Source organism: Talpa europaea (assembly GCF_964194135.1).
Source record: "Talpa europaea genome assembly, chromosome: 1".
Lineage (NCBI taxonomy): Eukaryota > Metazoa > Chordata > Mammalia > Eulipotyphla > Talpidae > Talpa > Talpa europaea.
In genome coordinates, this window is record NC_140073.1 from 109612874 (window position 1) to 109673821 (window position 60948).

The window sequence follows — 60948 nt, forward strand, 5'->3', positions numbered from 1 at the left end:
TACACAGCACCATTCCTGGCAGATGGTAGGCAATCAATAACAATTTTCCAAATTAACAATAAAACTAAATATTAGGAAAAAGAAAATTAAAAGTTAGTATAAATTTCTTTGAAATTTTAGGTTAGAGGGGAAAGTCTTAAAATCTGAAGGATTCCAAATTTATTTCTGAGGTTTTATCTGTATAGAGACGGAGCAAGATAAATAAAAACCCTAGGCATCAGTCAAAGGATTTATAATTTGAATCCTAAATGTTAATCCTAGACTTGGTTAATGTCTTTTAGAATATTTTAAAAAAGCATTGTTTTGGCATTAACTTTTAATTCCTGCCAAGTTATACTTTAAATTGTTTAAATGAAAAAAAGTAAATGTGTATCAAATGATACATTTATAGAAAATTCATATTCCAATAACCTTTCGTTTTATACTAAAAATTCAACAACTATGGAAATTATTCGTGTTTGGGTTAGATTTCAATAGTATAAAATACTTTCTTTCAAAAAATTTTTGAGGGCCTCCCAGGTGGCGCAGCAGGTTGAGCGCAGCGCTGTGAAGCTTCAAGCGGTTTAATCCTGGTAGACCCGGCGAGGGTCCCACATGGCGCGGCAGACCTCTCCTGCCTCGCCTGCTGCTCCCCTCAGCAGTGTATTTCAGTCAGTCTGCCTGCCCTGTTCCTCGCTCTGTCTCTGATGAACCCTCTCATCCCCCACACATCTGGCCTGTACCCCGCTTCTTGTATGCATGAAAAAGAAATCTTCAAAAAAAAAATTTTTTTTGAGAGAAAACCAAAATGCTACCTACCACATTGCAACAAAACACTGGAGAATTATTTGCAATGCTGATTAACATATTTTTTTCAGGTTTTCCCTTAGATGTCATATGAAACTTTTCTATAAGGCATTTTTTATTCTCCTAAAACTGCTACACATACCGTAAAAGAGTTTTTTACCAAAAGTGCAGTGTAATTCATAGGTTCCCCACTGGAAATTAATCCTTAAATTCGGCCAATGTTGAGTCAAAGATCTTAAGTTGAAACACATACAATATCGTGAGGACTGACCAACGGACAAGCGCACATTAAGGACAAGTGTTGGAAGCTGGTCTTCCGAATCGTGATGCGAGAAGGCCTCTCGGCGGGGACGCGCCAGACTAGGAAACACTACATGTCCCATCATACCTCGCGATGACTAAAGCCTCTAACTCCCAGGATGCATTGCGCGCCGCACGCAGCTGGGGCTTGTAGTTCTCCTGAGTCATGTCAAACTGTACGGCTCGGACGGCGGTTGCTCATCCAGCCCGAGGACATTAGGCGTAGTCTTTCAATTTTTGGCAAAGCGAAGGCACTTCAGGCCCCTATACTGCCTGGGTTCTTCCTCATCTCTCGGCTTCTGCGTTACACAGGTAAATCAAGAAAGGGTTACAAGTCCCTGCCGCAGGCCCCACGCCTTCATTCTGCGATGGGCCGCGTTCTGTTGAAGCTGTTTGTCCCCACGCGCTCGCCGTAGCGGCCGCCGCCCATCTCTCTTTGTGTGCTCCGGGAAGCCGCAGAGCTAGTGGTGGCGACTGTCGGCGTTGGGGGTCGAGAGCAGGGAGGTTACCGGGAAGTTGCAGGCGGGCGGACTCTTCCCCAGCCCGCCACCTGACAGGTGGGTTGACGCTTCTTCCCTGAACATCCTCCTGTCCGATCTGTCTCTCACTGGGACGCGAACGGCCTGTTGGCAGTGCCTGCTGACAGCGCCGCCCTGCCCGGCTCCAGGAGGGAGTGGCGGGGAGAGCTGGGAGCGGTGACTCTGGAAGGCCGGGGGAGAGTTTCCCTCCCTTCCCCTGGTGACCCTCCGGAGGTGGTCGAGAAGCCTCGATGCTTGTCGGGTGCCCGCTTGGCCCCCTACCCCGAACGCTCAGTCTGGACCGCGCCCTCTTGGCAGTGATCCCAGGGAAAAGTGACTCCTTTGCGCCTGGCTCTGTTTTACAAATAAAAGTCATTACTATTTGCGTTGACAGTTTTTTTCTCACCGTGTGTGTGTGTGGTGTGTGTGTGTGTGTGTGTAAGCCCCCTGCACGCAGAGATTGTAGCACAAAATTAACAGAGAATTTCATTTCCCTGCGGTTTTAAGAAAGTGAGTAGGTCAGTTAAGGAGGCCTCGGCCTTTGTGAAGGTGAGTCGGCTGATCAGGTGTATAAGCTTAGGTCTGTCAGGCTTTGACTAAAAATTTACTTGCTTTATTTGATAGTTAATGATAACTTTTGTGTTTGCTCATCCTTAATGTTACTATTACATGGCACTTAGAGAATTTGCAGAAAATTTGTCTGACTTCATTTTTTATTAATGAAATTTCTCAGAATGAGTGAAAGAGCTCTGGTAGTAGATTTCATCTGTGCTGTATAGCCTTGGAGCTTCTTAATGCAAACCCATGACCTCTGTTTTTAGAGCCAGTTTTGACTTTTTATCTCCAGTGCCCTGGTAATGTTGTCATCAAAAAAATTGAGATGTTGTGTTCATTTGGGGCATGTGAACATTAAAGAACTAACTTCGTTTTAGCTGCTAGGCTCAGCTCTGAGTAAATATTTATTTCTTAGATTTGTTCAAGTTTTTCAAGTCTTGTAAATATGTATTTTTCATCATTTTAAAAGTAGATCTTATATATTCTCTTTAAAGAACTTTGAACTACATGGCCATTTAAAATAGTTCTCTTCCTGAAGGTTTAATTTTTTTTTAAAGAGTGCTTATACAATGCAATGATTGTAAATGATTATGTGCATCTTAAGGTCACAAACATGTCGGACAAAAGTGAATTGAAGGCAGAGTTGGAGCGTAAGAAGCAGCGGTTGGCCCAAATCAGAGAGGAAAAGAAGAGAAAAGAAGAAGAAAGGAAAAAAAAGGAAGTATGTTTTTATTTTTAAAAGTAAATTTAATGTAAAGTAATTGGGTTTTAAGTACTTATACCTTTATGTAACACTTTGAGAATAGTAAAAAATCCAGCAGCAGTGACTACAAATATGGCACTATAGATGATTAATGAAATGAGAAATGTGAAAATGACAAAACTGGTAAAATGTGGCTTTTTGGCTACTGAATAAAACTTTCATTTAGATTAGTACATTTCTAGGATTTGATTTATAAAAGTTCAGTTTACATATGTAGACTTTAGGACTATATGAATTATATGAATTAAGTATCTACATTGTAATAGGAATTAAACATGACATATATCATAACTTGTTTGGATTTTTTAATTTATTTGAATACTGTAGAATCTGAACTGCTTATAATTTGTCAGATATTAATGGCAAAGAAAAATATATAACTATGATCTTTATTGTGTTAGTTGTTGAAATATTTTTACGGAGTAGTAGGTTTGATACTGTCATAAAGGTGGACCAGGTACTTCTGTCTTCTGATGTTTGGCATCATCTTTTTATCATGTACAGCAAATATACCTTGATCCTGAGCTGGAGATATTTAACTTGCTACATATTGAAATATACATTCATACCTACGGAAAGTCTTTTGACAGATTTATATATTTTATATGGTTAACCTAAGATAGTTTGTCCGAAGTGTGACATTTATCCTATTTTTTTCTATGCGATAACTTAAATAATAGCCAAGGGGCCTCCCCGGTGGCGCAGCTGTTGAACGAAGCTGCCCGCGGCCTCTGCGACGCCGGTTCGATCCCCGGCTGCTCCCTGGCCACCGGAGGAGGGTCCCACATGGCGCGCAGACCTCTCCTGCCGCCCGCTGCTCCCCTCAGCAGTGTATTTCAGTCCTCCTGCCTGCTCTGCTCCCCGCTCTGGCTCTGGTGAATTCTCTCACCCTCCCGCGCTTCTGACTGTACCCAGTGCATGTATAAACAAAACAAACAAACAAACAAACAAATAATAAAAAAAAAATAATAGCCAAGACTTCTAGAAATCTCCTAGGGAGAAAAATCAGTAGCAGAAAAAAATTAAGTATAATTTATGTGCAGCATTGTTTTGATTCTGTAAAGTTCTGTAATTGAAAAATTTTATGGTTTATTTGGAAACTTTCTATGACACTTTACAATAGGAGGACTGGAACTTTAAGGTAGCTAATTGACTAAATCATGATTCAGACTGATGGGGCCTTTTCTAAAGTGGTATCCATAGCTTTAAACCCTTTAGTGCTGGGCCTCCCTGGTGGCAGCGGTTGAGCGCTGGGGTGCGAAGCTGCCAGCCTCTGTGGTGCGGGTTCAATCCCCGCCCTCCGGAGAGGGTCCCACATTGCGCACAGACCTCTCCTGCTGCCCGCTGCTCCCCTCAGCAGTGTACTTCGTCTGGTCTGCCTGTTCTGCTCTCCACTCTGGCTCTGGTGATTGCTCTCACCCTCCCGTATTTCTGACTGTACCCAGTGCTTGTATAAATAAATATATATATATATAAATAAATAAATATAAATAAATATTACTGACAGCATATTTGATTTTCCTTTTCTAAGGAAGGTCATAAGTAGCCTCTAAGGGATATCTATTGCATAATTTGTTTAAAGTTTAAAAGAGGTAATTTAGTAGTACCAGACAGTGAGTCTACTAATATATTGTTATTACAGGTTATGTAATAACAAATGATAATATCATTTGTTTGACTTTTAATGGAATTTTCTGATGATTGCTTTACGTTAAAATGGTATCAGAATATTATTACTAACAAATTTCACTACAATTATATGAGAAATAGTTGTCTACTTGAAATAAGCATTCAGAATACACACACACACATCCTTTTTCTTGAAGGCTTACTTCACATGATATGTTTTGAATGATCTGAGAATATTGAGGTTTAACTAGTTTAACTGGAGTATTTTGCTAAAACTCTGAAAGGCTGGCAAAATTTTTGAAACAAAAATACTTTGTGGGCCTCCCCCGGTGGCGCAGCGGTTGAGCGCTGGGTTGCGAAGCTGCTCGCGGCCTCTGCGGCGCCGGTTTGATCCCCGGCTGCTCCCCGGCCACCAGAGGAGGGTCCCACATGGCGCGCAGACCTCTCCTGCCGCCCGCTGCTCCCCTCAGCAGTGTCCTTCGGTCCTTCTGCCTGCTCTGCTCCCCGCTCTGGCTCTGGTGATTCTCTCACCCTCCCGCGCTTCTGACTGTACCCACTGCATGTATAAACAAAACAAACAAACAAATAAATAAATAAAAAAAAAAAAAATACTTTGTGCTGTGCACAAGTTAATTTCATCAACCCCACCAATTTTTTTATTATCCTAAAAATAAGACCTATAGTTTAAAAACTAAAAATTAGACCCTTTTTCCAGAAATATTTTTGATAAACATCCCCTACATAAAGTTGCATAAATACAATGAAGACTTTGTATAGAAGTTTGGGGGTATTTATACTTTTTCAACAAAATAAATTGTCCCTTTACTTAAAATGTGTTACTTCTTTAAAAATTCCATCTTTTTTTCCCCCTCACAGTGTTCTGATGTTTGTAACTAAGCGCTTGTGTCACTGGGGGAGATTTCTACAACTCTTGAACATGGAAAACAATTTCCAACTTTAATTAGAATATAGTTAGAATTATAAATATAAGTTGACTTTACCTTTTTGAACTTACTTCTTAAGAACATTATTATGGGAACTCCTTGGCTACATGCAAAAATGTATCAATTTAGAATATATCACTTGGACATCACTTACTGGTACTCTATTGAGAATGATTTTTATTTAATGATTTTAATCTATTAAAAAGTTAGTCCTCCCTAAAAGTGTACAGTATTAGCATACTATTTAAAATTCCTTTTTTAAAACTAGTAACAACAAATGTTGGCGAGGTTGTGGAGAAAAAGGAACTCTCCTGCACTGTTGATGGGAGTGCAAACTGGTCCAACCACTATGGAGAACTGTGTGGAGATTTCTGGACCTACTAAACATAGAGCTTCCATATGATCCAGCAATTCCACTCCTAGGTATTTACCCAAAGGACACAGAAACATCAATTCCGAAGAGCACCTGCACCCCTATGTTTATAGCAGTACTGTTTACAATAGCTAAGCTTTGGAAACAACCCAAATGCCCAAAAATAGATGACTGGATCAAGAAAATGTGGTACATATACACCATGGAATATTACTCAGCATTCAAAAAAGATAAACATGCAATTTGCAGCAACATGGATGGAGCTGGAAGGGATCATGCTCAGTGAAATAAGTCAGAAAGAAAAAGAAAAATACCGGATGGTCTCACTCATAGCAGGAATCTAGAAAACTTAAATAAGGGACCAGGAAAAAGAATAACTATAAGAAAGAAAATATCAAAATCAACAAACAACTATGAACCAGAGACACTCTGTGGGGGGTGGGGAGACGGGGAAAGGAGAGATTGGGGTCAAAATAAGGGGGTTGTAATTGTATGGGGAATATAAAAATAAAATTTAAATAATAAAAAAAAATAAAATACCTTTTTTAGGCACACAGAAATGTTTCATACTGTATATAAACAAGGTTTTAACTTATCAAATTTAGACTGATCAGAAGAAGGAAGCAGTAGCTCCTGTGCAAGAAGAATCAGATCTTGAAAAAAAAAGAAGAGAAGCTGAAGCATTGCTTCAAAGCATGGGACTGACTCCAGAATCCCCCATTGGTAAGGAAAAAAATATATCCATTTATAAGAGATAGGCATAAATTCTGTTCAGCTCAGATGTACCTGAGATGAGTGAATTGACAATATATTTTCCATATTTTTCTTATTTCTTTCTCTTAAAAAGTCATTAATCTTATATTTAATTTTGGAATTGCCTGTTTACACATGTGCTAATATATGGCTATTTTGTTTGTTCAGAAGAGCTGATTAATTTATTAACATGTACTAAACACCAACTGACTTTTCTTATTAAATCAGTAGTTTATTTCAACAAGCATTTGTTGAACAAGTTTTCTGAGACAAATTAAGCTCAAAGCTGACTGTGATTCCTCATCTTAACTCTGGATTCCTTTTTGAAGGCTGGAGAAAGGTATAATGAATCAAAGTTTTGAAAGTATATTAGTATTCAAAAGTTTGGGGGTAGAAGGAGAAACTTACAGCCTTCTGTTCTCAATGCTAATGAAGGGAAATCATACTTGTAGCTTATTTTGGCAGTGATTTGATTTAATCTTGTTTATTTTCCTACATTATTCATTTTGATACCAGTAAATCAAAAAGCTAAAATAGTGCAGATACTGATGATAATGGTTATTACCAGAAAGCTTTAAATGCTTACATAAGGTAATTCTGAACCAGGTGTTGTCACATAGCATTTTAGTTTGACATGGACTTTGTCCTTTAAGAACCTAGAATTTCAGGATTAGTTTGTAGGCTAATTCCACCTAGTCCTGGGGACAGATATCAGAGACAGTAACTGCTGATGCCTGTTGTTGTGAAACCACAATATCTGTCCTCACAACTGATATTCCTAAAAGGTTTCAAGATGAAAAACAGATTACTCTCATGGTCTGGTTCATTGTAATTTATTTCAACTTATTTGCCTTTTCTGTGTTTCTAAAATTTGAACATTGAATACATTGCTTTTTATGTCTTTATTTAATAAGCTTATATTAAAAGTAAATGAGTCAGATCCTATTTTCTTGTTAAAAATATCCTAGTAACTAAACCAGGTTTCTTGTTAGTTATATAGTCTTTGATCATTTTTTCTTAGCCAATGGCTTTTGTTTTGATCCTGTAGCTTTTTTTTTTCTTTTTTAGGACTTCAGTTTCATTGAATTTACATGCTTGTATTTCTCAGTTCTTGGCCCACCTCCATCATCAATTCTTGAAAGACCATTCTTTAGTTGTAATTCCATTTTTCTTCTCTGTCTTGCAGTATCCTCTTTTCTTTTTAATATACTCTTTATCACTTGTCTTATATATATTTATATTTTTCAAGGTATCATATATTATCTGTGTATATCTTAATATACTTAAATGGTGTTGTGCTATATATCTCATTTTGCTTATTTTTCTCAAGCAGCATTGTATTTGACATATATCCATGTTGCCACATACAGATGTAGCTGTTTTTATCAGACTGATAGATAATATGCCATATTATACCATATTATATTTATCTGTTCCCCAGTGGTAGGCACTTAGATTACTTCTAACACTTTGCTTTGCTGTCACAAGCAACACTACAAAGAATATATTCTTTCCTATTGAGTACTGTGGAAGCATTTCTCTGGGGTGTTATAGCCAAGAATTGGGCTGTATTATTGTATGCATAGACTTAAATTTATTAAATTTTATACACCACTCTCAAGAATGACTGTTAAGTTTATCCTCCCACTATCAGTATACATGAGGAAGTAATTCTTTTACCATATCCACATCGTTACTTGATCCAGCTTTCTCCTTTTTGTTATTTTAATAGGGATAGAGTGTGTCGTGGTGTTTTAATGCACATTTATCTGATGACAGCAAGGTCGATGATTTCTTTATGTATGTATTCTGATTTTTCTTCTTATAAATTATATATTCATATTCATATCCTTTTCCCATTTATTATAGAGGTTCTGTACCTTGCTGATTTGTAGGAGCTCCTTTCTTATTTTATGAGGGACTTCTTTGTCTATTGTAGTCTTTTTAAAAATACCTCTTTATTATTACTTGTTACCTCTAGTATCCTTCATTGAACAGAATCCTTCATTTAGCTATATCTTCAAATTCTTCATTTTGATAATGGTCAGACCTACCAATTATAACCTCTCTGTGCTTTTGATCTTTTGAAAGAAATCCTTTCCTACCTTTTTTAAAAAAGATTTATTTATTTATGCATACAAGAACTGGGGTGTAGGCCAGAGATGGGGGAGGGGGAGGAGGTAAGAGGATTCACCAGACAGAGTGGGGAGCAGAACAGGCAGATCTACTGAAATACACTGCTGAGAGGAGCAACAGGTGAGACAGGAGAGGTCTGCTGCACCATGTGGGTTAGCTCCCTGGCTGGGAATCAAACTCATGCTGCAGTGGCTGGCAATATCGCTGTGACTTTAACCCCCGTGCCACCAGGGAGGCCCTCCTTTCCTACTTGGAAGACATTTTTTCTATAAGGTTTATACTTTATCCTTCACTTTTACATATTTGGGTAATATTTTTGAATATAGCATGAGAGAGGGATCCAGTTATTTTTCTCTATATAGTTAACTAATTTTCTCAGTACCATTTTTTAAATATTCCATCTTTTCCCTTACTGCCACCTGATGCCAATTTTGTCATACACTCAGTTCCCATATATGGGCTCTTGTGGTCTCTGTATTTTTACTCAATAGTGAGCTGTTTAATTCTGTACTGTTAGACCACAGCTTTAGTTACAGTAAAGATACAAAGTTATATCTTAATTTCTAATATAGAAAATTACTCAAGCACCCTTTTTTCCTCTTTTTGAAAATAGCCCTTGCTTCACATTTTTCTTGCCTTCAAAAAATTAGTTTACATTTCCTTACAAAATCTTGCTGCATTATATGTTGCATTTAGTTATGCTGTAGTTTTCCTAAATCTAGATATCCTTCACATACATACTACGTTTTACCAGTGTTACCAATTTATTGAGAAGGCAAGTCAGTTAGTCTCTAGAATGTCCCACCCCGGTTGTCTAATGGTTTTCTTACATGTAGCCTTTGTTTCTTTATCCTTTGTATTTCCTCTAAACTGGAAATTAGATTAAAAATTTGATTAGCTCCAAGGATTTTTGCCAAGGATATCTCATAGATTATGATGTGTGCTTTGTATTACATCACACTATTGGCACATTGTGGTTGCACTATCAGTGACACCAAGATTGATGACTGGATTGTGATTGTGACAGCCAGGTTTCTCCACCATGCATTGTTTATCTCATTATGTAATATCTAGAGGTAGTATATTTGTACCCTGATACTTATTTCTCCATCAACTTTTTACCAAATAGTTTTAATATTTATTATGATCCTTATCTAAACTAGATGTCTAATTAGGAGTTGCAGTTATTTTTGTAGATCATTCCTTCCACATTTATTGGCAGAAACTCTCTCAATGGGAACTTTCCCTACTTGGTTACTCTAAATGCATTTCCTTTAGAAAAGCAGGAGACATGCTTAAGTATTCTTTTCACCTAAGTTAGTTATAGTCACCTTCAGGGGTAGCAGATAAGTCTGTGTATTTTTAAAATAGTTGAACATTTTATTTGGATTTTAGTTTATCTACCAAAAAATAAAATTTGCAGTTTCTTATACTGTCCATTTTCAGTGGCTGTCATGGTTATGGTTTAAAATAAATTGGAGAACTTTCTCTTTCGCCCTTTTATAGAACAGCTTGTAAAAAACATATACCTGTTCCTTAAATATTTGGTAGAATTCAGTGTTATAGTTGCTGGAGATTATGACTTTTCCCCAGGGGTGGTAGAAAGCAGAGGTTATTTACCATTTTAAGTTATTTTTTTGAATGGTTACAGTCTATTCGAAGTTTGTTTCTTTTATCAGTTTAGTTTTTCATGAAACAGTTATAAATATTTATTATCTTTCATAGTTTCTGCCAGTCAGGAAGTTGCTAGTGGCTTAGCTAGTTCTGGCTCAAGGTCTGTCATGGAATTAAAGATGTCAGAGTTTCAATTACATGAAGTCTTGACTAGGGCTCACTCATGTGGCTGGCACATTGGTGTTGGTTGTTAGTGGGAGGGTTGAGTTCCTGTTTACATGGAGCACTATGCAGAACTACTTGAGTATCCTTGCAGCATGTCAACTGGGTTCTTCCAGAGTGAACATTCAAGGAGAGAAGGACAGGCAAGAAGAAGTTCTTTCTTTGTGACTTACCTTTGGAAGTCACAAGACATCATATCTGCCACTTTTTGACCTTTCAAAGAGAATCACTAAGGTTGGTCTACAAAGAATTTGTGGATTTTCTTTAAGGCTGCCAAAATATTTAACACAAATACATAGATCTCTTCATATTTTGAAATGAAAATATGCTTCTTTCCTCCTTTTAATGTGTTAGTATGATTTATGTTGGTAGTTTTTCTAATGTAAAAGCATATTTCCATTCTAGAATATATCCAATTTAGTTATGAGATAATTTTTTTTAAATGTTGTATTTGTTTGCACATTTAATTTAGATATGCTTCCTCTATACTCATAAGAGGGTCAGGCTTATAGTTTTTTTCCCTTTCACTATATCTTGTCTGGTTTTATTATACAGGTTATACTATCCTCATTAAATACTTGTGTGATTTTTCCACTTTCTGGTGTTCTTTGACAGATACGTAAAAATCTTTCTAGTATTTAAGTTAGACCCAAGGAATACAGGATACAGATGAAGGCAGTGACAAAAATTTTTTTGTCCGTAACCCACAATATAAAGTATGTTTTATATCATGACCCACTATGCATACTTGCGTTTCTCTTCATAATGTGTTTCTTAAATATTTTTAAACTGTCAATGACTCTAGCCTGAGTCTATATAATAGAGCATGGTACATTATACTACATTAGTGTAGTTAGTTATTGTCTGGATTTTCTTAATTGGGAAGAAATAAAGCTTGCTAATTAAAATAAGTTTTTAACTTTTGAATATTTTAAATCTGATCTTTAGATAGAATGCTTTCCATATACAGAGTCATTTTTTAAAATTTAGTCTAATTTTAACAAATGACTCCTTATAATATTTTAATACTGTAAAATTTCATTTTTTTCTTCCTTTTTTAATTTTTTTTAAAAGATTTATTTATTTATTATTTATACAAGCACTGGGTACAGTCAGAAGCACGGGAGGGTGAGAGAATTCACCAGAGCCAGAGCGGGGAGCAGAGCAGGCAGAAGGACCGAAGTACACCACTGAGGGGAGCAGCGGGTGGCAGGAGAGGTCTGTGCGCCATGTGGGACCCTCCTCTGGTGGCCGGGGAGCAGCCGGGGATCGAACCGGCGCTGCAGAGGCTGCGGGCAGCTTTGCAACCCAGCACTCAACCACTGCGCCACTGGGGAGGCCCCCTTTTTTAAATTTTAACATTTATTATTTGTTACATTTTTTTAGACAATATTTGCTTCTCCCCACCCCCTCAGATTAAGTCCCTATAGATTTTCCTTCCCCAAGGCACCCATGCACCATCACCAAAAATTTCATTTTTATTTGTTAACTTATTTTTAAAAAATTGATCTGATGCTCTGAATTACATTGAAGGAGAACCAAGGAAATTAAACATTTAGGGGAGATTAGTGGAGGATATTTAGACTTTACTATCAGGATAAGGAGCACATAAAAGGGCTATATTAATATTAATACTTCAGAGTACTAAGATTTAAGGAAACAACCTTGGTGACTAAAAGTAAGGTATGAACAAGTTATTTAAATGCTGATATTCCAGGAGCATTTGTATCCACAAGGGGGCACTATTGTAACACAGGCTGTGTGTGAGTACTAATTCTCCCAAATTGATGACCTAGAAGAGACCTCACAATTTAGTGTTACATAGAAGCTTACTCTTTCCATTTCACTGTCTTCTACTAACACTTCCATCCCTGCAGTCATTTGCTGGCTGTCTACCTTTTCTAGCTCCTTTCTGGCAGAAATCCCTTCTTGCCCCAGAGACTTTCTTCTACTTGAAAAATAATTTGGCTTTATGCCATTCTTCATCTCAGAGACTTTTGTGTATTTCTGAGTGCTTAACTCAAGCTAAGTTCTAACTAATTCTAATTAGGTGAATTTCTAGGTCCTCAGTGGTTAAAAAAATGTTGCTCTTATTTCTTTTCAGGCCAAAAGACAGCAATGCTCATTTTATATCTTTGGAAAGCTAATACCTAAGCTGGCAAGAAAGGCCTTGTTGATTGACTTTTTGTCCTAGAGAATTATACAATCAGCCTTTTAGTTTTTCATGATCAGTGAATGCTATAGTGTAGATTTGTTTTTCGTATTTCTCCCTTGATTCTCCAACAAGAATAGGTATCTTTGCTCTCACCTTCTTTACTTCTAAACTTAAATTCATTCACATGCTAACATTAACTGTTTTCTTTTGTACTATTTAAAGCCTTGTTTTAGGCTATTTTATATGCAGAACTGTGAAGTAAAGGTAATCTGATTGAATCAATGTTCTTATTAAGCAAATCATATTGCAAATACATGTCAAAAGCTAATTATTAATGGCTTATGTTAATTTCAAAGCTGGTTAGTCTCTTGAACCCTCTTTAAAAATCTAGAATTGAGTCTTTTCTGAGATTTGAGAGTTCAGTTTTTTAATCTCCCTGAATGCATGAATTTATTTGTTCTGGGGAATTCATTTGTTGAAATCTGAAACTATCGTGGTACATACAATTACTATGTCCATTGATTTTTCTAGACTAACTGGGTTAAAATATGGTAGTTACTGCATAACACTACATTCCCTTTTTTCCTGTTAACGTTCCTTTTTCGGTGATTTTTTTTTTTTGAGTTGTCCCTTCTTTGGGATATAAGATGAAGTTCATGTGCCAGATAATAACTATAAGTCCTTAATAAGTCCTCTAGTTCAACTGGCTTGAAAACTATCTTTTAGTGATTTTATTTTGCCTTGGGTAAAAAACTAACAATTTGGTACCATCACCCTTTTGGGTTTTTTGTTTTTCTAAAACATATTTCAGAGTTGGTTAGGTTATTGTATTTAGGATGTATAATTACTGTTTAACCTGTTTCCATAAAAAGTTTGAGTTAACATTTTTTAAAAATGTAGTCTTAACCATTTAAAGATTCTGCTGAAGTTGTTGAGTGCAGTCATTAATATTTGATGTCATCAGAAAGGGGGAAAAACATTAAGCTGGAAAAGAATCTTGTAACTCATTACAAATAGATTGTTAGGATTATTACCATTTCCCCAATTTTTCTGATATGTATACTTGGAAAAATTTTCATTTTGCCTTTGTATATATTTTATATGAAAACATTATTGTCCCCTTACTATATAATTAGGACTAATTGGTGCTTATAGCACAGTAGTTGAACCATTCTTAGATTCCATTTTTTATTCCTCTCCCAGGTGGGACTTACACCTGGGAAAGCTCACAGTGAGAAATATGCAGAAAGATATAGAAATCTAACCTAAGAGAAGTTAGGGATCTAGTTTTATCCTTGTTTCTGAAAGATGTAAAACAATGGCACTTCATTTAAAAATTTAAAAAATGTATTAGTCACTTAATATTGTACATTGAAAAATTATTTTAAAAAAGATACTTGGGATTGGGGACATTTATGGTAAAATTTAACCAGAAGATGGCAGTGATGGTCCTCCTATAGTCCCTGCAATGGTAATCAAAAGTTTTAAAAATGTGATAGCATGAAATGTGCACGTGCAACTGTTACATAAAGTTAAAAGTAACAATTTAGGGGAAAGCATTTGCTGTTTGTTTTATATACTATGAAAAATGTGTATTTTTCTATAAGAAGGGATTAAGAATATTTTGGGTGTCTGTATCTTTGTCTGTACACTTCAGTTTTTTCTGAATACTGGGGTAAGGAAGTTACCATAAGTCTTGCCTTGTTTAAGTTGCATGCCTCACTTTATGTTATGCATCATGTCTCGAATGCATGCTGTTTTCATGGCCTGCGTGCATTTTTCACCCAAATTGCTGGAAGCTAATGAATATTTTAAAGGAGCCATTCCTTTAGCTATAGTCATGTCTCTAAATTGTACCCCCCTTTTTTTTGGTGGGGGGGAATGAAATCATCTTAAGTCAAAAAGTTTGAACGAAAAATTTATTAGACAAAAATTAACATTTTAAAATAAATCTCAGAAAGGGTAACTGACTTTTGAATCATTTCAAAGTTTTGGTTTTGATAGCAATGTATAGTATTATTATCTGGTAATCATAAAAACAAAGAAATTAGAAAGGGAAGAAGGAATGTTCTCCTTTGAAAATTAGTGCCCACATTTGGTGTTGGCTGAAATGAAGATGCATCCTTCCATAATTTTGCTTTTTTTGATAATATAAACCCAAATGCATTTTGCCAGAGAAGTTGCATGAATTTTCAGCATGCATTGTTAACTTTGTCTTTCTCCTTTTCTTTTTGCTGTTAATTTTTATTCATGTATCTTTGTTTTTTGGTTTGCTATTTTTTTATGACTTCATGTTAAATTACTTTTGAAATGTCAAAAGCTGAGCAACCTCTCTGTGTAGTAACAATGGATACCTGTCTGTTTCACTATTTAGTCCCTCCTCCTATGTCTCCATCTTCCAAATCTGTGAGCACACCAAGTGAAGCTGGAAGCCAAGATTCTGGAGATGGCGCAGTGGGATCTAGGTACAGTAATTTTCTTTTAGTATTTTAATGATAGAATGTATTTAGTGGCCAGATACTGTCAGTGATTTAGAGGAACTCAAATAGTTATGTTGAGTTAGTCCTAACATTTTGAAATCTAAATGGCACAGAATTTTTTTGAAATATTTTAACTGTCACACTTGACTAACTTACTTCTGAATAGTTAACTGATTTTATGCAAGTTATCTTAAACAGAGGTGCTAATGCATATACATTTTTTTCTGTTTAAGCAAGCTTTACATTGGCTATATGACTAGGGGGTAAATGATATAAAACCTGAGTTGTGTTTAATTCCCTATTGAGTAATTGAAAAATCTAAGCAACTCGGTTAAATGCCCAAATCTGTCCTATTCAATCAGTAGATCTAATAAAGATAGAAAATAATAATACATAAAATATCTAGAATAAGAAATAACTTCAATACCATGAGATACCATCTTACACCAGTGAGAATGGCACATATTAAAAAAACTAGCAACAACAAATGTTGGCGAGGATGTGGAGAAAAAGGAACTCTACTGCACTGTTGGTGGGAGTGCAAACTGGTCCAACCACTATGGAGAGCTGTGTGGAGATTTCTGGACCTACTAAACATAGAGCTTCCATATGATCCAGCAATTCCACTCCTAGGTATTTACCCAAAGGACACAGAAACATCAATTCCAAAGAGCACCTGCACCCCTATGTTTATAGCAGCACTATTTACAATAGCTAAGCTTTGGAAACAACCCAAATGCCCAAAAATAGATGACTGGATCAAGAAGATGTGGTACATATACACCATGGGATATTACTTAGCATTCAAAAAAGATAAACACATGCAATTTGCAGCAACATGGATGGAGCTGGAAGGGATCATGCTCAGCGAAATAAGCCAGAAAGAAAACAATAAATACCAGATGGTCTCACTCATAGCAGGAATCTAGAAAACTTAAATAAGGGACCAGGAAAATGAATAACTATAAGAAAGTAAAAATCAAAATCATAATTGTTTAATTATGAACCAGAGACACTCTATGGGGGGTGAGGGGCGGGGAGGGGAGGGATTGGGGTCACAATAAGGGGGTGGCAATTGTATGGGGAATATAATAATAAAATTTATTAAAAAAAAAAAGAAAGAACTGCAAGAAAACATTGAGTATTTACTGCCAAATTTTCCTGAACCTTTATCTTCCTTGTAAAACTGTGTTTCATGTTTGTTTTAGGATTCTGCATATATGTTGGAACTTGCTTTTCAAAAACTCAGATTTCAGCTTCCTTCCAAAGATTATATTGGGAAAAGTATTATTTTTCTTTTGTACACATACAAACGATAGTAGCAAGTCTTTATTGAACAGCTTTGTACTTTTTGACATCTTGTGACAGCTAAAATGAGATTAAATATAGCTGGTCAGAATTGTTATTCAGAATCCTTACTTGTGCCGGGAAATTAAATGTCATCCTTAGGAAAACCACTTAACACAACTTTTAATAAGAAATAAACTGAGTTTCATCTTCTTTCTGCCTGAGCCACTCTGAGTGAAGTTTTAGGTAAGTAATAGAGTATCTAAAAGACAAGAAAAAAGAATCAAATTAGCCAGCTAATTCATAAACTCATTACTTTAATCAGTTACTGAATAGTAAGATTATCATTAGCAGTTAGGCTTATTTTGAATTTGAGATATGCTTGACAAAACCATATACAGGGGCCTCCCTGGTGGCACAGCGGTTGAGCACTGGGTTGCAAAGCTGCCCGCGGCCTCTGCGGCGCCGGTTAGATCCCCGGCTACTGCCGCCCGCTGCTCCCCTCAGCAGTGTATTTCAGTCCTTCTGCCTGCTCTGCTCCCCGCTCTGGCTCTGGTGAATTCTCTCACCCTCCCGCGCTTCTGACTGTACCCAGTGCATGTATAAACAAAACAAACAAACAAATAAATAAATAAATAAAACATGCCTCTATTAAAAAAAAAAAAAAACAAAAACCATATACAGAACCAAAATTGTAAACCTAAGCAATGCTGTAAAAGGTAAATGACATAACTATCATTTAAGAAAAATAAAAACTTCCCCTTTTATAAACATTATGGTATATTTTATAGATTAAAGACCAGTCAAGATAGATTCAGTTTTAAGGCTAAATTTTATTTGTTTCGTATTTCATACATCTATATTTTTATGCTAGCATTAGTATTTTTTTGCTAATAAGCCAAGCAATATTTTCAAGTGAAGACTGTTTTCCTCCACTACAACACTGTTATAACGGTAAAAATATATACTAAAATTTTTAAAAATCATAACTATTAAATTTCTTAATTTGATACTGTGTGTTATTTTTATGTAGATAGTATACTATATGTAGATACTACATATATGTATCTGAAGTGTTCTTGATTTTTAATGGAAGTAGAGAGAGTATTTTAATGCCACATCAGCAAGTTTGCTTTAAAAAATACTATGTAGTGCCTCCCCAGTGGCGCAGCGGTTGAGTGCTGGGTTACGAAGCTGCGCGCAGCCTCTGCAGCGCCTGTTCGATCCCCGGCTGCTCCCCAGCCACCCGAGAGGGTCCCACATGGCGCGCAGACCTCTCCTGCCGCCCGCTGCTCCCCTCAGCAGTGTACTTCAGTCCTTCTGCCTGCTCTGCTCCCTGCTCTGGCTCTGGTGAATTCTCTCACCCTCCCGCGCTTCTGACTGTACCCAGTGCATGTATAAACAAAACAAACAAACAAAATAAATAAATAAATAAAGCATGCCTCTAAAATAAATAAATAAATAAATAATAAAATTAAAAAAATAAAAAATGACTATGTAGCACCTACTTGGTTTTTTAAATTAATATAAATTAAAACATGCCCTCCTCCATTTCATTGGAAAATGAAAATAGGTGCAGCAACTAAATACTATTAAGAAAAATTATTTGTGTGGAGAACAATTATTCATAAAATTTCCACTCAATGTTAAATACTATAGGTGACCACAGAAAATAAAATGTTTTTGCTCTTGCCTTTCTGGAACTTACATTGTAGTTATTACATCATTAATTTAAAGATATTGTTCATTTTATTGAAAAGTGTTAAGGATAGTATACTCGTGTTTAGTTCAAAATTTTTTTAAGTATATAGGTTTTTAAGGATAAGTTGTAAAACAAATAGTTATTTTTTGTATGTTTAGCAATATTTGCTCTTATTAGAAAATGAATATAAGATTTGATTTCTTCTAAATCTAATAAAAGAGAGAAAATTGCTCTTTTTTGAAGAGGGAACCATAAATCTTTATATATATATATATTTTTTTTAAATAATTTTTTTTTTTTAATTTTCTAGAGGCATGTCTTATTTATTTATTTATTATTTGTTTGTTTGTTTGGTTTATACATGCACTGGGTACAGTCAGAAGCGCGGGAGGGTGAGAGAATTCACCAGAGCCAGAGCGGGGAGCAGAGCAGGCAGAAGGACCGAAGTACACTGCTGAGGGGAGCAGCGGGCGGCAGGAGAGGTCTGCGCACCATGTGGGACCCTCCTCTGGTGGCCGGGGAGCAGCCGGGGATCGAACCGGCACCGCAGAGGCCGCGGGCAGCTTCGCAACCCAGCGCTCAACCGCTGCGCCACTGGGGAGGCCCTATATATATTTTTTTCCCCCCTTTGAGAACATACACATTTGAAGAGGGCTAAGTATATCCATTTATCTTTATATTTATAGACACACAAGTAGAAAACTGATATCCACTAAGTCTCCATTTTCCATAGTAGAGAGATAATATGTTGATAAATTGGTATTATTGGCAGTGAAATGATTACATTTCTAAATATATAGTCTCTAAAAAGAATGCTAGGATCTGACAGTGAAACAGTAAGCTCTAATTGAGCCAGTATGATAATAATGAAAGAATAAAGAGAATAAGAAATATGACAGGAAAATACATAAGATGTGTGAGATATTTGAAAGTATATACTCAAGTCTGTTTCTTGGTACACATTCTTAGATTACTAAACTCTTGGAGAAGGATAAGATATAGTAGACCTTATAAAATATAATACCAAAGCATGTCTAAATGACTATTTCTAAAGGTCAAAATTTCTGTTGGGCCTAGTGGTAATTTATAATTGACCATAAAATGTCATGAAAACTAACTTTGTGGATTAGAAAGTTGCATTTCATTAAGTTTCTGGTTCCCTTTCTTAATGATTTCTGTTATCTCTGAAATTAGGTGACAGTTATGCCTCTTGTTCATTTTTTCTGTTCTTAATCAGTTTATCTCTCAGGGTTTTGTATTACAGTGGAATTTTACTTTATATGTTTGCAGATGCCTTTAATAAGTATAATCCCATATATTGTGTTTTTAGTGCTGGCTTTATTTTGGAGGTAAAGTCTTGATTTTAGATTGAAATGACTTTTAACAAGGAGTTCTATGTTACATCATTGATAACAACTAGAGCTCTCATATAGTGTAAAGACTTGACAGAACATTTTTTAGAGAGCATTTCTAGAACCCATTCTATTTAACAAAGTCTCGATCTGTTGCTGATCATTGCTTAGTACAAAGTAAGTCTTCATTGTGACCTCTTTCCTTGCATGCACATAATTTGTTTAAATCTTAGATATATTTTTTAACTGAGAAAGTTTTCTAGTTCAATTAATCTTGTTTTATTGATATATTATACAGGTAAGTAAAATACAAAAATCATTTGTTATTATTGCAATAGTTTTAATTTTACATTATAATATTATATGAGGAACAAAAATATTTGACAAAAATGGTAGCAAATGAATATATTCTGCTTAACTTTTTATTTATTATTTGCATAGAAGAACGAGGATGTAGACACAGGTGCAGGGTGAGAGGAGGGGTGAGAGTTTCACCAGAGACAGAGTGGGGAGCAGCATAGGAGGATTTATTGAATTACACTGCTAACAGGAGCAATGGGCAAGACAGGAGAGGTCTACTGCACCATGTGTGGGTTATCTCCCTGGCCAGGGAGTGTACTCAGGCCGGTGATAATGCTATACTAATAGAGTGGTGATAATGCTGAGACTTAAAACCTGTAGGCCACCAGGGAGCCCCCCCCTGCTTAACTTTTTAATAGGGACTATGAGCATCATACAAAACTGTATAGATTGCTAACCTAAAAATGCATTGTGGCCAATGCATTCTGATAATTACTAATTTTGGCTTTGGTGGATAAGGTCCCTTATTAGTTGTTTACCTAATAGGCAAGCTAAAACAAAACTGAATATTTATTTAGGATTGATATTTTCCAAAAGTTGAGTTAGTTTAGGTAAGTTCTTTGAACATAAAACATTTTTCCTGAGAAAAATCTATTTTTTCTTAAAGATATAAGTCTTTAGTTGCATTCTAAAGCAGATGAAATGTAAGCCTAAGGCAGTGCTTAACCCATAAATTATAGAAGGGTCACATTTTGGGTAACTTTAGCTAGTTTGTATCCCGATGGAATAGTCTTTGGTTTTCTTACCGAAAGGCTTATGTGTTGACTCATTTCCTTTACCAATATGGCAATTTCCTGCACATGTTCAATGCTTTGGGCAAAGTTTTAATATGCTAACTAAGAGGTTTTCACTAATTTTTATTCATTAGGAAACTTAAAATTTTTAACTTTTTGTAACATAATATAGCTAGTTATCTTCCCCAAATAATGTGTTATTTGGGTTGTTGGCTCCTCTCGCTGTTCTTATCCATTTTATGCAATATTAGTTTCCCATAATTTGAAAATAGTGTCTTCTTACTATTGTGGGTTGTATGTTTGCATCTTTAACCATATTGTGCTTATTGCATGCACTAGAGCATTGAGTGATAATTGGTGGTTTTATTTTTTATACTAACCAGAACATGTGTTTTTTAATCATGAACAGTACTTAGCTTTAGCTATTCATAGAGTGTATTTGCTTGACTAACTTATGGCCTTTTTTGCTAATGCTTCATGGTTGTCCTACAACCATTTAGGACGCTGCATTGGGATACAGATCCATCAGTTCTTCAGCTTCACTCAGATTCCGATTTGGGGTATTGAATAGATTTATTATCTTCCCTCTTCTATAATTAATTTGATTCTTTGTGAAACTGTCCTAATTTTATTTTGTTTTAATTTCTAATATGCAGTGTATAGTTAGAAAAACAGTTACGCTTTACTGTGACACCTCATTTATCCTCTGTCATTAGTGAAAGAAATAAGCATTTGATTTTCTAGGTATTCTAAGTCTGCCCATTGAAGCTTTATTCCAAATTCCTTTTATTCTGTATTTTTTATGTACCATCTCCTAAGATGTATTATAAACTACCCAGACTTTTTTCTCATCCATTTTCCACTTGTAATTGAACCTTTTCTGTTAAAATTTACCAATGATTTCTAACATTTTGAGAACAGAGCTATTGGTGTCTACCATGGCCCTAGAGTGTTATTGTCTTATTTATTAATTTAGTCTCTCATTTATATATTGTATTATAATCTCCAATGTAAATTATAAATGTTTGCTGCTGCCATTGTGCCTAAATCAGATAGCTCTTTTCCTTTGTTAATTTGTAGCTTCTAAAACATGTGAGTACCTTTTGAAATCTTATCTACAGAAAGAGTAAATGAGTCTGGAATTAGATCATATAAAAAAGTATATAAGCTTCTTGCATATTAACCGGAAGGCCTCTCTTTTGGCTGCCCTGAGGCTCCTTCCACCCCAGTTGTTTTCTATTTTCAGTAAAAGTGGCTTTTGGATAAGTGAGGTATTACCATCCTACCTCCTACTCCTAAATCTTAAAATATTCTGTTTGTTTATTCTAATATTTTGAATGTTATCTATTAAACCCTATACACACTTTAGTAACGCGTTCCTAATGTTGACTTGACTGTTTTTTCCCAGGTATGTAATTTATATCTGTGATTTATAAATATATTGATATTTATATCATATATATGTGATTTATATATAGTTTATATCTTAAAGGTCAGCATGTAAAGTTTGTTGTTTTACATTTTATTGTTAGAGTGCTAGATTCATTCAAATGAACTTAAATGTAACCATTCAGTTCTTTCATTATCTTTTTTTTTTCCTTTAAGGTTGAGATATTCCTAAAGTAGAAAATACATGAAAAAGTTCTTATGACCCACATTTGGGACCTTAAGTAAATGACTTTTTTTTAATGTACTAGTTTTACTTAACATTTTTATGCAGGATTTTGAGAAGGATATTTATATGTAAGAAAAGAGTTCTATTACCAATTGTACATATACCCACATATATATTTTTTAGATATGCTGTTTGATATTTTGGAAGTTACAGCAGTGTTTTTATTAGATATCCTTTTAAGATAGTTTCATAATTGAGAATTTCTTTGGGATTTTGGACACATTATTTGGTTTAAAATTTAAACATGTAATAATAACTAGGAAAAGATCCCCCAGATATTTAATAAAAATTTTTTTTTCCTCAACTACAGCTCTCTATTGTTTATCAAAATAGAAAGTGTTACCTTTATTTAAAATAGAAGTGACTTCACTAGCTTTATGACATCCAAAGGATACGTTGCTTTAGTCTAGATGTAAAATACCTGCACTTCAGTTGGCCATATGTGAATGAAGGACATTGAACATGCAGACTAGAGATTTAAAATAGTATTTTCTTTTAGAATCTATATTGACTGCATTATTCTCAATTTCTGTAAAACAGAAGTAGGAAAAAAGACTTTCAACAGAAACTTACTTTTCAATCTTAAAACTGAAGTCTGCTAATGGTGAAGAGAATTCAACATCATCTCAGTGAGATCCATGTATCTGACACTTCAAAAGAGTTGAGACTCATGTTTCCCTCTAACTAGTCATATTCAGTAGGCTGCTATGAAATTCCTGCCCTCTTACTCTGTTTACTCTGTTGTTACCCATACATTTGCTCTAATACACGAAATTATTTATCTTTTTAAAGTGAAAATTAAAACACCTTAAATGATTTGGAAATGTTTTTGTTTTGCTACCTTTTAATCTTTTGTTAAAATCAATTCATTGTTTATATAAGATTTCTTGATTAAAATAGGAACTTAAATTAAAATTATGTATACACAATGTTTAATTTATTCTTTTCCCAAAATAACATGTTTTTATGTAGTTGAAATATATCATTCATTTGTTGTATTTAAAACATTTGTGTTCATTTTATTTAGACGAGGACCTATTAAACTTGGAATGGCTAAAATTACCCAAGTTGACTTTCCTCCTCGAGAAATCGTCACATATACAAAGGAAACTCAAACTCCAGTTATGGCTCAACCCAAAGAAGGTGAATATATATATCCTTAATGTGACTGTCATTAAGCCCACATAAAATAAATGAATTCTTTCCTTTTTTCTTAATGTTTTTTCACATCTTGGGCGAACATTATCATAATGCTTAATGGATTCTGTAGTTAAACTTTTAGAACTTAAACTTTAGAGTTTAAGTTAAACTTTAGAGTTAAACTTTTAAAACTTTTTTCAAACTCTTTAAACTTTTTCTTTCAGAAGTTAATAAAAGTATGAACTATGTTTGTATGTTTTTTAATTTTGTTGACATAAATTGAAGTCTTTCAATCTTCATTTTTGTTGTCAGTACATGATGTTTTAGAAGCAGAAACACTTAGGAATATTCTATTTCTGTGTCATTGAGCCTAATTCTTCCCTAAAAGACAATGTATTCCATAATAACTGAAGTCATGTAACAGTAATCCATCCTTTTTACAGTTTCTCTATGATCGTTTCAGTTACCCATGGTCAACCATAGTCCCAAAATATTGTATATGTGAGCTATATAAAATGAGAGATCATAGTAATATAACTTTATAGTATATTGTTATAATTGTTCTATTTTGTTGTTGTTAATCTCATTATGCTTAATTTATAATTAATCTATATAATAGGTCTGTATTAGAGGAAAAAACATGGGTATATAAGATGTGTTGTTACCTGTGGTTTCAAGCATCTCCTAGGGATCTTGGAACATGTCTCACCATGGATAAAAGGGGACTGGCTAATCTGACTTATTTTCTGTAGAGTGTAGCTTATTCTGATATGTTTTCATTGTTATGCATATTCATGAACAAATTTAGACTTAATTCTTAAACTTCCTCTTTTATTTATTTTTAATTTTTTTTAAATTTAAACTTCCTCTTTTATCATCTCAGGGCTCTATTGTATTAATTACATAGCAGTCTTTGTGCTGTGTATAATAGAGAGAGGTACATACAGATAGTATATTGAAGGTGGAGTCCTTTGGTTCTTAAATAAACCAAAAGGAATTACTATTTTTACACTGGGACCAAATTTTTAAAATCTCATTAGATAGCTAATGCTTTAGCATAAAATTAATATGATAATTCTTGTTTATCCCTATGAGGCTAGTAAATTTATCTCAAGTAAAAGAGGTTTACTTGTGATTCCCTAATACAGATCCACAGTTTCTTATCTGAAACTTATGGCCAAATGTGTTAGAATTCAGAATTTTTCAGATTTTAGAAAGCTGGTGAAGTCACGTACCGTATGTAAACACTCCAGCAGCATCTTGGGCATTAAAATTGTGGCAGCAGAAGAAATGAATGCTCAAGCTAAGCATGCTGAATAATTATTACAAATAGCTTTATCTCTGACCTTATCAGTGTTTTGCCTTCAGTGAGTTATGGATTTTAGAGCTGTCTTTATTTTGGAATTGTGAACCCATAATAAATTATTCTTTCAGCAGTCTGTGCATAAGGAGCATTTTTCATCTTAGCTAGGAAAACTTATTTAATTATAGACTATCAAATAAACATTTTTGTTTATAAAATGTTTGATTTATTTTTAAAATTTCAGTTAATTTTAAAATTTCAGTTAATTTAACCACCCTTTTCCATTAAAGAGAAACAAAAGTAATATTCATTGCAGAAAGTACAGGTGAGCAAAAGGGGAAATAACCCTTCAAATCACTACTATTACCAAAAAAAACTTTAAATTCCCATGTTTATGTATATGTCAAAAGAAAATGAGATTACAACTATTTACAACCTTTTTTGACTTGTAGATCATTACGTACACTTTAATAACTATACTGCCCACTAAGGATAGAAATTAAATAAATACCTTAAACTTTTTTTTTGAATTTCATCTTGTTTGCACAAGGAGTAGACATTGTCATACATTTAATTATACCTAGAAAATTTTGAAGAAATTAAGGTAACATTTTTTTTAATCAAAATTTTTTTTATTTAACATGCATCTACACTGCTCCATTGATTGATAAAACAGCTTTCACAGGTACAAAATCCTCATTTTACCAGAAGTCACTGATGGTATACGTGTTTGAGATATAGGCAACTTAAGAAAAAAGGATAAAGTATATTGTATTATCAGTGTAGAAAATACTAATACTGTAAATTCTAAAATTTCCAGAAAATATTATTTATTAACTAGTATATTAATTCAAGTACTATAACATGTGCCTTTTTTTTTTTTTTAAGATTTATTTATTTAGTTATACAAGCACTGGGTACAGTCAGAAGCACAGGAGGGTGAGAGATTTCACCAGAGCCAGAGCGGGGAACAGAACAAGGCAGACCGAAGAAGTACACTGCTGAGGGGAGCAGCGGGTGGCAGGAGAGGTCTGCGCACCATGTGGGACCCTCGCCCGGTGGCTGGGGATTGAACCGGTGCTGCAGAGGCTGTGGGTAGCTTCGCAACCCAGCGCTCAACCACTGCGCCACCGGGGAGGCCCAACATGTGCCTTTGTAGAAGTATATTATTAAATATATTCACTCAGAAAATGAGCAAAAAAGCAAAAATGAGGGCACAGTAACTCACTTAAAAAATAAATTAGGCTTTTTTCTTTATTTAATAAGTTGGAGATTATTTTTAGTTATACCACCATACTTACGAAACATATCTTGAATTGTTTGAGATACAAAATATTATGAAGCTACTTTGGTTAATACCTATTATAATATACCTATACCTATAATTATATTCAGTTAGTGAGGACTTTCATTTTAAAAATAATTTTCTAATAATTATACTTGTCTATCATAGAGAATTTTGAAAATACAGAAAGGATTTAAAGAGGAAATGTCTGTGATAACACTGTGTAATAATCATATTTTGTTAATATGTCGTTTCTAGTCAGATTTCTGTATTTTTTTCCAAAAATTATATTTATGTTTGTTTGTGTGTATGTATATACACATATATATGTATGTATGTACATACATACATACACACATAGGGCTTTATATCCCATTTGAAATTTTCATTTTAATTGCTTATTTTTGAGATCCATATCCATTTTTAAAATGTGGGCATGTTAACTTACTGCTTTTAACTAATTTGAATGTACAGCTGCATATGACTGTATAACATGTCAGCAGAATTGTTTTTCCCACTTTTATTTTGCATGTAATTAAATTTTTTTAAAGCTAAACTGATGGCCCAGAGGTAAAGATATACTGTATTTGAAATTATTTGGGCCAAGGCTTTTAGCATCATTTACTGTTTTTTCTTCATTGCTGTAATACCTGGCCTGAATAGTAAATATTTGGTGAAGAAATTAATCACTGTTACATTCTAGAGAGAATGGTTTCACTCATTTGGGATGCTTATTTTTATTAATTTACTGTGAAAGTAACTAGTGAGATAATAAGTGTTTAAGTATTAATGTTACAACATAACTATTGATGAAATTTGGTGGAAAGTTATGATTAGTCTTTGTTCTTAATGTTAATATTACTATATCATATTGTAATCATTCCTCTAATATCTGGAAATTAAACCATTATATAGAGTATCCTTTATAATCTTCCTGAATTCCATTATAACAAAAGTGTGCTATTATTTTGTGTTCTTGTATCCCTCTGAATGCTATAAACAAAATAGATTCTGTTAACATCTTCAAATGTTATTTTAGCTATTAGTTTGTTAACAGTTTTCTAAACTTTGTTTAAATTGATCACTGAAAATTTTAACAGCATAGAGTGTAATTTACATTATGTCTAATCCTCTCACCAAAACCCTGAAAGTTATATGTTGGTTTTATTTACATGTTCGAAAGCTGAAGATGAAAGAAATATAGTTTATGAAGGGTAACAGAACTAGTAGCTAAGATTCTAAACCAAGTCTGACTGGTATGCTTTCTAAAGTCTCATGCTGTCACTGATGCAGCACTTTCATGCTTTTATAATAGTAGCCTGTAGTAAGAAATTCCATTTATTTATCAATCAGTTACAAACATAGATACAGATGTATAACTGAAATAAACATTTTTTTGAAACATCCCCTTCTCTTACTATATTTCATTTTAAAATTTCTCTGCATTAGGATAATACCATTTGTATTGATTATGTCAGAGTAACGAATAAGCAGCTTTGATCTCCCATAATGTTAGATTTTTCCTTATATTCACTGATAGAAGGTGAAAGTGACAAAATCGATGAACTGAACCCAGTTTCTATGCGTATGCCCGTCGTCGACACTATTACCTTCAAATTTTTACTGTGTGGACTAGACTTTTACAGTTTTATAAAGGTCCATATTTATTTATTTGCAAACCTGCCAGGTATTCACTGATTCTACAGATTTACCGAGTATATTATATATATGAAGGCATATCTAGGCATGTGTTTTATTTTAGTTTCAGGTTGAGATATGTAAGTGAAGGAGAATGAGAAATACATCTCGATAATCATGGCGCCATCCTTAGTGTTTGGAACTATTTATAAAAATTATGTCATTTTCTTTCTATATCACTTACAATTATTTTCATGTCTAGGGCTCTTACATTAAGAAGTTACTTTTCCCAATTTGTGAAAATTTTAGAAAGACAGAAAGAAAAAACTGAAATTAAGTTCTTATAATGAAAAAGCACTTTGTACCTAACTGTATTTGTACTTACCTGTAGCTTTAATGCAGTGGTTCTCAAACAGCCTGTGTGGCTCCCGTTTAAGAATTATGTAACAAGTTCCAAAACTCACCATGAGACAAAATTGCTGAAATTTGAGTGTAGTGGACAAGAAATTAAACTTGGGTAGGCAGTGTAATCAGTGTAGAGGTAATATAAGTTACCAAATTGAGGATAAAAATTGATCTTAAACTTAGCTCTTCCATTTTTTTTAAATGGCTGTACCTATTCTTTTAAAAAGCAGTTGTTTTTATTCAGCCTTGTTTTTCCTTTGCCCCATTCCAGCCATCTTCTCATTTTCAAGTTTACTCTATAAGTTGGTACTACTGTTTCTGAACTGAGGTGCTTTGCTGTCTTAAAGCACCTACTGTGAATGAAATTGACTAGGACCATGTGACCTGAATCAATTTCACTCTCTGCAGGTAAAAGCATCTCTTGGCAGGATCACAGTGCCCACAGATACACTCCTGGAAAAGCTACTTTCTTCTTTTATCTTTTAAAAGTTTTGAACGTTGCTATTTTTAGAAACAGATTTTTAAAGGTTATCTAATCTAATCAGCTTGTTTATACATGAGGCAACTAAAGTCAGTGAAGTTAACTGATCACTTGTGGTAATAATATAAGAGAGCATTAGGGCTACCACCAGAATCTGGCTTTTGATTTCCAATGAAATGTTATTTTCCTATGCCATTCCACTTTCTTATCTGTGTGGGGTTTTGTAACTATTTTGGTATTGGATTAGTAGCCAGATAATTTTCCTCAAATACATGTTGATTAACATTTCTGATATATAGTAAAGTATTGTATGTAAATATCTCTTAATTTCTTATTGCATGATCTTAATAAGTAGACTAAATTTGTGGGTTCTGGTTAGTAATTACCTTTGTCTAAAATGGATTTTTTCTTTTAAATTCTGGAATAAATAACACATAAAACAAACTAGTTTTAGCCCTCAGAAAATCTGAGAATATAAATGTAATTTAAAATTGAAGCATTTGTTTTTTTTCCTTGACTGAAAGACTTCAGCATATCTAAATTTATTGACTTAGAAAAATGTAATACTCATGAGATCACAGATAAGATGATGCCAGTACTGCCTAAATGAAATCTGAATTTCATATATAAAAGACCATGTAGAAAGACAAATTCCCTGATAGCGTAAATGGGATCATTAAAGTATTACTTCTTTTTTATTTTTTCCCCAGATCAGCATTAGGCCTATATTCAAAATATTTCCTTTTTTTTTTTTTAAGATTTATTTATTTATACAAGAACCAGGGTACAGGCCAGATGTGTGGGAGGGTGAGAGGATTCACCAGAGACAGAGTGGGAAACTGAATAGGCAGAATGACTGAAATACACTGCTGAGGGGAGCAGCGGGTGAGACAGGAGAGATCTGCCCCGCTATGTGGGCTGCAGGGATCAAACCAGCACAGCAGAGGCTGTGGACAGCTTCACAGAGCTGTGCTCAACTGCCTGCGCCACCAGGGAGGCCCCAAAATATTTCTTGAGTAAAAAGTTTTCTATATACTTACCCTTGTTGAAGGTCTAAATTATTAAAGAAATCCAGGTTACCTCCATCTTATTCTAGATGTTTAAAAGAAAATAAGTGGAATTCCATCGAATAGATTCATGAAGATTTGTCTCTGCGTAAGATTCTCAATACTGAGTTTAAAGCTTAAGTTGTAGGAAGGTGAAATTAAGGGCAATGGATTGAAAGGAAGTGATTCAAAATGTTGTTGATTCAGAAAAGATAGTTATTTTTGAAAATAGTAAAGGAAATATCATTCCTATGTAGCCTGTATTTTTTATACTAATGGGACATTTTTCTCTAATATTCACATATTCATAATTATGAAGTTATGCATCAGTTGCATTTTGGTAGGTTAAATCATACTTTTATATGCAATAAATTTCCAGATTTTTACAACTCAGCAACTTCTTTGTACCATGAATAGTCATTCTACTTTGTAAGCCGGGAATTCTTCATAGGATATGTTAAAATAGATGCACCAGAATTATTAAACTGCATAATAAATTTATAGGCAGCAAATGTATTTTCTAAGCAACATTGCTGCTCTAATAATAGAATTTGTTTTTCACTTATGTTGAGAATTAGTGGTGATAAGTGATAGATTAAAAATTACCAGTGTTTAGTAAGGATTTTCTAAGCTCTTGCATACCTTTTAAATGTGTTACAATATTTTAAAATAATTCAAAGTATATTTTGTGGCTTATTCTTAGATGTCTTTTAAATGTAATATGACATACAGATGAGAAAACTTGCTCTGAAGACTCCTTCCTTCAGCTTAACAAAAGCCACCCATTTCACAGATGATTTAACTTTGATTAACCTACTCCTTTGTAACAGATTATTCCGACAACTGGAATTTCATTCTTTGGTGTTATTTCTAGGTGCAGCTTAATTTACACAACAGCTTTTCTTTCCATCTCACCAAAATACATCACAATTTTGATGTTAACGCAAAGTAAAAATTCAATGGTTCATTAAACCTAGTGTTAGCACTCATTGACAAGAGATTTGTCATTTTAAAAGTAACTGCTACTTTTATGCATTCTTTACTGCTCAGTTTATTTCCTTAGATTCACTGTCAGAGAAAGCATGGAGTTAACCACTTAGCATATTGCAATGAATATTCATCAAAAAATTGATGTGACATGGCAGTCCCATTTTTCAGTCTTCCTGCTCTCTTGCAGTCTTTTTCAGTTTTAAATATATTATAGCTTATCATGTAATAGGGATGAGCTTAGAAAATCTTTAGAATTGTGATACTATATTTTTGGTCATGTTAATAGTCCTTTAGTAGCTATCAGTTTATAATAAAACATCTTTGTTTCAGAAAAATATTCTGTAACCTGCTGTTACTGATACTAGACATATTTGTCACATATTTGATATATAAAGAGAATTACTTCAAACTAGCTTTATAATAAAAATCTTGTTTTGAATAATAATTTCCTATAAATTTTATTTAGCTTAACTGTTTTTATGATGCTTGGGCCTAAGTACCTATCATAATTTAAAAATCAGTTTTCAGTCTTTATTGAAAGGGAAGTGTGTACATTCATTCTAAAATAAAATCCTGAAAACGTGTATTTAAGTAGTTGATACTCATCATTCAGCTCCAACTAAAATAACCTCTATGGACAAACAGATGTGGCAAAAGCCATATAGTAGGCAGTTATAGATCACTACCTGACATACTTCATCTACATTTTAAATTTTAAACAGGAAAGTGTGTGTGTAAACAAGATCTTTTCTGTTAAATATGTAGATTATGAGGTCACTTAGCACTAAACTACTGACCATATGCATTATGACAGGAATTTGACACCTGTCATTGGAAATGGTACTTACAAGCCGTATAATGCAACAAAGCTGAGAGAGGAGAATATGATGTGGGTGGAGGCTGTAATTTATAATTCACAGTGCTCAAGAATGACCTGTCCAGGGTGACAAAAATCCCTATCTTTGAATTTAGGATTTACATACAGTGAACCCTAGTAGTAAAATTGACTAGGGTATCTGATAGTGTTAGCAGAGAATGGAAATATATCTATTCTTGGACTTACTGTTTAATTGAAGTAAATATCCTATTATTTTAAAAAGTCAATTTTTAATTTTAAGTATAGTTAAATTATGTTATTATGTTATACCTGCAGGTGACTTATGGCAAAATTTCATTCTGATCTTTGAGCAGTACTGAATGGAGTAGCTACTAGTTATACTGTTTTCAGATTAATAATCTGTTGTATATGAGAATTCATCTAAAAAGGAGTACTGTCTTTCTTTTTATCTGTGTGATTATTTTGCCCCCCCCCAAAAAAAAAGCTTTCATTTTTTTAAGTAGCACAAAAGCTGTAATTGGCATGCTTTGTAAGGAAGTGTCAATGTGCAAGAGAGTGGCGATCACTAAGAATTCTTTTACGTGTTCTTTCCCCTTTGCACTACCGCCTCCTCAGCGGGGTCACTGAGATCACTAGCTTTTCTTGAAATGGCCATTTTCACTGGCAGGTGCATTATACCCTGTATTTTCAGATTGTTTTTCCATTCTGAATGTTTGGCAGGTTGATTGCTCTGGCTGCATTGACGGAGAAAGGGCTGACAAATGCAGTTGGGCTGGCTGAAAAGACAGTGATTACTGTTTTCCTTTGTGGCTGATTGAGGCCCTTGAAAGGAAAAATTTTAACCTTCACCATTTGGTTCAAAAGTATGAGCATATATTGAAATCATTCGTGCCATTTATCCTAGTTCTGTAAACTTGTCAGAACGTAAAAATCGCTCAATTTCAAGTAATGTAGGATTGGCATACGTCATTATCATTTTGATTAAGTTGGAGGTTGTATCATTGTGTGCATTATACAGTGTCATTTAAAGCTTTCTTTCCTACAGGTACAGTTATATTTTTATTGCTTATACTATAGAGTTAGAAAGATTTTCATAGCTCTCCAAATCTAACACTATGTGTGTGGTTTGGCAGCTGGTGTGGCCTACAAGCTGCATTTTGTTTGCAGGGTAAAGGCTTATCTGTAGGCCTCCTGTAGTGCGGGTAATTGCACAGGCTCGCCATTGGGGAGAGAGAGGATTGGAAGCAGTCAAGCGGAAGAATGTTATGCCATCCCATTGCCACCTTGTAGCAGAAAGACACAATCCCAGCAGTGCCATCTGGTTCTTGCTATCTAGTCAGCTGGCCTGGCTGCTGGGACCATGGCTTGGCAGCTGGTTCCCATCCTTGACCATTCTTTTGTGTACATCATATATATGTGTGTTTCAGATAATTTTGAACATAGGTCAGGGAAATGACTATAACTAACAAGTAAAGTCTCCTTATTGAATAGGCTCTTATTACTTGAGATGCACTCTGCCGCAGACGCCTGCTGCCGTTCCCTATACAAATGACACATCTGTTGTTTAGGCAATAAAAATAAGCATTTTTGTCATAAAAATCCATCTCAATGTGTAGTGAAGAAAAGGTAGACAGGGTTGTACGTTCTATAACATTTTAAAATAAGTAATTTTAAGTTATTTTCTGGTTTGGAGATATCAGAGAACATTTAGTAAGAAAAAATGTCTTCTTATAAACACTGTATTATCTCAATATATATCTTTATTCAAGTTAAGAAAACATTATTTTAAGTACTTATTGCCACATCATATAACGGTAGATAATGAGACTTGCATTTAAAATGACAGAATAGAAAATGTGGTCTCATAGCTATTATCTTTAAAATCTGCCTCTCAAATAGCAACCTGAGAGTTAATGTAAGCCGTCTTTATGCCATATGAAGACCCATTAGACACTGATGGTTTCAGATCACAAGTAAGCAGCCAGCTCTGTAGGCTATTTTAGACATTTGATTTTCTTCATTCTACAGCATTAATGTGTCAGCATGCTACATAAAACTATGCAGGAGTTGCATGTTGTTCTGTCTGGAATGATAAATGCCTGCAAGCTTTTAGAGACTTCCATGAGGGAGTCATCTTAGTTGCTTATATATCTTATTTCAGTTCATGTAGCTATAAAATTTGGGGTGACTATTGATGAGATACCACATAGGTATATACAAAAATATTGCACTTAATTTTTTCTTTAAAATTGTGTTGATAAAATTCCTGTTATTTACACTTACTATTTTATTGGTGGCTTACTATTGCTTTTATCCATAGAATTGTGATACCTTCTGAAATATTACCTCAAAAGTTATCAGTTATTTTCATTAAATATTTTATTGTTCTCTTTTTTCAGATGAAGAGGAAGAAGATGATGTAGTAACTCCTAAACCACCTACTGAACCTGAAGAAGAGAAAACTTTAAAGAAAGATGAAGAAAATGATAGTAAAGGTATCTTAAAGAATTTAACTTTTAAAATTTGTATTGATTCCTATTGAAGTTTCTTTCATTTTTTATGTATTAAAGTAGAACAAAATGCTCTAATCAAAGAGTATGAGTCTGGTTGAAAAAGAATGTGTGGTATTCATTGATCCAGACTGTGATAGTGAGTTGACATGATTTGACTGACATAAATCAGACTTCAGAAAAACATTTCTTTTCCAGCACCCCCTCATGAGCTGACTGAGGAAGAAAAGCAACAAATCTTGCACTCTGAAGAATTTTTGAGTTTCTTTGACCATTCTACAAGAATTGTAGAAAGAGCTCTTTCTGAGCAGATTAATATCTTCTTTGACTACAGTGGAAGAGATTTGGAAGACAAAGAAGGGTAATTTTTAATTCCTAAAATTATGGTTTTAGCAATGTTAAGTTAATTTAAAATTAAGAGTGATGAGTTATAACACCAATTTTTTTTTTATTTCGTCTTTTTTGTAGAGAGATTCAAGCAGGTGCCAAACTATCATTAAATCGACAATTTTTTGATGAACGTTGGTCAAAGCATCGGGTCGTTAGTTGTTTAGATTGGTCATCTCAGGTACATTATAACAAAATTGATTGCTGTTAATTCATTTTCAGTTATAATTAGCAGGTAGTTTTATCTTAATTATGGGAACTTTGCATAGTTAAATCAGTATACTTAAATCAGTATATTTAAAATAATAATGGATGATGGTTCTACTGTTATACTCATTTTGTCTTATGTTCTGTGGAAGATAAGATTGGAAACATTGAAAACTCAAGATTTTATTTATGGCACAATCCAGTTTTACTCATTTCAGTTGCTTACCCACTCCTTTGGATAAAATTACACGACATTTTAATAAGATTTTAACATTAAAACACTTTAAATAACCAACTACTAATTTAAAGTACTAACATCTCAGCAAGTATAACACTTAAGTGTTAGGTATTTGCATATTCAGAATAATTTGATAAAAATAGTAGAGTACCTCGGAATATAAAACAGTTCTTATTATTCATAACACCCTATCCCTCCCTGCCCTTGACTCTTGCATGCAGTATCCAGAGTTACTTGTGGCTTCCTACAATAACAATGAAGATGCTCCTCATGAGCCTGATGGTGTGGCCCTTGTATGGAATATGAAATACAAAAAGACTACCCCAGAGTATGTATTTCACTGCCAGGTAAGATGATCTTTTAACAGGCTTCTCCAAGTTTAAGAATTCATTAATGAATTTAGACAAGTGCCTTTTTTCTTTTCTTGTCAACATAATGATTTCATTGGATTGGCATTTGCTAAACTACCCCATATTTGCAAACAGATGTTAACAGAAAACTGAAGAGTTTTCAGTTCAACATGATCTGCCTTTTGTAGCTCTTCTGACATCTTTTATAATGTTTAATCACACCTAAAGTCCTTTGCAATTGTGATTTTCTGTTATTATGATTGATTGTATAAATGGAATCTTTTATAAAATGTCTTTTCTACAGGGAATTTCTTAAAAACTTATTTGCTGAATATACAATTAGATGGTTGGCCAACTGAATTACTTATATATGGCCTGAGGAGTTAGAACTAGATAGTTTTAAGTAAAAACATATGTTTGAAGTAGGAAACAGATGCAGATTTTTAAAGCGGATTTAGTGAAAGGCTAGAATTTACAAGCCTTCTCTGATTGCATGCTATAATCTTTTAATGATATTCTGAAAAAACACGTTTTACTGAATCAAAACTAGTATATACTCTGCTGTCAGTTTATTGTCAGAGGCTAAGGCAGAGCCAGTTATCTTTTGGTTTCATATTATAATCAAATGATACAGTTTTTGCTTTCTTTGAAAAATTGCTTACACATTTATGTAAACAAACTTTATATTTGGGTTTTTAGTGAAAACTAGTCTAAAGATATATTTTCTCATATTCTGATAGAAAATAAAAATTTTTAATGAATTTATTGTTTGGATAAAACTTCTAATACCTTGTAATAAGGAGGAAATGTTTTAGGTACTAAATTTATTTGTATAACTTGTCAGGCTTCTTCCATTTGAAACTTAAGTATAATAATCTTATTTGCAGTCAGCTGTGATGTCTGCTACATTTGCAAAATTTCATCCAAATCTGGTTGTTGGTGGCACATATTCTGGCCAAATTGTGCTGTGGGATAACCGTAGCAATAAAAGAACTCCAGTGCAAAGAACTCCACTGTCAGCTGCTGCACACACAGTAAGTAAAGAGGTTGTTTCCATTGGATTTCTATACTCCTTCATCATTAAATACTTAGTGTCCATCAGAGTAATCTTATAATGTGTTTTCTTTCATGTATGAATTCCTCATCATTTAGCAACTAAGAATAGAGGCCTTTTTTCTCTATTTTTGGAAATCTGTTTTATTAGAAACTCATCTATTTTGTTAGTAACTCATTTTTCTTCCGAGACCACCTTTTGCTAAGCAACAGAATAGCATCAAACTTCAAATTAAGTATATGCTCAAGATACGGAACTGGGGCTTCCCTGGTGGCACAAGGGGTTGAGCACAGCATTGTGAAGCTGTCCACAGCCTCTTCAGTGTGAGTTCGATCCCCGGCCAAGGAGCTACCCAACTGGCGCAGCCGACCTCTCCTGATTCACCCGCTGTTCCCCTCAGCAGTGTGCTTTGTTCTGTCTGCCTGTTCTGTTCCCCACTCTGTCTCTGGTGAATCCTCTCACCTCCCATACCTTTGGCCTATACCCCAGTTCTTGTAATCATAAATAAATACATCTTTAAAAAAAAGAAAAGAAAGATTTCCAGGATCTTTAAAAAAAAAAAAGATATGAAACTGTTTTAATATCACATAATTCTATGACTAGATAGTAAAAATTGTTTCATTTTTGGTAAAATAACCCCTGAAAACTTCCTTTAAAATATCTTTTTTTAGCATCCTGTATATTGTGTAAATGTTGTTGGAACACAAAATGCTCATAACCTGATTAGCATCTCTACTGATGGGAAGATTTGTTCATGGAGTCTGGATATGCTTTCCCATCCGCAGGTGGGTTAAACTGAAACTTGGTGGCAATATTGTTACTTTTGTAAGACCTGAGGAGTTTATGAACCTCAGCCTGTAGACTTTAGGTTTTATAAACCCCAGTTTGTGTTTCTCATAAACTGTTTTATGATAGTATTATGATAATAGTTTATAAACCTAAACATATATAAGTATAGTTAGTTTGATATTTATTTTCAAACCTGCTTCATTTAATCAAAGTAAATTTATGTTAATGTGTAAAAGAGTTGTTTACTAGACAATTAAAACTAGAAATTTTTCTATAAAAATTGCAAATTGCAAGTCACAAAATAATTTCCTTAATTTTTTAATGTAGGATAGTATGGAATTGGTCCATAAACAGTCAAAGGCAGTAGCTGTGACATCTATGTCCTTCCCTGTTGGAGATGTCAACAACTTTGTTGTTGGGAGTGAAGAAGGTTCTGTGTACACAGCATGCCGTCATGGCAGGTAAACTAAACTGAAATTTGCCATTTTAAAAAATTCTACCTTGAATAATCTCATTAAAACATGTTCACCTTGTTTAGGTAAAAGTCTGTCCTAGAACCACTTGTTATTTGTGGTAAGATTTTTGAATTTAGTATCTAAAACTAATACATTTTTCTTAAATGAAAGCTTTTCTGAATATGGTCTGAATGTGTTCTGGATTTCATAGTTTGTGTTATATTGTGGTCTTGTATGTGTATATATGCTCATAAAAGTTAGTGGTAGGAAGTAACATGCAGCAGTTACAAATATATTCCTGTGCCTTATGGTGACCTTAAAAGTTGTAAATAAGATTTTCCTCTATTTTTCATTTTGATTTATTTGGACTTTGAGCTTTAGTTCAGTTCTCTTGATAATTGTACAGTAATGTCACGTACACATTTTAAATTGACTAGTATTTCTCCTGCTGTTCAATCTGTTTTGAAATTGTCTAGCTGTACCTTATCAATTGCTTCCTTAAGAAAAAAAAATTGAGTGTCCAGATTTCATCTCAAATACAGATCACCTTCACTTCAAAGCTTTTGATTTAAAAGTAGCCCATATTTTCTCTCCAATGTAGTGACCCTTTGTCTCCATTCCACCACAGATAGTGGACTTTTGAGTTCTGTTGTCAACAGCTGTTGGTATTTATAGTTCCAAAATATATTTACTGCTTTAGCATAAAAATCAACATAAGGTACTGACTAGCATAGTTAAACTTGTAAAAATTATGTTAAAGGTTGCTATATAAACCCATAATAAGTGGTCTATTTATAAGAGATTTCCCTAATATTTTCACTTTTATGAAATAGCAAAGCTGGAATCAGTGAGATGTTTGAGGGGCACCAAGGACCAATCACTGGGATTCATTGTCATGCAGCTGTTGGAGCAGTGGACTTCTCCCATCTTTTTGTCACTTCATCATTTGACTGGACAGTAAAACTTTGGACAACTAAGGTATCTAAAAACAGATTTCTGCTCATTTGCTCAGATTTCTGACACAAGGTGGTGCTCTAATACTATATTGGAAAGATATAACTTTCTAATAGCTTGGAAAGATTTACTCAGAAATTACACAGATTTACTGATAAATTACACAGAAAAGAAGGAACTGCTAGATGTAATTTTCATTAAAAGTATGCTAACAAATTCAGTAACCAAACATATAACCAAAGACCAGTCTTTCAATTTCTTCAGGCTCCCCAAGTCCAAAAAAGTTTATCCTGAACCGAGTTGGGAAAAATATCTTGAAAATCTCACAAAGCACCTCATATACCTGCCATACAGTCCAGCACAAAAGACCTAAATTTGCTCTTGGGAGAGCTTTTAGAGGCTTGTTGCATTTTATAGTGGCTCAGTTTTTAAAAAAAAACAAAAAACACTTATGTTATAAAGTCTTTTCTGATCCTCTAGCAGTTCTAGATTAATGTGACATAACCCCATTGAAAGTCTCAAGGCAAATCCAGGTAGGGAACTTCCTATAATAGGTCTTCCAGTTTCATTTGATCCCATTTTAAAATTAGAGCGCCTTAAATTTGCTGTCTAGTTTTCCTGCAGTATTACATTGTAGTGCATATTTGTACTATCAAGTTGTTTAAATTGCGTATTTTTTCATGTTTGCGTCTGCCTCTTCCTAAATGTTAACCTTGTGAATAATTCATCATGAGACAGTTAGAGACCATATTTTGTTCACTTTCTTTGAGAAAACCTAATGGTCTTAAGAGATGATCTTCACTATTATAGTGAACTCATATTTATTTATCAAATCCTGGCCTTGGGAATCTGGGATGAACTCACTGTCCACTCTTGTTCTTGCTTGATACTATCTTTCAGTTTAATATGAAGTGATCTTTAAAAACTTGGCCTCTAAAAGCATGCCTTTTAAAAATTGAGCATTTTCAGGTTTGGCATTAGCACAGATAAAAATAGCAACTTAGGGCCTCCCCGGTGGTACAGCGGTTGAGCGCTGGGTTGCGAAGCTGCCCGCAGCCTCTGCAGTGCATGTTCAATCCCCGGCTGCTCCCCGGCCACCAGAGGAGGGTCCCACATGGCGCGCAGACCTCTCCTGCTGCCCGCTGCTCCCCTCAGCAGTGTACTTCGGTCCTTCTGCCTGCTCTGCTCCCTGCTCTGGCTCTGGTGAATTCTCTCACCCTCCCGCGCTTCTGACTGTACCCAGTGCTTGTATAAATAAATAAATAAATCTTAAAAAAAAAATAGCAACTTACCTTAAGTCTCATGAAGAATACGTAGAAAAGTGCTTAATGCAGTGTCTAACCTATAGTAGGCCCTTAACAATGTTCAGTTCCTTCTTATCCCCTTCAAAGGTATCAGAGAGCCTGAATGCATTTAATTATGTTTTCTTTCTTGGGTTTTTCTTGAATTTTTATTTTTTTAATGAGATTTATATAAAACAAAATAGGAAAAAGTAGAGGAAGATTCTTTCAACTACAAGCAAAGAATTGCATAATGTAGGTAATAAAAACCAAAGCAAGAAGCAGAATTGGAAAATGAAGTCAGCTGTTTCTCTATAGGCTGCAGGTATTCATGTAAGTGGCTCCATTCTGGATGTGCTTTCACCTTGTGGTCCTTTATATAGACACACAGGAGACAAAACATCTTCATTAGGTTATTGGCCAGCTTCCTGTTTTGGTAATTGAAAACATCTTTTATCTACTTGAAGACTTATTATTTTAATATCTCAGAGCTTTAGTTTGACAACCTTCTTTTAGTTTTAAAACTGAGACTTCCTTTTTTTATATTTATTACCAGTAGGATGGAAGAGTTCATCTTGCCTAAACAAGCATAGAACTTTTATATCTGTGGTAGCAGATTGATTGATGGCTTGCTTTTGTGCTAGTAGTACATAGCTGATTCATGGTGGTTCAGCCATCAATGTTGTTGATGTATTTTTTGTTTTTGTATTTTGCAGTTTATTAATATAAAACTACCTCCAAAAAAAGAGTGACAGATAGGCATGTCTCTTTGCTAATTAGGCTAAGTGTCTCTCCCTTCCATGAATTTCATATATTCATTCAACTCTTCATACCTCTGACTCCCTTATACACTCCAATGAAAATGGTCAAAAAAGATGGGCCAGCATAAAACAGGGCATATTTATACATGCCCAAGGGCCCTCTAAAACTGTCAGAAGAATTACCTTGTAACTTTTCTGAATACAAATAGTTCTACTCTGTGAAGGATAGAACAACAACAGTTTGTTGAGTAAATATTTATTTGTATATTTGGCCATATCATGGTTTACAATGTCATTGTTTTGATCTTGGATTTACATTTCATGGTTAATTGTGTTGCTGGTGTTTGTTTCTTCTATGAGGGAAAACTGCTCTCCAACACAATGATAATCAATAGTAGGTTGTATTTTAAAATAATCTCTTATTAAAAACCTTCTTCTAATTCCACCTTAAGCTTTTTTTTAACGTTAGAAAATTTATTTTTTATATTAATCTTTTTTTTTATTTTTTACATCATTGTTCATTTTTAAACAATATTTACTTCCCCCCACCCCCTCAGGTGCAGTCCCCATAGAATTTCCTTCACCAGTGCACCTGTGTACCATCAACTCAGTCCCCTGTGCTCCTCCCTCTCTCCCTCTGATCCCTTTCCCTCCTCCTCTGTAGTATGTCTCTGATTTATAATTGTCCATTTTTGCTTTGTTGTGTTTTGCACTGTTATTATTTTTTTTACACTGATGTCTTCTTTGATTCCCCTATATTCCTGCTATAAGTGAAACCATGCAATATTTTTCTTTTTCCTTCTGGCTTATTTCACTGAGCATAATTCCTTCTAGTTCCATCCACATTGTTGTGAATGGCATGAGTTTATCTTTTTTTGATTGCTGAATAATATTCCATCGTGTATATATGCCACAGCTTCATGATCCAGTCATCTATTTTTGGGCATTTGGGTTGTTTCCAGGTTTTGCCTATTGTAAACAGTGCGTCAGTAAACATAGGGGTATAGGTGTTCTTTTGAATCAGTGTGTTTGTGTCCTTTGGGTAGGTCCCTAGTAGTGGAATTGCTGGATTGTATAGTAGCTCCATTTTTAGTAGACAGAGGAACCTCCGGACAGCTTTCCACAGTGGTTGGACCAGTTTGCACTCCTACCAGCAGTGTAGGAGAGTTCCTTTTTTACCACATCCTCACCAACATTTGTTGTTGCTTGTTTTTTTTGACATGTGCCATTCTTACTGGTATAAGGTGGTATATCAATGTGGTTTTAATTTGCATTTCCCTGATTATCAGGGATGTTGAACATTTTTTCATATGCCTGTTGGCCATTTGCATTTCCTCTTTGGAGAAATGTCTTTTCCCCTTTGGAGCTGGCCTATGCCCCAGCTCTTGTATGCATTAAAAAAAAAAAAAAAATCTTAAAAAAAAAATTATAACTTAAAAGACATTTCTTGACTGGATTGTTTATTTTGTTTTTATTGAGTCGTGCGAGTTCTTTGTATATCTTTGTGATCAGTCCCTTATCAGTTGACTGGAGTGCAAAGATTTTTTCCCAATCAGTGGTGTCTCTCTCTTTTGGCTAATGTCTCTTTTGCTATGCAGAAGCTTTTCAGTTTGATGAAATCCCAGGTGTTTATCTTTTTCTTGACTTTCTTTGCTTTGGGTGATGAGTCTTTAAAGATGTTATTGCGGTGTGTGTCTTGTAGTGTTTTACCTATATTTTCTTCCATATATATTATGGTTTTAGGTCTTATGTCCAGATCTTTTACCCATTTTGAGTTGATTTTTGTGCACGGTGAAAGGTAGTGGTCTAATTTCTTTTTTTTGCATGTGATGGTCCTGTTTTCCCAGCACCATTTATTGAACAGCTGTCCATGTTCCACTGTATATTCTTTGCTCCTTTGTCAAAGATCAGTTGTCCATATATGTGGTTTTATTTCTGGGCCACCTTAAGCTTTTTAAACCAGTTCATGCTCATGAATTTAACAGACTGAATGTTTTGTTCCTCTGCCTCTACTTTATCAGTGCCCCCATAAAATAGAAGAATGAATCATTATATATTTCTGTATCTTTGTGTCTTTTAAGATTTAGCTCTGTCCCAATAGCCAAACAAAATACTTTCTTTTTCTCTCTTTTTACATTTTCAAAATACTAAATTTAAAAATTCGCAACAGAAACACTTTGGCAGGCCTGACAAATGGCAGGAAAAACTTGTGAGTTGTGAAAGCTTCTTGAAGATAACCTGAATATGTCATTGGAGTGTGATTAACAGTAGACCTGGTAAATTAGTTTAATATTCGACCATGTTTAATCATACTTGTTACAGATTACTCTTGAAATGTACGAATTAATTACTTGGGGGACAGAATGTTTTAATGTATATACAGGACATTCTAATCTCAGAATACATACCTGAATTATATTTACCATAAAGTGACAAAGCTAAGATTATTGCAGTTTCTTAGAATAGGTAGTTTTTAGTCTTTTGTTGTCTATACAGTCTTTAAAATATTTTCTGTGATGTGTTAAATCTTTTTGTTATTTTAATAGCTTGCCTAATTAACTCTCAGAAAATACCAGCAATAACAAAGTTAAATAGCTCTTACCAATGTTTGGAATAGTAGCTATGCTCATGTTAGACAAGTTAAAATAAACAACAAATACTTTGAAGTTGGGGGGTATTTCTTAGGGATGGCTAACTGACCATTTGGACCCAGTCCTCTATGGCACTATTTACTTTTGTTACTTGCTGCTGATCAGTGTCCAGCCTGTCCCTTGCATATTCAGAAACTGTTTTGTCAGTCTAGTAGAGTTGATTAGTTAAGAGTGCTGGCTGGAACTAACAAGCCGCTAAGACACTGATATATTGGAGAAGGCCAATTATTAACTTAACAATGAGAAACAACTGCCAATGGCCCAGATACTCATGCTAGCTGGACCAGCTCATTGTTACCCTATAGGTAATCTACATGGGAAGCCAAATTATAATCAGAAGATTGCTTGTTGAGCAAGGAATTAGAACAAAAGAAGTTTTCTAGTTTGAATGTTTAATGATGTCAAGCAAAGATGGCCTGATTCATTCATCTTCACATAGAGATAACCTTGCCGTGGGTGGTAATTCTCAGAATCATTGGCTGAGACTCTCTTTCTCCTGGACAATGCTTGAATTGGGCACTATTTTCATTTTTCTTGTAAAACTGTGCTTCTTGTATTGTCATATTTCTTCTCAAAAAGTTAGTATTTTCGTTCAGGTTATATAGGAACCATTTCTTTTTAAAGAGAATCTGTCTATTCTGTTCTGATTCAAGGAAAAGCATACTTATTTCTCAGTTTTCTGGAGAACATCTTATTATCTTCATGTATTTACTAGAGAGGAATTCTTTTGGATATCAATCTAGAATTCCCCAGTTATCCCAGGAAAGTATAGTTACCATATTAGTTGCCTAGAGCAGCCATAATAAGTTACCACAAACTGAGTGACTTAAAACAATGGAAGTTTATTCTCTCCCAGTTCTGATGGCTAGAAGTTCAAAATCAAGGTGTTGGCAAAGCTGTCAGAGCTTCTAAGGGGATTTCTGATCCTATGTTCTATGCCTCTTTCCTAGCTTCTAGTGTTACTAGCAATCTTGATGCTTATTGGATTGCAGCGCTCTGGTTCTGCTTCTGCCATCACACGGTGTTCTCCCTGTTTGTCTTAGTGTCCTCAAATTTTTCTTCTTTCAAGACAATGGTCAGCTAGACCTAGGGCCCATTCTAATGCAGTGTACTGCATTTACCTCAGCTTAGATTGATTAAATCTGCAAAGACCCTATTTCCAAATACTTACTTACAAGATCTTGATAGTCATGAATTTGGGTGGAAACACTATTCAACCCAAAATATAACCATAAAGAACCCAGGAAAAAAATATGACTTGTCCTTTGACCATACAGTGTTTAGTTACACCACTGTGCTTGTTCAAATACTGTCATACAAAAAATGCCTTTTGTTTTGATTCGTTCGTTTGGTGAATATGTTTGCAAACCTTCTATGTGGAAGAATTTTAGAGCTGAGGTGATCTTTAGTTATTATCTAGTTCAGTGGTTCTCAGTTTTGATTGCATTAGAATCATCTGGGCAGTTTTTAAAATTTTCAGCTCTCAGTTGGCACTCTAGACTAACTGAATTAGAAATTCTAAGGAAGCTCAGGCTATAGCATATTTTTTTACTTCTCCAAGGTTGTGAGGATTATAGTGCATGGTCTAATTTCAGAATCATTGATACAAAACTTTTTGTTTTGTAAAAAAAAAAAAAAAAAAAATAGAGGCCTAGAAATTAAAATCAGTGCAATCAACTCCACCTGTCAGAATGGTTGAAATGAAAAAAGGTAGACAATACCAAGTTTTGGCAAAGATACAGAGAAAGGGTAGCATTTACATGCTACTGGTGGACTACAATTTGGTAAAGTCACTTTGGAAAACTGCTTGGCAATATCTAGTAAAGCAGAAAGCATGTACATCCTATGGTCAAGAAAAGTGAGTGTTTATATCCATCAAAAGACATCTAAAACTATGCTTAAAGCAGCACTATTCATAACCACTGACAAGCATTTTTCCAAAGTTGCCCTTTCTTTGTATTGCATTGTGGTTTTAATTTGCATTACCTTGAGACTAATGAGTTTAAGCACCATTTCATGTATTTACTGATTATTTGTGAAGTGCCAGTTCAAGTCTTTTGACCATTTTTCTTTTGATAACCCCTTTGAAGTTTATGTAGATCAATATGTACTCTTAGAGGTGAGCATGTGAATGTGATAGTGAAAACTTCTAAGTCTGATGGGAGACCATAAAATTACCCAGAAACGAAATGTTCTTGAAGAATATATTATATTCTCAGGAGTAATAGACCTCAGCACAGTGCTGCTTATCACTGCTGTGCATCAGAATCACTAGTGAAGCAACACCAGAAACACTAACAAAGTACATCCAGGGTTGGCCCCTACATCTGGATTTTTTTAAAATCTGCAAATGAATGTGATTTCCATCCTAAATTGAAAAACACTATCTCAGAGTAAGACTTAACTTGCCATTGTTGCAAGTGAGAGTTATAGGTAAATAATATTCTTAAGAGGGGAAAAAAAAACTTTTAGTTTGTTTTAGCTTACTTTTAAGTTTATTTAAATTTTTACTTACTAAAATTTTGCTTTCTTAATTAAAAATATTTTGGTATTAAGAAGGTCATGCTATTGACATTTACTGTCATATCTGAAAACGTTAAATCCATATTTAAAAAAAATCTTTTTACAGAAAATTTCAAATAGACACATAAAAGCAGAGTGACAAAATAAAGAAGTATTGTACCCATTACTTACCTTTTACAGTGTTCAATACAATCTTGTTTGATCTGTTTTCATGTGTATTCCCTCTATCATACCCCATTTCTGTATTATTTTAAAGCACACCCAGACAAGTAATATCATTTATAAATACTCAGTGTGTATCTCTAAAACAAATCTGTTTAATAAAAAAAAAAAGCTATATACTAACCCCTTCCCCTTCATGAACAATGATTCCTTAATTTTATCAATTATTATTGAATTAAAATATTTTTTACTATTTGTTTGAAGCAGGATACAAATGATGTTCCTATATTTTTGTCCGACATGTTCTTAAGCCCCTTTTTTATTTTTTTAAATATATATATTTTTTATTTAAATTTTATTTTTATATTCCCCATACAATTACAACCCCCTTATTTTGACCCCAACCCCTCCCCATCCCACCCCATACCCCCCAAGTGTTAAGCCCCTTTTTTAAAGTAGTTATTTCCTTTCTTCTCTTCTTGCTTTGTTGTTATTGAACAAGAAACCAGGTTGGTTGTCATGTTAGAGTTTCTCAGTATAGAGTTTCTTAGCATTCTTACAGGATTCATATTATTGTATATAGTTGTAGATTTTCCATACTTCTGTAAAGAGAAACTTACCCTCATGAATTACTAGGTATTCCCCAGTCACCATCTCTTCAGTCTTTTTGGTCATCTGAAGCTCACTCTGCAGTTGATTCCTCAGAAGGTATTCATGAGTACATTGCTCACAAAGTTCTGTCTGATTTTAAAGGTCAAATTGGCCATGCTTTTTTTTTTCTTCTTCTTTTTTTATTTATTTAACTTTTTTTTTTAAAGATTTATTTATTTATTTATACAAGCACTGGGTACAGTCAGAAGTGCGGGAGGGTGAGAGAATTCACCAGAGCCAGAGCAGGGAGCAGAGCAGGCAGAAGGACCAAAGTACACTGCTGAGGGGAGCAGCAGGAGGCAGGGGAGGTCTGCGCGCCATGTGGGACCCTCCTCTGGTGGCCGGGGAGCAGCCGGGGAGCAGCCGGGGATCGAAACTGCTCTGCAGAGGCTGCTGGCAGCTTCGCAACCCAGCACTCAACCGCTGCACCACCAGGGAGGCCTTCTTCTTCTTTTTTTAAATTACCACAAGTATGTTACTCTTGTTTCTGGTAGAGCATTGTTTAAAAAAAAAAAATGTCTTCTAATAAACTGATTTTCTTTTCCTTACTGTGACTTCATCATCTTTAAAAGCCTGGATGATCAAATGATTTTTTTCTTTAAAGAGTTGATTATCCTAGATACACAGAATCTGTATGACATGTAGTTTTAAGCTGTCCTTTATTTTAAGAGAATGCCCTTAAATTATTATGTTTTTGTATATGTTCAATAGTAGTACCCATTTGTTTTTCTTCTTCAAGAGCTGCTATTATAGGGATATCTTGCTAATGATCTTTTTTAAGCCTGTCATTTTTTCACTTTATCTCTTCTTTCTGTTTTTTAAATAGCAGTGTATTGAGATATAATTCATACACTGTAAAATTCACATTTTTAAAGTGTACAGTTCAGTATTTCTTAGTATATTCACAGGCATAGGTACTATCACTACTATCTACTTTTAGAGCATCTTCAATTTTCAAAAAGAAACCCTGTGCCCATTAGTAGTTACTTCTCATATTCCATCACCCAGCTCCTAGAAACCCCTAGTCTACTTTCTGTTTCTATGGAAATGACCTATTGTGAACGGTTTGTGGACATTTCATGGAATCACAGAATATGACTGGCTTCTTACACTTTACATAATATTTTTTAAGGTCCATCCATGTTGGATAACATGTGTCAATACCTTCTTTATGGCCAAATACTATTGTCTTTGTATGTTACACCACTTTTTGTTTATCCATCCATTAGTTGATGGACATTTAGGTTGTTTCAGCTTGGTGGCTATTATGAATTACACTGTTAGGAACAGTCGTGTACAAGTTTTTGTGTTCACATATTCTTTAATTTCTCTTGAATATATACCTAGGAGTAAAACTGTTGAGTAATATGGTAACTCCATTTAGCATTTTGAGGAACTGCCAGTTTACTTTTCAAGACAGCTGCATCAGTTTACATTCTGGTCAGCAATGTATGAGGGTCTGATTTCTCATTTCCTCCCCAATACTTACTGTCTGTCCTTTTTATATAGCCATTCAATGGGTGGAAGTGATAGCTCATTGCAGTTTTGTCTTCTGGTTTTTTGTAGTAGATGTCATCTTTGGTTTTGTTATCTTCATTGCTTTCTGGGTTTATGAGAGTTAAAGGAAATTCAAAATGTATATATACTACCATGCTATCATTTTCCCAAAATCCTTTTATCAGCAAATGTTCTTAAAGCACATTCTATTACTTTTTTAAAATAGTGTTCCTTTTTTTAAATACTGTATGGTTTCTTCAAGTTAAAAAGAAAATGCAATACAACAATTGGTTCATTGTTCATAAGCTCCTGGTAATTCTGTAGTGAAACAAGCTTTTTGTAGGCTTAGTTAAATATTATAAAGTGTTAATATACCTGTTGAATATATGTCATATTTTGAATGTGCTAAGAATCAACTTTTCCCTTTCAGAATAACAAGCCTTTGTACTCATTTGAAGATAATTCAGACTATGTTTATGATGTTATGTGGTCACCCACCCACCCAGCCCTGTTTGCCTGTGTAGATGGCATGGGAAGGCTGGATTTGTGGAATCTCAATAATGACACAGAGGTAAGCTAAAAAAAATAATAACAAAAATTGTACTGAAAAATAGAAAGTTGGAGATTTGTTGAATAACTTGTGAAATTCCTTTTATCTCAAGGAATGTAAACAGGCTCCGTGATTGTAGCTTCAGCACAAAGAAACCAAATAAGCTTTGTACCCCAAATAATAAATATCATGCTGTGCAGAACTAAAGGAAGAAATAGTGTTGCCAAGAGCACTTGGGTTTTTTCCTTTTGCTTCTAAAAACACTACCATGTCTCTAATGTCCTGACAAAGTCTCATTCATAAGGCAACTGGGATGTTTTTCATTCATAGGCTAGAAAGCAGATAGTTTCTGACGATTGAAGTATGTTAACCTTACTTCTCAATTTCTAAATAACCTCTTAGCCTTGACTACACAGTATCTCTTCCATAAACATTAGTATTGACTTATTTTAATGGAGGAATAATGCATTTTGATGACATTTTCCATGAAGGATTGAGAACAAAGTATTTCTGTTACTATAAAATGAATATAAAAACCTAATTGCTATACTAAAATCATTTACTGGCAATGAAATTTAACTGCAGCTAATACTCATTTTAGCTCTGTGTATTTTCACCAGTTTAGGAGGGCTTAAAATGTTCTTAGAATTCTGTATTACTATGTGGTAGTAAGAAGTGACATTAGCAGTTTATCCATAACTATTATTGAGGAGAAAGTCTCTTCGTGCCTTTCCCATGTCTCTTCCTATTTCTGATGGTATCTGTTCCAAATTCCTTGAAGTAAAATAGTTGATTACACAAGGCAAGGAAGCTATAGATTGGAAATGTAAGCATTTTAAGACTATATAACTGCTATACTGCTAGGAAAATGTATCAAGCCCTGGCTAGATGATTGGCCTTGACATGTCTAGCTATCTAGAATGACACACATTTTATCTTCCTTTTTTTTTTTTTTCTATAGAGGCATGTTTTATTTATTTGTTTGTTTGTTTATACACGTACTGGGTACAGTCAGAAGCACGCGGGAGGGTGAGAGAATTCACCAGAGCCAGAGCGGGGAGCAGAGCAGGCAGAAGGACTGAAGTACACTGCTGAGGGGAGCAGCGGGCGGCAGGAGAGGTCTGCGCGCCATGCGGGACCCTCCTCCGGTGGCCAGGGAGCAGCCGGGGATCGAACCGGCGCCGCAGAGGCCGTGGACAGCTTCGCAACCCAGCGCTCAACCGCTGCGCCACCGGGGAGGCCCTCACATTTTATCTTCTTAATTTGGATTTTGGTAATAGAGATTTGCAGTTATAATTCAATTGACTATTTTTTCCCATAATGGTTAACTTAAAGAATATGTGTAAATATGACTTTTCTGTATAACAATTTTGACATTCTGGAAGGTTATATTGATTATTAGGAGGTGAATAATCGCAGAAGGATTATTTTTAAGGTTTCATATTTTTAAAAAATTTTATTGTGCTTTTAGTCTGAGTCAAACATGGTATGTTTGCTCTTGGTGTGGCAAATAAATTTCTTTTTCCTCAGCACAGAAGCAGCCCAGTGAAATTCCTAGGGGCTGGTACCATTGTGTTGATGCTATCATCCTGCCCTGCTCTAGACAGTTCACAGAAACAGGACCTTAGGAAAGACCCAGTCTGTACCTTCAGTAGGAACTGTTTCTGGGAATTGTGAATGAAATCACAGGTTTCCACTGACAGAGACACAAGCTATAAAAGTAATTCCTGTCCTCTCAAATTGAACTATAATCTGTTTATGAGGGATTTTGCAATGTTTCTTTAAAATGGGGATTTGGCCATCTGTTTTCAAATAGGTTGATTTCTTAAAGAAGTTAAAACAACAAAGAATCTTTATTAAAAAGAAGCTCTTTCAAAATGATGTACCGAGTCATGTGAGAATTTCTTGTATAAGGATTTCAGTTATTTTCCCAAATCATTTTCAAGGATTGACTATAATGTCATTCATCATGTATCACTGAACAGGAAGAAAGTTGGAAAAATTATCTGTTTTCCCCCTTTGTTTTTAAAAATGTAGCCAGATTGGAAGAAAGAATTACTGTTTTACATGTTTATAGAAATCTTGATAACACTCTTAAAACTGCACTATATTTTAAATGACTTTAGGTACCAACTGCCAGTATTTCCGTGGAGGGTAATCCTGCTCTTAATCGTGTAAGATGGACCCATTCTGGAAGAGAGATTGCCGTGGGTGATTCCGAAGGACAGATTGTTATATATGATGTGGGAGAGGTATGGGGCTTACTCACTGTAGTTTTGACATATCCCTTTAGCTTTCACAATATTGTAATGAAAGTATCTTTGTGACTAATACTAGTCTTTGAGGTTCACAGATTGTATAAACCATATGGTTATAAAGATAAAACTTACTTTCTATCACAGAAGTGACTCTTGAGATTAATTTTCTTTGTAAACTGGATCCCCTGTGTCCCTGTGCAACATGTTCTGAGGCAGGTATTACGTTAGAAGACAAAATTATGCATTGCTAGAAATTAAAAATTCTTTAAGCAGGAGAAATTTGGAGTTATGGTTGGAGCTTGGGGCTTTACAGAATGATACTCAGGTGAAATTTTATTTTTCTATGGTAGTGGGTGTGGCATGGTAACATGCATCTGGAGAAGTATGAACCTGTTTCCCTAAACCATCCCCCTAATTTACAATGTTGTAAATTAATGTTACTTCAAAAAGAAAAAGTTACCAAAAAACATTTTTCTCCGTACTCATAGATGTATTTGAGTCAAGTAGTAGAAACCAGAGATACCTTTTGAGAGTTGTCTGATGACTGTAGGAAATATGAATCTTTACTCTTGAGACTTGTAGCAAAGCCATTATCAATGAATCCAAAAGGAATTGCAGCTCTCTCATCTTCAGTACTTGGGTTGACTGTATACAATGCCAAGGATTTATTTCCTTCTTTTTAGCCCTGAATAGCGCCATAGTCACTCTTTTGTTATGTCTTATGATTCACCATCCTCTTTTGACACCCCACCACCTCTAGCAATTGGATCTGAAGGGAGGTAGATTGAATCATTTAGAATAGCCAATTATCCACACAGATGGAAATGCTCTGTATTTGCACTATCCAATATGGTAACTGCTAGCCACATATGGCTATTTAGCAGTTAAAATGTGGTAGTACAACTGAAGAACTGAATGAATTTTTTTTTAAATTTTAAGTAATGTAATTGTAAAGAATCGTGTGTGGCTAGTAGCTATCCTACTGAATATCTAATCTAATAGGCTAGGATTTAGAAGCAAGCACATTCATTTGCCACACTGAATGCTTGTGTCTTAATAGGAAAGTGTCAAATACTTCCAATATTACAGTGACAATTATAAAAAATGTTGGTCATCGAACTGCTTTGGTAAAGCAAAATAATTACCTTTTTTTGAGGGAAGAGCCTCTTTTACCCCTTTGCTACTGACACATCACTGAAGTGACAACATACTTTCTGATGAAGGGATTGAGATATTAAGAAAAGTATTTTGCTCTGAACAAAAGTTCTTACATGAAACCAAGTCTAATGAGCCGTGCTTCAAAAACTATTTCATGTTAGGGATAGTACAAGTAGTAGAAATTTTTAAGGAATTCCTCCCCACCAGAAAAATTCTGGAGATAGTACATAGGAGTTATATTTACAGAGCATTATTGTTATTCTCTCTTGTACTGATGGAGATAATGGCCAAATCATTTCTAAGGTTGTCACAACACACTTACGAATACTGTCTGTTGTTTTGAGATGTTGTAAATCATTGCTATAGTCCCTATAATTATGGGAAGGCCAGGCAGGTCAATTATTACTTTTTAATGGAAGATTTATTTGAAAACAAACTAAATAATAGTAAGATGGTCTTTTATTTCAGTGTACATAAAACATTGTCTTTCTTTTAACAGCAGATTGCTGTCCCCCGAAATGATGAATGGGCACGATTTGGACGAACACTTGCAGAAATTAATGCAAACCGAGCTGATGCAGAGGAGGAGGCAGCCACTCGAATACCTGCTTAAGCTCCTAAAAAGGGGATATGTAGCTTTAGTGGATTTGGGGAAGACTTGAAGTAGATCCTGAGACTATTTGCATGCTTCTGTCTAAATGATAATTAAAAGGAAATTTTGTGGATTAAACTGTGGATTTAATACAGTCAGCAAATCTTACAATGTCCCTTTTTATATAACATGTATCTTGTTTTGGATTTGTGTCATTTTTAATATAGCTGATTGACTTTACAGAATGCAGCCTTTTCTGAATTCTTATATATGGGTGTTAATTTGGTATTAGTTACTCTTTTGACTTCTTTTCAACTTATGATACTATATACAGTTTTTTTAAAGCACAGATTAAATAAGTTCTCCATATTTTTAAATAATCACAATTCCCTGTTTTACTGAAAATGTCTCACTAACCATAATATATAGGAAAAGTGTTTATTCTTAGCCATAGCATGCATACATCTATCAAAGTTCCATTCTGGTATCCTTTTTCTTCTTTATAATTCATGTAAGAGCTATCTATAAATAAAAACAAATATGCTTTAACTTTTAAAATTTTTGTTTTGATTTACTACTTATAATTTAGCTTTTCTTATAAAGTGTCTTCATATCTTCCCTTATGCTCCTGTTGTAACTAGCTACCTCAAATCTTACTAAGCTTTGTCTGAGGATATATCATATAGTATATTATAGATTTCCCAATGCATTATGAACTGATGTTTAGATAATATGCCAGTGAAAAAAATTCTCCTAGGTTAACTTTTGCTTTATTCCCATATTTTCATCCAAGATATGTTTAGTTTAAAAATTAAATAGAAAGCTGCCTATTATTTTCACTGATTGAAATGTGTATGCATATGAGCTTTTTGGAGTAAAACCTCCTTTAAGAGAAATTGATTTCATGGTTGCAATAGCCATGAAAGAAAAATGCTCAATTGAACTTAGTCTTTGAATCTTGAGATATGTTATCACAGCCTTATCTATCTATAAGTCTGAAAGGTAAGTGACAAATATCTAAGAATTAGTGTTGAAATCAGCACATTTCAGGACTAGAGGGAAGAATTATCAGATCTTGATCTTACCCACTTTAAATTGTTCCTTTCCTTGATACTGATCTCTGTCATTCTAAAGCTTAAATATCATTTATTCAACAGGAAGAAAGGAAGGAAGATTAGAAATCAGAATCTGGGGACCTCCCTGGTGGCCTAGAGGTTAAGTCTTATCACTATTAACACTATTGTCTGACTTCAATCCCCAGCCAAGGAGCTAACCCACATGTAGCCCAGCAGTTTCTTGTCTGCTGCTCCCCTTAGCAGTGTATTTCAGTAAATCTGTCTGTTCTGCTCCCCACTTTGTCTCAGGTGAATTTTTTCACACATCCTCCCACCCCCATCGCTGGCCTATAGCCCTAGTTCTTAAAAAAAAAAAAAAAGATCGTTTGGCTTGATTTTTTTTTTTTTAATTTACAAAGCTCTCTTGGGAAATAAATTTCCAATTGAAAAACTCCCTAACTTTGAGTATTGCTAGCATGTAAGAAATAATTGACCAGGAATATTAGACCCAAACACTAATTCTACCTCTGACACTCATAAGAAGTGTGACTTTAACCAAGTTTTTCTGTCTGTGCCTCATTTTATCTTGGTATTAAGTTTAGAGTTGATTTCTAAATTTCCTCCCACCTCTAAAACTACTAATTATAATTATTTCAGGCAGGTCTCCATTTTTATATATTGTTTTTATAAATTGACAGCTCATCGTTGCCTATTATATATCAAAGATAAAGTTTTCTTTATCAACAGACATCCAGATTATCTTATGGTAGCTATGTCTGAGTCAAAAGTTCGATTTCAGCATGATGATACTGTCTTTGGATAGAAAAATTCATGTAATGACTGTAATAGGTACTGTCTTTGCCCTCTTTAAAAAATGACTACGAAAAAATAATTATGACTAAGGTTGGAAATCAAGAGATATAGCAAATCATTTGCTCATTAAACTAAAGTTGATGTGTTCGATTATGAAGAATAAAATTGGTAAGTATTTGAAAAATACCTGTCACCAAAGAGATTTTGCTTTTAGGGACTAAGTTCTCCCCCTCCAAATCCACCCCAACCCGAAGTACAATATGAACATTTGTCCACTCAACTTTATATTTTTAGGAACACATGAATTTATTTTTTTGTTTTGTTTTATATTAATTTTTTTTTAATTTTTTAACATCATTGTTCATTTTTAAACAATCTTTGCTTCCCCCCAAATACATGAATTTAATATAAGGAATTTTTTTTTTAAGATTGATTTATTCATTTTACACAAGAGCCAAGGTACAGGCCAGATGGGTGGGGGAGGGGGAGAAGATTCACCAGAGACAGAGTGGGGAACAGAACAGGCAGACTGATGAAATACACTGCTAACGGGAGCAGCAGGCGCAACAGGAGAGGTCTGCCGTGCCATGTGGGACCCTCGCCGGCAGGCCGGGATTGAACCAGCGCTGCAGAGGCTGCGGACAGCTTCACAGTGTGGCGCTCAACTGCCTGCACTACCAGGGGAGTCCCAAGGAACTGTCTTTTAAGGTTGGCTATAATAGCAAGAAAGTACTAAGACTCAATTTTGATGTCAAATCTTCTGACAGATAAAGTTCACTACATAAATGTAGCACAGCTCTTCATAATTTCAGAGATGAAAACCTTATAATTTTGAAAATTTTTCAGTTATGGAAATTATACCTATTAACAGTTTTCCTTTTTTTCTGGGTGGAAAACAAAGACGTAGTTTCCTGGCTAATTTCTTACATGTGTTTGTTGTTTGGTTATTTTATTTTTGAATAAGAAGTTAAGAATTATAGGCTACCCTTTGCTTGAGGACGAATACTCACTTTTACAGATAATTAACTTGAAGTAATGTCTAATCATTTTTTTGGTATCATTTAAAACAACTCATTGATAGAAGCTGTTTTCCAGATTATAGATCTTTTTTCCTATACACTAAATACAAGCAAATTATTACCTTTTCGGGTCAGTCAATTGAAGAAATTGACTTCGTACAGAGGAAATTGACTACATATAAAATATTGAGATAATACTGAGGTACTGTATCTTGAAGGAAGGTAAGTAGTTAAGCAGGGTCCTAATCTTTCAATATTGTAAGAACGTTGATTCATTCTCTTTTGTACTATTACTGAGAGACGAAATGAAGGATTGGAATGAATGAATGAAAGAAAATCTGGTATGAAGCATATTATTTTTCATCTTTCTATTGAGCAATGCATTTTTAAATATCTTTTCAACAATTTTGATATTTCAACACTGGCATTGCGATAGTTTCTAAATAAAAAAAACAGCTGTACAATTAGATATATGTTATAAAAAATAGGACTCCAATTGTAGCTGCAGCTGCTCAATGGTAATAACTGAGTTTTTCAAACATGACAGGGCAACCAAGGTGTGGTGTGATGCCTGCATCTCGGGCATTAGTCTAGGGTTGAAAAGCCATCTACTTTGCCTTGATTGATAATTTTATGATGGGATTCCCACAGAAATATTTTTTAGAGATCTGGTTTACAGATTCTAGGGGCTTAGTACTACTAAGGAACCAGAAAGTTGCCCCAAAGACATGAATAAAAGGACACCCTTTTGAAGCAGAAAGTTAAAATGAAAAACACTCTTTTAACCAATTTCTCCAATCGACTGACCCGAAAAGGTAATAATTTGCTTGTACTTAGTGTATTTTATTTTTAAAATCCTTTTCACATTAAAAAAATACATTGTAGAAAAAGATCCTACAATTAAACTAGAATGCCAACTGGAAGATTTTGAATAGTCATCACATTGTGATGCTTTTCTCAGTAGGCTGATGATCTCGGATCTTTTGTTGGACTTTAGATGCACAGATTCTCTTTCTGCCTGCCATGTTCACAATTCACTACCTCCTTAAAGTTTGAATGGATTTAGGGTATTTAAGTTTTCACTATGCAGCTTCTAGGCACTGATAGTTCAACATAGCCAATCAGCAATCTTTTGCAAACTTTTCTAAAATTACAGTATTTTGTGTTGTTAGTTTCATAGCAGGAATCTCAGTTTTGGCTTCTTAATATTCCATTACCAGTTCCCAGTCAGAAGACGGAACAGCTTGCACTCAGGTAAGCTTTCAGAAAGGTCTGTTTCACTTTGTGAGGTCACTTATTCAGGTCTCTGGTAATGTATTATCCTGCCTCTCTTTTAATGTACTTGATTTGGTCAGAAAACTGTGGGGCAGTGATTGTGTAGGGTGTAGAACACACCTACGTGTGCCGAACATGCAGAGACCTGACTCTCCGACTCCAGAAATCAGGTATACCACTGGTAAGGCTTTGATGGCAAGTAATTTTTATCTTTTGTGAATTTTTGTACTAGATATTTTTTAAACTTTTTTTTCCTGAACAAAGTAATAGAATTGCTTTAGAAAAAACTACACTTAAGGGTGGTCTGATGTATAAGAAAAAGAACATTGGATTCAAAAGACCCAGGTTCTTATTCCTGGTACCCCCGTTAGCAGTAACGGCACCTGGGATAAGAATCAGTATTCTCATCTGTTAAATTAGGAAAATACTTGCTGTCTGTGAAGACTGTATGTGATATTGTGTGTGTGAAGACTTCTGCAAATTATAAAGTACCACACAAATAAGGGATTTTCTGTTTTCTTAGAAGATAAGAATGAAGAGAGAATTTTTGTAGTCATTTGTGCAACACAATGAAAGTTCATGTTCTAAGGATTAAATGGCTTGGTGTGCAAGAAATTTTTTTTTAAAGATTTATTTTTATATTTTATTTATACAAGCACTGGGTATAGTCAGAAGCGTGGGAGGGTGAGAGAATTCACCAGAGCCAGAGCGGGGAACAGAACAGGCAGACTGACGAAATACACTGCAGAGGGGCGCAGTGGTGCAGCAGGAGAGGTCTGCGTGCCACGTGGGACCCTCGCCTGTGGCCGGGGATCGAACTGGCGCTGCAGAGGCTGCGGGCAGCTTTGCAGCCCAGTGCTCAACCGCTGCGCCACCAGAGGAGGCCCGCAAGAAATTTTTTAATTCCAAGAAATCACAAACCCTCAGAACTGCCAGATGTTGAGAAGTAGCAATGAACTGGGGAAAAAAATATTAATTTCCCTAAATCAGTGATACTTTCCCAAGGAACGTTTTCGCTGCTATAGTCTATGGTAAAATGACAATATATGCCAGAAGAAAATGGCCCATTCTAAATTTCCAGCCTATACTTAGCTCTTGCTCTTATGTTAGTTAAAACATAAAAAGCATTATAAAACATGGATTGTGATATCTGGAACCTTAGAAAAAAGGCAGAACCTCTTTTTCAAATCAATGAGGAAAAGAACTGGGTACATAGTAGTGGAACTGGAATCAATCACTTCCACAAAAATCTGGGGAAACAACAGTTATTCAACTGTTATAACTTATGCAGTACCCTATCATCTCTAGGGTCAGTCTCCTCAGAAATAGCAAATGTTCACTGTAGGAAGACGATCATTGGGAGCAGCTTCAGTCCTTGGGGAACTGTGTGGCTGTCAGGCTTACAGGAAATCCTAAAATTAATCCCGCAGCAGTAGCTTTTATCTAACTTGTATCTGGATTGGCATATCTCCATTATTTCATTATATCCACTATGTGATTTCCAGAAACAAGTCAAAACCTGACTACTAATGAATACCAACTGAACAAGAAACTTGGTAAAATGACTAGGCCCTTCCTAACAGGTCTTATTTCCACTGTTAGATAAAATCGTGAATTTTGTCAGTGTATTGAGGGTCATTAGATGAATTTGGAGGACCCTTCATCTCCCAGATAGAAGAAATAGCCTTAGCTCTCCCAAAACTCAGGAGCTACTTAAGTAGAATTTGTATCAGTTGAAAAAGAAGGACTTTGTGTTGAAAATCAGATAAGCAGTACTGCCTCTGGGTTTTCTTGCTCCTCATCCTAGGCAAGTCCTTCATTTCTAGACTTCACCCTCTCTGTGTAAAATTAGTACTGCAGTAATAATAGTATTATAATAATGGAAGATATGGTCCCATAGATAAAAAATCCTAGGAGGCTAATTGAATATGAAAATAGTGTGCTTTAGTTGGAATGACATCAACTGAAAGGAAACAGACTGCTAAACATTGTGGTCCTTAGATTTATATTTCTAGTTCTAAGAGTCCTGAACTTAAAGTCACTTGTGTTGAAACTCGGATCATACCTTTGCACAAATAGCTTCACCTCTAATCTTAGTACCTCACCATTTACAGGGCAGTTTTAGAATAAAACCAGAATATATGTGCAAATGCATGCTAAACTATAAAGCACTATACAAATATGAGGCACTGCTATTGTGGGAGGTAATATTAACCTTCCACAGTTTCAATAACTGCTCTTCCTTCAGTAACTCCCACAAATTTATAGTCTTTATCTCTTAACTGGTAAAAACAAGCTCTTACAAATTCAAAACTCTCTACTGAGACTTCTGCTTAACCACCCAAGATTTTCTGACTTGACTAATTTAGAACTCACTTCTAGTCTCAGCTTTTGTCCCCCTGCTTCCTCTACTAAGGAAACCACAAAACCAGTATATATAATATGTTTCAAGGAAACAGAATTGGGGAGCCCTACTTAAAGATCTTGCACAATTAATGAAAATATATGCCTCATTTCCAAAGTTGTTTCCTCTGCCTATAAAGAACTGCCATTTACATTCTGACTATGTAGTATTAATAACTGGTAGCATTAATTGAACATTTTCTAAGTGACTATATATGTATATATATATATATATATATATATATATATATATATACACTTTCTCCTTTATCCTAGCTTCCCTATGATATGGATGCTATTATGATTACTAACTTATAAAGGGAGAATCTAATTTTTTTAAAGATTTGTTTATTTATGCATTCCAAAACTGGGGTGTAGGCCAAGGGTGTGGGGGTAAGAGGATTCACCACAGAGAGAATGGGGAGGAGAACAGGCAGATCTATTGAAATACACTGCTGAGGGGAGCAGCAGGCGAGACAGGAGAGGTCTGCTGTGCCATGTGGGTCTGCTCCCTGACTGGCTGGGGTTCGAACTTGTGCTGCAGTAGCTGGTGATAGCTTGATAGCTCTGTGTCTTTAACCCCTGCGCCACTAAGGAAGCCCCTAGCAGAATCTAATTTGAACAAATTTCTGTGACCTTGATGTGTAGCAAATTTTCAAGGTGTAAATATTCCCACCATGGCCAATCGCAAACTACTAAGGTGTATTACTTAACATGGAGTTGGGAAGCTGTACATATAATGGGCACTCATTGAGCTAGTGTAAGCCAGATCCAGCATTTCACTGGACTGGGGGACACTGACTCACAATCTATGAGCTGAACCCAGGCAGTCTGATTTCAGAGCTATTTCTTATCTACCTTCACTACACTGCCTTGCTGATCTCAGTCAATTAACAAGTCTATTTTATTCAGATAAGCCAACCTAAGTGCCACATCTTAAAAGACCTTAAATCAGTTCTGTAAGAGAGGAATTAAGAACAGTTTTTTTTTTTTTTTTTACCTTTTAGGTGTTTTTGTTTGTTTGTTTGTTTTATTGCATACAAGAACTGTGGTGTAGGCCAGAGGTACTGGGGGTGAAAGGATTCACCAAAGATGGAGTAAAGAGCAGCACAGGCAGATTTACTGAAATACACTGCTGAGGGGAGCAGCGGGCAAGATAGGAGAGTTCTGCCATTTTATGGCTTAGCAACCTGACTGGGGATTAAATTCTCCAGGCAGTGGTGATAGTGCTGAGACTTAACCCCTTGTTCATCAGGGAGGCCCTAAAAGTTTTTTGACTACAAAGTGGTTCTAATACTATTTTGATTGGTTCAAACTGCTGGAAAAATAGGTTAGTTGTGGGAATGTAAGTTTCCACTGACTGAAAATAATGGCAGTGGCTCTAAGTGACTTACATACAAGTGAGCAAGACCCCCTTGCAACATCACTTAGTGTGAGGACTCTGCCTGAAAAACACTTAGCAAACACTAGCTTTCTCCTTCCTAGACCATCCCCTACTATTTGTAGGCCCTGAGGCAATAGGTCAAAATATTTCAAAGTTTTAAATCAAGTTAATAAGCTACCAATTATACACACCACAACAAGCATTCTAGAATTTGCAGACTTTTCAGAATTCCATGCCAAAAGGTGGTAGCCAGGAAGAACCAGCCCAAGCCCATTGCCCATTTCTCTCCTCGCTTCTACCAGCTCCATTTGTTCTGTGACAGGTCTCTAAAACTTTCTTCTGCCTATACACCTGAGCTATGACCCCTGCAAATAGCTACCTCTTAGCCACTCATTAGATTTAGGGATGTGTTTTTGGGAAGGCAGAAGTAATTCACCGTGTTGCTGAAATCTGAGTGATTTAGGCAGGCAATTTCAGAGTCCAGGGTACTGACCTAGAAGGAACAAAA

The 60948-nt window shown here is 34.9% G+C and overlaps 1 protein-coding gene across 2 annotated transcripts; it reads left to right on the forward strand.

Moving 5' to 3' along the window:
• Nucleotides 1-1529: 1529 nt before the first annotated feature.
• On the forward strand, nt 1530-52512 carry DYNC1I2 (dynein cytoplasmic 1 intermediate chain 2; the record flags this gene model as incomplete). 2 transcript variants are annotated; one of them, XM_084254946.1, is made up of 18 exons in its annotated part: nt 1530-1643; nt 2764-2880; nt 6474-6591; nt 14406-14423; nt 15123-15213; nt 21164-21223; nt 23366-23481; nt 33864-33959; nt 34173-34335; nt 34443-34542; nt 35028-35153; nt 36044-36190; nt 36882-36995; nt 37327-37460; nt 38288-38432; nt 48364-48504; nt 50610-50735; nt 52399-52512. In XM_084254946.1, 17 exons carry the CDS (start codon nt 2773-2775, stop codon nt 52510-52512), a joined length of 1917 nt encoding a protein of 638 aa, XP_084111072.1. The 2 variants fall into 2 exon arrangements, with proteins under 2 accessions (XP_084111072.1, XP_084111071.1); XM_084254945.1 differs by lacking the exons at nt 1530-1643; nt 14406-14423 and having other exon boundaries at nt 2734-2880.
• Between the last annotated feature and the right edge of the window lie 8436 nt (nt 52513-60948).